Source organism: Hydra vulgaris, chromosome 03 (genome assembly GCF_038396675.1).
Source record: "Hydra vulgaris chromosome 03, alternate assembly HydraT2T_AEP".
Taxonomy (NCBI): Eukaryota; Metazoa; Cnidaria; class Hydrozoa; order Anthoathecata; family Hydridae; genus Hydra; species Hydra vulgaris.
Window position 1 is genome coordinate 11,891,021 of NC_088922.1, and position 72,089 is coordinate 11,963,109.

Genomic DNA, 72,089 nt, shown 5'->3' on the forward strand with positions numbered 1-72,089 from the left:
TATATATATATATATATATATATATATATAAATTAGTAAAAAACACTTATATCTAACTTTTTTCTTCAACTTTAAGTTTCACCATTGCTGGATCATCAGGAAGAGTATATATATATATATATATATATATATATATATATATATATATATATATATATATATATATATATATATATATATATATATATATATATACAACATATACGTCACTTTTAATTACTTTTAACTTTCGTCCAACATTTCCGTGTTGGACGAAAGTAAAAACCATTAATTTAATTACAAATTAATCGTTTTTTAAAAAAACCACAAAAATGCAAATTTAATTGACCAAAATGTTTTTAAAAACATTCTGAATGTTTTTAAAACATTTTAAATGTTTTTAACAATATAAACAATGTTTTTATTTAAATTTTTTTTAATAAAATGTTTTTATTTTTATTTTTTTTAATAAAATGTTTTTATTTTTATTTTTTTTACTGTAAATCATGCGCGGAGTGTTGCTACATCGACTATCTTATAGCCTGACTCGCAAGGGAGTGCTGCTACATCGACTGACAAATAGCCTGACTCGCAAGGGAGTGCTGCTACATCGACTGACAAATAGCCTGACTCGCAAGGGAGTGCTGCTACATCGACTGACAAATAGCCTGACTCGCAAGGGAGTGCTGCTACATCGACTGACAAATAGCCTTACCCGCAAGGGAGTGCTGCTACATCGACTGAGGGTTTGGTTGGGGCAGGCAGTCTATCATTTAAAAAAAAAAAAAATTCCGGTCCTGCATTTTAATTTTTACTTTTTGTCAACAAAATATGGAAAAAACTTTCGGACAACATCTAAGGGTTCTATATATATATATATATATATATATATATATATATATATATATATATATATATATATATATATATATATATATATATATATATATATATATATATATATATATATATATATATATATATATATATATATATATATATATATATATATATATATATATATATATATATATATATACAACCCGTAGATGTTGTCCGAAAGTTTTTTCCATATTTTGTTGACAAAAAGTAAAAATTAAAATGCAAGACCGGAATTATTTTTTTTTATTAATTGATAGACTGCCTGCCCCAACCAAACCCTCAGTCGATGTAGCAACACTCCCTTGTGGGTCAGGCTAAAAGATAGTAGATGTAGCAGCACTCCCTTGCGAGTCAGGCTATTTGTCAGTCGATGTAGCAGCACTCCCTTGCGAGTCAGGCTATAAGATAGTCGATGTAGCAACACTCTGCGCATGATTTACAGTAAAAAAAAATAAAAATAAAAACATTTTATTAAAAAAAATAAAAATAAAAACATTGTTTATATTGTTAAAAACATTCAGAATGTTTTAAAAACATTCTGGTCAATTAAATTTGCGTTTTTGTGGTTTTTTTTAAAAATGATTTATTTGTAATTAAATTAATGGTTTTTACTTTCGTCCAACACGCAAATGTTGGACGAAAGTCAAAAGTAATTAAAAGTGACGTATGTGTTGGCGTAAGAATCACTTTTTTCCTTCCGCTCTTCCCAAAGACAACAAACTATAGATCTATATATATATATATATATATATATATATAAATGTATATATATATACACATATATGTATATATATGCACATATATGTATATATATATATATGTGTATATATATATATATACATATATGTATATATATATATATATATAAATATATATATATATATATATATATATATATATATATATATATATATATATATATATATATATATATATATAAATATATATATATATATATATATATATATAATATATATATATATATATAAACATGTATATATATATATATATATATATATATATATATATATATATATATATATATATATATATATATATATATATATATATAAACATGTTTATATTATAATCAAGACTTCTTACTCCAGGCCTTGCAATCGCTCCATTGAAATAAAAAGGAACTTTAGCTCATTTTAGGCGTAAAACTTGAAAAGTCAACTCAAATAGGTTTTATCAAAGTTGTTTCACACCTCTTAAGTGTCACTGCATGCTTGTCTAATTATGACAATTGAAATGCATACAACAGTATATTGATTACTAAAAGATAAAGATAAATTGTTACATGAATGTTTATTGTTTTTAGAGATAATGTTCAAAATATACTTATGTGCTTTTTCAAGAATTCAGTGACATAGTAATGAAGGTTGGAACTAAACAGTTGCCAGTTTTAAACTAAAAATCTAATGACTATAAATCTAATTTTAAACTATAAATCTAATGGCACTCTCTTGCAATCTAAAGATTATATTTAAAGGATTGTAATACCATAATGAGCAGTTTTTTAATATAAAAAATGTATTTATAATATACTTCGTTGTATAAATTTCGGACATGTTTTTTTGTATAAATTTTTATAAATTTTGAATCTTTTCAAGAGTGATTCCACAAACACATAATTTCGCATGGGTTCACGGTATTTTAACATCTTATTTGACAGAATAAGAAATAATATAGAATAGACAAGTTTTCTGTTTTGTAAAGGCTTTTTTTCTATGAAAACTACTGTTAGAGATTGAACTGTTTTTCCATGTATTTGACTGTCTTGAGCATATATAAGTGTTTGAGAAATGACTTTCAGCTATCTAGTTTTTAAACTTAGGCATAATTATAGAGCATATAAACTTGGTACATTTTCTATGATTTTAAAAATGTTCTACAGTTTGGATGACAGGCAATGATTATGCATTATAATATTTAATAAAGTATATGTTTAAGTCATTTCTTTTTTTTTCATGATGGAAAGAGTTATAGTCGTGCTAAAGATGATCCAGAGAAGTTTGCTAGAACACTTCTTGTTGTAAAGGTTAAAAGCTTACTTCAGTTGCAACTGTATGTTGCAATTGCAACAATGTGGTAAAAAAGTTGCTTATAATAACTTCTGAGTGAGTCAAGTGTTGCTTACAATAACTTCTGATAATAATCAAGTGAATAAGCATTTTTTTAGGAATTTAAAGTTTTTCTCCTTTGAAATATTCAGGAACCATGTTATATATATATTTTATTATATGCCCTTAGTTTTTTTTTAGTTTTTTCTTTAAATAGAAAGTACATATGTGTTATATGGGTCATGACATATTTTGGGTCACACTTGTGAAAAGCTAACTAGCATTCGAACCTGAAATTATGTTATCTACCATAAGCAGATTTAAAAACAGAATAATTTATCTTCAGTATTTTTTGTAGTTATTTTATTTTTGATTCTCATTTTAAAAAAAGGAAAGTTTTAAGAGAAATAACCGTTGCACAAACGGAATAAAACAGGTCTTAGTTGCAATCAAAGCAAGTAAAACATGTTGGTAACAATTTTAAAATAAATTATACTGTGAGCGACTTCTGTAATACTGATGGTGTCTTTTTTGCCACTGTTTGCTGTATACTTTGAAATCATTATAGGTTTGAGTTTATTATTATAGCATACGTATATACGCCTTCTAGCTCATTCTTCATATTTTGCAACCATGAGTGTACTTTTTTAAGTATTACGAAAATGCATACTCGCATTCTCCGGCAAAACAAAAGCAACATAAATTAAGGAGAAAAATTTTACTCATCTGCAACACTGTTTATTATTAAACTTACTACATTAACGGTGTTTTTAATAAACCTACTACATGAATATTAAGAATATTAAATTTAGATACAATTGGATATTTAAATCACTATAAAAAGCTTTATATGAGATTAAAACCAGACTTATTTTTAAAGAATTTAACGGCGTAATAGAAGAACAAGCAATAGTACCCAAGGATTAAAATTTGAATAAAATTTTAACAAATTTTTAACAAATTGAAAATTTTAATAAAATTTTTAATTTATTAAAAATTTCAATTTATTTAAATTTTTAATTTAACATTTTTATATAGAAAAAATAATATTAGCAAAAAACAACTTCTATTGTTTATTGCCAGTGGCAAAGGTGATAATCTTGATAAGAAAGTAAACCGTTCAAAGTTGATGGATAACAAAAAATGCAGAAAATGGTTTTTATGATGGTATGAAAATGATATCTGTAGTCATTGAAACCAGTGGCGGAGAGACCCGGGGCTTTTTGGAGGCCTATTTTGTGTGCCACACCGAAAAAGATGATTTAAAAAAAAAAAAAAAGATCCTCAAAGCCATTTCGGGGCCCCTAAAGTTGTATGGCCCAAACGCCCCCCCCCCCCTCTCCTAATCCAGCACTGATTGAAACTATATTAAAATATTATCTGTGGTCACTTTGTATATATTTACTGGCTTCAATATTTTTTTTATTAAAGCAAATACAAATTTTTCAATAACAAAAATTTTTATTTCTTGAGATCTGTTTAAGACATTTTTTTTTTTATTATAGATTGCTAATATTGCGCACGTGAAACAAATGACAAAGCATGAAAATTTCCAAATCATTGCTGGGTCAGCCAGTTTTTTAATGCCTGCCATGCAAATTGGTAAAAAGTAAAATTTTTGCGCATTGTAAAAAATTAATTTAATAAGAAAAATTTAAAACTAACCGATTTTAAACCATTTTTATAGGTGCAGTTGGTGGTATATGTGCATTAGCGAATGTCCTTGGAAAAGAATGTTGTGACTTATATTCTTCAATACTTGCTGGTAAATTTGAAGAAGCAAGAGACCTGCAGTTAGCGCTCGTAGTACCAAATCAAGCAGTTAGCTTTGTTTATTAGTTTTATGCGGTGTAAAAAATTTAACAGAATTTTACTTTTAAGAATCTTTACAAATTAATTTGTTTTAGGTAACAAGAAAGTATAATGTTCCTGGTTTAAAATATGCGATGGACATGGCTGGGTTTTATGGTGGGCCATGCAGGTTACCTTTAACTAAATTATCTAATGCCGAAGCTAAAGATGTAGAAGATAGCTTTCTTGGTTTTTTGTAATATTTTAAATAATGATTTATGAAATTTTAATATAGCTTTTATTTTATATTGTTGTTATAATAATTTATCTCTCGTGTTGCTATCTAGTTGTTATCGTTGTTTCTCTCTAATAAAATGGTGTCGTTTTCTAATTTTTATCAAAATAATATCTTTTTATAATTTTTAAACTATTTTATGTTTGATTTAGAAAAATTCATTTTTATAAATTAAAGCTTATATATATAGTATAAGAGTAAAATATAGATGGCATAATGCATCAATAACATCATCAAAACAAAAATTCTATCCTATTTATACCGCTTGTGTTACGTTGTTGTTGTATAGTGCCTAACATAACTCCAAATAATATTAATTTAAAAACTATATACATTATAAAGAGATTTGCAAAAAGATTTGCCGAGTAGTATTTATTTGTTAAAAAAAAAACTACCTGGTTGCGGTGCGTTTATTTAAGTATAATTAACATCCTCCAATAGTAGATATAAAACATCTTGCATAAACTTATTTTTAATAAATAATCAGGGGACAAAAGCAACTAGCAAATACTGTAAAAATATTTGCCAGCTGTCTTCGTCTCCAGATTTCGTTTTTTAAATAAAGCTGGTGTGAAAGTTTATAATTCAAAGCAATGAAGATATCAGTTCGTTTCTTTTTCTTTGTGCAATTAAGGCCCATCGCTTGAAGAAAGTATAGCAGAAAATATCCATGATCTCAACCAGCTCATTGCACAACGCGCAAGCTCAGGTTGGAATTATATAAACATTCCGAAGCTTTAATCAAAAAACCCTTAAGTCTCGCTGCGTTTAAGACAGTTCAACGTGTTTCTATGCATCAAATTGAATAGGTTTGTAAAGTTTTGTGCAGAACCGTGCAAAACCTTGGTTTATTTGTAACGCTACATTGCATTATACTTTTTCACAATAGATTTGTGCACGCATGCGTAACGCAAATAATGATTTTTGCACAAATCTGGACTGAGCTAAAATATGTGCAATCTTGCAGTTGCATAAAAGTTGAGTTCAAACAAACCAGCTCGTTTCCAGCGCGTTGTTAGAAACAGCGTTATAAAAACGAAATTTAACTTAATACGTATTTATTTGTGCGCATTTACCTCTTAAACAATATATCACGTAACATGAAGATAAAAAAAAAGACAAAAGAAAACAACAGTTTAAATGCTGTTTTTTTAAAAAGATCTTTAGTTAGAAAAGGGAATTTTGGCTATTTTTATAGATTTTGTTTATTTTAAATGAATTGCATTCCTTAAGATATTTCATTGTCCAAATGGTTTTACCATCGCTTTAGCTTATTTAGTTCCAAAGATATGGATGTTTTAATATTTTCAATACTTGTAGTCTATAAGAAACATTCTCTTAAATTTTTGGCACCAAAAATTAATTTTTAAATTTTTCATTTTTTATACGTAAATTAATATGCAATAACAAATTTTCTCTAAAACTCAATTAGAAATATGACTTTTTATTATCATTATTAATTTTTGTCAACAACCATTTTCAAAGTGATTTCTGATATACAAATACATTTCATCATATATATTAGTTACAAGACCGGAGAACCTGAAGGAAAGAAAAATCTTATCAGTAATCATCGTTCACGATAAAAAAAAGAATAAAAATGTATTTTCATAAAAAATCAAGTAAAGATTTTTGATTGGCAATAAGTTCAATCATCTTCTTTTTGAATTTTTGAGCGGTATTGGCTTCCCTAAGTTTACGGCTCAGGCTTGTAAAATGGTTCTATAGCATTGAGCCACGATAAGAAATGGAAAATATAGTAAGTTTTGATATACGGATAGGTTTTACCAATCTTCATGTATACTGTATACTCGATCGAGTATTGTATCGGTTTAATGTTTTATGAAAAATATTTTTGAATGCCTATGGAGTTTTTTCAAACTGATGTTGAAACATAAATTGTGTGACTTTGAATATGTTTATTTAATTAATATTATGAAAGCCCTCGTGCTTCTTAGAAGAGGTTTAGCATTTAAGAAGTGATTTTGAAAATAAACAATTCTTGCTGTATGATTTTGTTGCTTAAGGAAGCATTCGAGTTTAGATTTGTTTCTACTACCCCAAACAATATTGCCATAAGATAAGTACTACCGATTAATGCAAAATATAGCTGAGTTAGAGTATATGTCTTAGATTTGACGGGTTTAATACAAAATTCCAATTGTTCTCGAGATTTTATTGCAAATCCATATTATTTTTACACTTCTTTAGTTTTTTCGTGTTTTGCAAACACCGTTAAATGATCAATTAACAGTAAAATATGTTTTCAACAATTTTTGAAGATAATAAATGTTTTAAATATTGAAACACTAGATGTTTCAATATTTAATATGTTAATTGTAACAAAATTATTGCGAAAAAAAAAAATTTGAACTAAATTTGTTTGAATTTTCTTAAATAAACTATTAAGTGAAACACGGATCCAAAAAACACAGGTCCAAAATATCAAAATACCTAAAGATAGAATAAAATATTATCTAAAATTTATTTTAACATAAAAAAAAGATACTTTAGTCAACGATTTTTTATTTTCATATTTGTTTTTCATCATTGGTACTTTAGTTCTTGAACAATCAAGTCATTCTTTTCTTTCTACATCTGTTTTACTATTTAAGCATTCTAATGTTTGATTCTGAGACCTCATTGTCAACGGATTTTTTCTTAAGTAACATCTTAGATTCCATATAATCAATTAATCGAGTCTGATAGTATTCAAGTAAATGAAAAACTTGTTGATTTGTTTTATTTAATTGCGTTCTACCAAAATTAACAGATACAGTAAATCGATTACTTTTATGGACTATCTTATTTTTCAGAGAATGTCTTAAATATGGGAGAGTGGGGTGAAGTGGGACGCGGGAGAAGTGGGACAGCCTAAAATATTTTATAAACAATTAAATTTCTTCCCCTCGTTTTAGCAAAAATTGATTTGTTTCCCTGCGTGCGCTAGAAGCCCTAATTTTGAAATGTACCTTAAAAAGTGTTTACATTGGGGTGAAGTGGGACAGAAAAAAAAAAAACTTATGCCCAGCTGCTTCCCGTCGCCATTTAATTATTTCGATTGGTGAAAGCGTGAAAGTCTTGAACATTTTTTATGTCGATTAGGTGATTTTTTGATTTTATCAGTTACTATTTAATAATATGTGTTAAAATGTTGTTTTAAATTTATTTGTCCCACTTCTACTCACACTTGTCCCACTTTACCCCAATGACACGATTTTCTAAAAACAAAAAATTTATATACTTAGTTATAATTGGCTGGAAAGGGGATTGAATCGGTGCCTAAAAAGAAGGTTTATTCGTAAAAACTTGTTTGGTTCAGTTTATACATCAAATAAAAAAGATATTGCAATTACCCTAAAAAAAAATTTACGAGTCCCACTTCTCCCCAATCATTTTGTCTTGGGAAAAATTTATCTTAATATTAATGTAAACAAATGTGTGTGTGTGTGTGTGTGTGTGTGTGTATGTGTGTGTGTGTGTGTGTGTATGTGTGTGTGTGTGTGTGTGTGTGTGTGTGTGTGTGTGTGTGTGTGTGTGTGTGTGTGTGTGTGTGTGTAATTCTAACTGTCTAGTTTACTTGAAGAAGTGCACTAACGAGAAGATTACCCATAAGACTTCGCACTCCATTTCTGGATTCTTTACTTGATAAATGTAAAAGTAAATGTAACTTTGCCTGAGCTTTTTAATTTATGTATGTTATTTAAAACTTTTTTTTTAATATCTGTAATAACGTGTAATTAAGCATAACCAATAAACATAAAAAATATTGATAAATAATATAAAAATACCCTTTAATTAAACAAAATGGGTACATATAAACACATTAAATATGATTCATACCATTGAAAAAGATAAAAATTACTGTACTAAAATGCAGTACAATAAAATTTAATTTCATGATTAAAGTTAAGTTTAAACTATAACATAATTTAAAATGTATTTAATAAAGTTACTTCATGATCCTAGCTGCAAAAAATAAGATCACTTTTTTCAAAATCAATAATTAAAATAAATGACCAGAGTTTATTAGGTTCGTTACCATACTTAACATAGTATGTGGTCGTTTTCCATTTATTTGATCAGTTTGTACTACTTGTGCACCTTCTCAAGATACTTCAAGAGTTTCTTGGGAGCGTGCACAAGTTCCCAAGAAACTTTTTTTAATTTTTAAATTCTTTAATTTAATTTATAAATATATATATATATATATATATATATATATATATATATATATATATATATATATATATATATATATATATATATTTAATTTGTATAGCTTTAATTTTTTTTTAATGTAGTTTAATTAGAAAATTACTCATATCCTTCATACTGTCTTTGACATTTGAAGAAAGTAAATTCCAATTATTAATTGCGATTGGGAAAAGTTTTTCTCCTAATGCTTTTAATTGCGAGTTAAATAGAATTAACAGGATCAAGGTATTGTTGATTTAATTGATATTATTAACTTGGAAAAGTTGATTGATCCAGGCAGAATTGCTAACAACATCATCATTTATTAGATTAGTAACGTTCTTCAATACAGTGGCTGCATCACCACCGTGACACGACAGTGGCTGCATCACCACCAACTTAAAAACAATTGCCAACGTTAACGTTTTTGTTAATGAAATTATTTTCAAGCATCGCTTCAGCAACTTGAAATTGACCAAATATTGAAGCTTCCTGTATTAATCTGAATTTTACAGCGGATAATGGCATTCTAGATATATTCTTTTTTGCAAGTTAGTACCACTTTAATGAGTTTGCTGACGCTGTTCATACTTACATTCAATGAAAGTTTCGTGATGGTTTTTTGAATGTCATCACAGTATATATCATCTTCAAAAGTTATTATTTCTTCATCATCTAACAAAAAAACTAACTTATGAAGTTCTTGTTTCTTTTAAAACATTTGTCTTACTATAGAACTCTGCAACTTCTTCTTTTGATATTTTTCATATTGTTTTTATTAATATAGTTGTTTTTATTTTGTAAAGCAATTTTTAAATTACTTTTGCAACTTCAATTTCTCTTTTTTTAAAATCAGAAACGTTTTTATCTGAACTTTCAAGAATTAAATTAATAACGTTGATTTCTTTTTTTAATTGTGATATTTTACATTTTGTTTCTTTTTAAGAAGTTAATTTGTCTTTTTTATTTCCAATTGAGCATCACGGTATTTTACTTATTTTATTTAAATTTTTCACATTAAATGATTTTTTCTTTGACTTAATTACAGGGTTATTCCATAATTAAAACCACTTTATTCCATTAATTAATCTGTGGTAGCTCTCAGAGAGGCTGATTCCATCAACAGCTGAAAAATATCAAAGTATTAACAGTGCCATGTTGTGCATGGATGGTGTTCCTGCTTGTACTTTTGGTGTGCATTGCCGAGGCTACATTTGGAGCCCTTTGTTACGGCTTAGGGTTTATTAGTAGTAATGAGGCAATTGCTTGGGCTATTAAACAGTGTTTTGAGTACTATCTATGCTTTGAATCAAGTTCTTCAACAAATTTAATAATGAATAAAGTACCAAAAACTATAAAACACAAAAAACCATCATCATCACCAAGTTCTCTAAACCTATCATTCACTAATATTCGTGGTCTGTTGAGTCTTATCTCTTGCAAAGTTCACCAGACCTACTTGCTCTTTGTGAAACAAATTTGAGTTCAGCCGTCTCATCTTGCAATCTTAGTGTTGATGGTTATCTTGCTTTAATTCGTAAAGACTCTAAAAGTCACATGCTTGGCCTGGGCATTTACATTCGGAAGAATTCACCCATTTGTCGTGAAACTAGGTTTGAATTCACAGACTATTCTTTCATGTGCTTTCGTTTAGCACCACTTCACTCTATCGCCTTTCTCAGTCTCTTAAGACTGCACTCTTTTTGATGTTATTTCTGATCATATTGACCAACCCCTCTCTCTTTATCCATCAGCTAATATTGTAATATGGTGACTTTAATGCTTACCACACTAAATGGCTTGGCTCTAATGTCAGTGATTCTGCAGGGATTAAAACCCTCAACTTTTGCCTTTCTCAATCCCTAAATAGTCAAATAGTCAACTTTCCAACTCGCTTTCCAGACAACTCAAATTATTTACCCTCTCTACTCAACTTATGTCTTGTTTCTGGTCCTAGTCAGTACTCAGTTTCTCCACATTCACCCTAAGGTGCTTCTGATCATAGAATGATCAGAAGCACCTAAGGGTGATCTCTTTAAAATAAATATCTCATTCTTCTTCATCATCTGAATCCCCCTATTATCGTACCTCTTACAATTACCTAAAAAACTAAATGGGATTCTTTCCGTGATTTTCTTTGTGATAGCCCTTGGGTAGATATCTTTCGTCTTTCTGTCGACAAATGTGCTTCTTACATAAATTCATGAATTCAGGCTGGCATGGAATCTTTTGTTCCCTCTCGACGATTCCAGGTCAAGCCTCACTCTCCTCCATGGTTTTCCTCACATTGTGCTGCTGCGATTGCCAATCGAAACCATTACTTCCATATCTATCAGCAAAACAATTCTCCTGAAAACAGACGTCTGTTTATTACTGCTAGAAACCATTGTAAAAAGATTTTGTCTAACGCCAAAGCCCGCTATTCTCAGGTCATGAAATCTTGTATCTCATCTCAAAAATTAGGCTCTCGTGATTTCTGGAAAATCTTTAATAGTATTAATAATAAGAGCAAATCTTTAATTCCTCCTATCTTGTATGGTTCAGACTTTGTCACCTCACCTAACGACAAAGCTGAATTGTTTACTAAAAACTTTTTATCAATATCATCTCTTAATTCCACTAGTTGCGTTCTACCTGATATTGCCAACAAACAGGCTGATCCATTGCTTAACATTTGTATCACTCCAGCTTCTGTATCTAAAGTGATTTCCTGCTTAGACTCTTCTACAGCTTGTGGCCCGAACAACATACCTGTTATTGTCTTGCAGAAGTGTTCTCTGTCTATACTCTCAAAACTATTCAACAAGTGCTTATCAGAGTCTTGTTTTCCAGCCTGCTGGAAAGCAGCATCTGTTATCCCTATCTTTAAAAATTCTGGAGAGCGATCTGATTCGTCTAACAACCGTTCCATTAGTCTTCTTCCTATCATAAGCAAGGTTTTTGAATCTTTAATTAACAAACACTTAATTTCTCATCATGATTCTAATAACTTACTTTCTGACCATCAATATGGATTTCGATCTTCTCGTTCTACAGCTGACTTGCTGACGGTAATAACCGATAGGTTTTATCGTGCATTAAATAAAGGTGGAGAGGTTAAGGCCATCGCTCTTGACATTTCAAAAGCGTTTGATAAAGTCTGGCATGCTGGTCTTCTCCATAAGCTTTCTTCTTATGGTGTATCTGGCAACATCTTTAAGATTATTGAATCCTTTCTTTCCAATCTTAGTATAAAAGTTATCCTCAATGGATAGCACTATTGTTCTTATTCTGTGACTTCAGGGGTTCTTCAAGGTTCTATCCTTGGCCCTATACTCTTTTTAATTTACATTAACAATTTTCTAGGTATTCTCACATCTAAGGTGGCATTGTTTGCCGATGATATTATCATTTATTCTTGTCGTGATAAGAAGCCAACACTCTTTGATTGCTTGGAGGGGGCCATTTGAGCTTGAAAAGGATCTCACTTCTGCTACAGCATGGGGCTCACAATGGCTGGTGAACTGCAATACAAATACAACTCAATTTATTTTCCGCCAATCGTTATTGCAACAATTTAGATCTTCCTATATTTATGAACGGTAATGTAATCGATGAGTCATCTACCCTTCATCTTCTAGGATTAACTCTTACTTCCTATCTTTCTTGGAAACCATATATCAGTTCTGTTGCAAAATTAGCATCTGCTAAGGTTGCATCTCTTTATCAAGCTAGACACTTTCTTTCTCAAGATTCTATTCTCTATCTCTATAAATCTCAAATCCGGCCTTTTATGAAATACTGTTGCCATATCTGGGGCGGATCTTCTAATGATGCTCTTTTTCTTTTAGAGAAGTTGAAAAACGCATTGTAAACATAGTGGACTTGCTCTTGCAGCCAACCTCCAACCATTATCACATCGTCGTAATGTTGCTTTTCTTTCTCTTTTCTACAAATACTATAATGGGTACTGATCCAAAGAGCTAGCGTCTCTTGTGCCATCTACTAAAATTCATTTTCGTGTCACTCGTCATTCAATTAAGTCTCATCCTTTTTCTGTGACTGTTCCTAAGTAGTCCAAAAACTCTTATTCGTCTAGTTTTTTTCCTCGAACATCAGTTCTGTGAAATTCGCTTCCTTTATCTTTCTTTTTTGATTCATATAATTTGCAATTTTTTATGTCGTCTGACAATCGTTATCTTGCTCTATAAACTTCATCTTTTCTCTTCCTGTAAATTCCAACTCTTATAGTGGTTGCTTGCAGCCTTGTTGAAAGCGGAGATGTTATAAAAAAAAAAAAAAAAAAAAAAAAAACTAAAAAAAGCCATATATAAGCCAAAGTATGGACCTATATACTTTCAACGAACCACCCCTCACCCCCTTCTGCGTACTTACGCATTATTTAAAATTAACCACCTTTTCACGAAGTTTACATATTTAAAGCATTGAAAGCAAAATAACTTTTAGTGAATTCGACATTATTCTGTTGCATAACATAATATTGATTTTTTAAACTTGTAAAATTCAATGCCTTTTTTTTTTCAAATTGCGTACTTACTCACTATCCTTAACACCCCCTCCCCGTTGATACTTTTTTGGATAATCCTGCCCCCCCCCCCTTTCTTTTCCACCATACCTGCAAACACAATAAAAGATGTAGAAATGACGTTCAGAAAAAACAAATACCTGCAAACACAATAAAAGATGTAGAAATGACGTTCAGAAAAAACAAAGCAATATATAAAGACTACGGATACGCTTTTTTAGACAAAGGCTAGGATAAGTTAACTTTGACTTAAAACATCCCCTGCCTTGGGGCTCTTTGTTGAGTAAAAGCTAGAGATGTTGTCTCAATAAAAATTCTCATCTTGGTAAAACGCTAAAGGCATCCAGTTACTATCTTGTAGAAAGCTTCCTAGGCAAAAACTTAAGATGTAAACAGATTCTATATGTCTACCAGTTTGACCAGGGCAAATCTGTTATTCCACTTGTCTTGGATGGCTCATATTTTGTTACCTTGCCTAAAGACAAAGCTAATGTTTTTGCTAAGAACTTTTCATTAATCTCATACCTTGAATTCACTAATCACATCCAAACTGATATAGCCAACAACCAGGTTGATTTTGACATTCGTATCACTCCATCTTCTGTATCTAAAGGGATTTCCTGCTTAGACTCATCTACAGCTTGGTCTTCTAGGATTAACTCTTACTTCTGATCTTTCTTTGAAACTATATATTAAATCCATTGCAAAATTAGCATATGCTTAGGTTGCATCTCTATATCGTGCTTGCCACTTTTTTACACCGGATTCTATTTTTCATCTCTATAAATCTCTAATTCATCCTTTAACGAAATACTGTTGTCATATCTGGAAAGAATCCTCGAATGACGCCCTTTCTCTTTTAGACAAGATGCACAAATGCAGTGTAAACATAATTGAACTTGCTCTTGCAGCCAACCTAAAAACCTGCAGCTAACGTAAAAACCATTGTCACATTGTCGTAATGTTGCTTTTTTTTCTCTTTCCAATAAATACTATAACGTGCGCTGCTCTAATGAGCTAGCGTCTCTTATGCCATCTACTAAAGTTCATTCTCGTGTTACTCATCATTCAATTAAGACTATTCTTTTTACTGTGACTGTTTCTAAGTGCGTAGAAAAATCCTTTTTGTCTATTTTTTTCATTGAACATCAGTTTTTCATAGAACATCAGTTTTTCATAGAACACCAGTTTTTCATAGAACATCAGTTTTTCATAGAACATCAGTTTTTCATAGAACATCAGTTTTTCATAGAACATCAGTTTTTCATAGAACATCAGTTTTTCATAGAATATCAGTTTTTCATAGAACATCAGTTTTACATAGAACATCAGTTTTTCATAGAACATCAGTTTTTCATAGAACATCAGTTTTTTATAGAACATCAGTTTTTCATAGAACATTAGTTTTTCATAGAACATCAGTTTTTGAAATTCGCTCCCTTTATCTTTGTTTTTCTAATTTATATAATTTACAATCTTTTATGTTGTTTATTAAACGTTGTCTTTCTTTATTAACATAATCTTTTCTCTTCTAATAACTTCCAATTCTAATAGCAGTTGCTTGCAGCCTTGTTTGAAGATATTTAAAAAACAAATCAAAAAAATGCGTGATTTGCATTGCATAGAAAAGTCAAATGCTGCGTCACCCGGTATCAGCTATTCTTTGTGTAATTCTAAAAATAACGACTTAAAAACAAACACTTGCTCTTCCCATCCGGAAAAATGTCATGATTACACTATACTTGCAGAACGTGTAGAGATGATTGAAAACCTAATTTAGAACCGAAAATGAAAAAAAAGAAAAAATTAAATACAATACTCTCGAAGTATTGAATCTATACTATCTATAATATATATATTTTTTGGATAAAGCATATTCTTCAATACGTGCAACAACAAAAAATCCAAAGAGTATATTATACAGGGGCGTAGAAGGGTGTCTAGCCCCCCAACTAAATTTATAAGTCGACATAGTGGACACTCTAGTCGGTGAAATTGGATCAATAGTTGGCAGTCGGCAAATAACAGCTAACAAGAACCTTTTTTTTTTTAGGATCTTAGTCGGCAAGAAAATATTTTTGGCCACAGTCGGCAAAAAATTACTTCAGGATGGCCCTGATGCTATAAACCAAATTAACAAAGAGACCAGCTTATGATTGTGGATTGTCTAGTGATTAGTCTCTAAAAATACTTCCTGTTGAGTTTAGAGAAGGCCAGAAAACTTATTTTGGTAATAAAAGTATGTCAATGCTTATCGACTGCTTTTTTTAAAAATATAATGCTGATGAGCTAATGAAAAGAGTATACCACACAATAGTACAAAAAAAAATGCATCCATACATAGATAATGGATTCAATTTTATTACTAAATGCTGATTTGCTTAGTTCGTCCAAATTCAAATCTCTCAGAGAAATAGATGCTGAAGCGGTAGTTGCGGAAAGTAAATTAAATTTAGAGCACATTCACGGTATTCAAGCAATAAAGTTTATTGTGAGCAACCAGAAACTTCAGTGGTTTAGTTACTTCCTTTTTAAATATGTAGTTAGTCTTCGCAATCAAAAAAGGTAAAAAAGTTTTTAGATTATATAACTGATAAGCTCTTCATTAAATTAAAAAAACAACTAAAGTTGTAAAGAAAGAAAATTTTTTGTTTAAAATAATTAGGTTTTTAGGTAAAATAAAATACAGTATCACCTCAATTATTTAAAAAATATTTTGCGAATAAAATTTTTTTGGATAAGAAGCAAAATATATTCTTTCTCATGATATTATAAAGAAAAATGAAAAGTTATTCATTTTTATTTGTTATTTTTTTAAAATCGAGATAGGGTAGAGCGGGGCGTATCGGAACTGTGGGGCATAACGGTACAATTATGCCTGAAGTCTTGTATCTCTGCTAAATAAAATTTTTTTTCAAAATTTTTTTTGATAAAATATTTTAAGTTATTGTGCTTTATTATTGTGAAAAAAAAATAATTTTAGAAAAACCAAAAAAAATAAAATAAAATTTGCGTATTTTCCTTAAACGATTCAACGACAAAAGATTTATCTTGAACTATTGCTAATTTGCTTTATATATAAAAAGTTTACGTTTTTCAGACAGTATTTTTTATCCTCTTTTAGAATCTGGTTTTAAAAAAATAATTGGAATTGAACTTTTTGAATAGTTTTAATTTCAGTAAAATGAATTGTGTGAAGCAAAATTGGGACAACAAGTTATTTATATATTTGACTAAATTACTACCAATCAATCAATCAATTCATATATTCTGAAATACTTGTTACATTCACAGAAGTTTACAAATAGCACATGTACTAATCTTAAGTAAAAACCTTGCAAATAAAATCTAGTTACAGCTGTAACAAAACGAACATTAAAAGTTGAAGGAGTAAAAATACTAATAATGATAATAAAAGTGGTAACAATAATAACAATGATAAAAGTAAAATGATAAAAATAAAAATAAAATGACAAAAATAAAAATAATTACAATAATCATAAAAAAAAAATAATAGTAATTTAGTATTAGTCACACACATACACACATATATAGACACATAAATATACATACATGTAAACACACATAAACACTTACGTTCACAAATACATATAAACACATATTATATCCCCCTGTATTCAATACAGCTATGTATACGTATACATACACACATACATAAACACATACATAAACATATACAAACATAAATACATATACACACATTTAATAATATTATATATGTGTATTATATATGTATATATTATATACATATATATACATACACACGCACAAACACACACGTACACACACACACACATACATATATATATATATATATATATATATATATATATATATATATATATATATATATATATATATATATACACGAACAAACACACTCACATATATATACTTGTATACACATACACACATATATATACACAAATAAATATATACAAACATATGCATACACACATACACCTCCATGCATACATATACCCATACATACATATACACTCACACTTATTCAGATGCGCTTATCGCAAACACTTATACACAGATACACATATCTTTGAATTTATTAACTGTATTTGATTAGGAAGGAATGGAATAGGTTACTCTTAAAAACATAGGTTGAATGAAGATCTTATAGGTCATAGGGAAGGTTATTTCAAGATTTTATACTTTAGTTTTTTATGGACTTACACCCATATCTAACGAAACAATGATTTAAGACTGCAAGATTCAGATTATCGATTGATTAAAGATAGTATCAGATTTTTGCATTTTTTGGGAAGAAATTGTTTAAGGTAAGAGGTAGGTTTTTGTGTTGGTGATTCCAGACAAACTTATAATTTAAGAATTGAACAAGGTTACATAGTTTAAGGATCTTAAAAGTAAGATAAAGCACATTAGGATTAAATTTGTAATTCTGAAAATGTATTATTTTTAAAGCTTTGTTTTGAAGATGGGATATCTTTAAAACTGCTTGCTGTTGAGATTGTCCCCATATTTGAAAACCATATCGTATATGTGAGCCAAAAATGGCATGATATATATTTAATAGTGTTTCCAGATTGACATAATAGCGAACTTTAGCCAGCATTTCATTTGATTTGCTCAATATTATGGCTAAGTCTTTAAGATGGAATACAAACGATAAGTTGAAATCAATTATAATTCCAAGATATTTGATTGAGTTTACAGGAATGATTTTCTGGTCACTTAATCTAAAGTTTAAACTTTTATTGATTTTTGTCTTATTAGATTTGAATATGACCAGTTCAGTTTTGCTACAGTTGAGAGAAAGCTTATTTGAGCAATGCCGCTGAACTAAATTGGCAAGATAACGATTAATGTGTCTGTTAATTTTTTTTAAAGATTTGTTGATAATGAGCAAGTTAGTATCATCAGCAAGGTGGTAAGGAGTTACAAACTTAATTGAGTTATTAAGGTCATTAATATAAAGAAGAAAAAGTAGTGGTCCTAATACTGAGCCTTGAGGGACGTCGTTGGAACAATTTATTTGAGTAGATTTTGAGTCATTGACTGAAACAAACTGAGATCTGTTGTGAAAATAAAAAGTAAACCATTTAAGAGGAATTCCTTTGATTCCAGAATATTCTGATTTCTTGAGTAGGATAGAATGATCTACTGTATCAAAAGCTTTTTGTAGATCTACAAAGACACCACATGCAAAGTTTTTATCACTAAAAGCTTTTCTAATTTACTCAGCAATTTTAATAAGTGAGTGAGTTGTGGAATGATTAGCACGAAACCCATACTGGTGTTTGTAAAGGCATTTAGATTTATCCATAAATGCATAGAGCCTCTTACGCATAGCTTTTTCAAAGAGTTTGCTTAGGTTTGAAAGAAGAGAGATAGGTCGGTAGACTGACATATCCATTGTAGAACCTTTTTTAAATATTGGAATGACTTTAGCAACTTTGAAAGCTGAGAAAAACCATTTTAGAATGAGTTATTTATAATAATACTGAGAGGTTTAGAAATTATGTCTAGAATAAGTTTAAGAAGGAATGTAGGAAGGCTATTAGGACCAAATTTTTTTCCAGTTTTAAGGGTGGTTTTAATAAGATTAGAGATTTCATTCTCTGTGACAAGATCAATAAAGAACGTATAAGAATTCGGAGAGTTGATAGAGTCAGTAAATTTGGATGCTGAAGGTATGATTTTGTTTTGAAGTTTCTTTTGGATAGTATCAAAAAATTTGTTAAAGATATTCAATACAGTAGTTTGATCGGTGATAATATTTTCTTTCAATTTAAGTTTGAGAGTTGAGCTAGTAGGAAGGTTTTATATTAATGATTTCTTTTATCCCTTTTCAAGTATTCTTAATATTGTTTAAGTTTTTACTAAAATAGGTTGTGTAATAGAATTTTTTACTAATTTTTAGAAGATTGCTGATTCTGTTTCTATAAAATTTAAATTTAGAAAACAGTTTATTTTTAGTACTAGTATCTTTACATTTTGTACATTTTTTATATAGTCTATTTTTAATGGAAATAGATTTAAGTATGCCATTAATGATCCATGGTTTTGATTTTAGTTTAATTTGCTGCTTAGTTAGTTTTTTTGTATGGAGCATGCTGATCTAATATGTTTTCAAATGTCATTAAAAGAAAACTGATAGATTGATTTACAGTCTATCAGTCCTTTTAATGACATATATCTATCTGATATTATCTTTTTTAATATAGAGATCCCACTTAATGTTGGAAATATATATATTTTTGATAAAGTTCTTGAGGCATTGCTATTTTGTTTAGGGTGATTAGTTTTTATAGGAATGCGGATAAATTGAACCATATGATTAGATATTGAAATAGTAAGATTGCCAGAGATTTGGTCAGGTGAATTGAAGTTTATAAAAATGTTATCAATAAGTGTTTGTGATTTAGCTATTATGCGTGTAGGTAGAATTATAACAAGATTTAATGAAAAAGATATAAGCGATTCAAGGTAGCAAGATAAAGGATTTGATTCATTATATTTTAGAATATCCATATTAAAATCCCCCAAAAGAAAAATACTTTTTTTTTAATATTTAACTTATCTAATAGTGGAGTTAAATAATTATTAGTGAAATCTTCTTGATTTATAGATGGATGTCGATATATGCAACCAATTATTACACTTTTTAAGTGAGGCTTTACAGTTTCAACAATAATGGATTCAAAACATTTGGAAGAGTAGATCTTTAGGTCGTTGCGAACTATGTAGTTTAAAGTAGAGTTACCATTTCGCGATGCTGTTTACAGTTTGATGATTTTATTATTAATCTAAAGTATTATTCTCCTTATTTAGAAAAGCTCAATCATCCAAAATGGGATGAAATCCAGTTTTAGCTGTGATTTAAAAGAAACTAGAAAAGCTGCTAATAAATATGGCATTTTTAAGTTTGCTCTGCATTGGTATATTGCTAATAAATAAGCCAGCTCATCAAAAATATTGCCAAATAGTTTCAGGATATTTTTTGTGCGATTCATGGATATATGTTTCAGGAGATTTTTTGTGTGATTCATAATACTTTTTTTTTAACTTTGAATATAGTAGTAGTTATCAATTTAATAATATATAGGTTAGAGCAGAGCGGAGGTATTTTATAATAAAACACAATTTTTCTTTCAACATTTAACTTTAGTAACATTTTAAGCTAAGTTGGTAACAGTTTCAAATTTGAAATACCAAACAAACAAACAAACAAAAAAATAGCAACCTAAATTTTAGCAATGATCATCTGCATCATACAAAAATTAAATCTTGATTTTGAAATAAAAGGCCATACTCTTAATAAGTTATAAAAATATATATTTAGCTTTTGGGTTATAGAGATATTTTAATTCAGTCTTAGCAAGTCCCCTCATATTAACTTTAAAATTTACATTGCTTAAGGGTTAAAATCAAAAAGGTCTTGAAATGAAAGTAAGGAAAGAAATTAAGATTTTGTTTATCATTTATATTTTTAAAAACTTATAATAAGTCTAATTTCAAAATTCTTTTACAAAAAGTACTTCGTAAAAAATTTCTATAAATTTATTATTATTTTTTTACATTAGGCTTTAGGGCGATTTTTTATAAAATGTTTTATGTCTTAATTTTAATTACGAGCAAATTTAATTAATAGTATTTTTATTTCAACACAATACCTTCTCTTTTTTTCTCAATTCATAATAAAGTATTCATGGTTTATATAATTTAATAACATTTTCTGCACTTTCTGGCTCACACAAAACTTGTATTCTAACTGTATCTTGCAGAAGAGCAATTTTTTCAAGATTCTCGAGCAATTTTTATATCAAATAAATGACGTTCATCTTCAAATATAATAAAAAATTTTAAGTAGATTTGTATTCAATTGTTAGACATTCTACCCAATTATTTGGAGCTTTGAAAATTTGGTTACCTCAATTTTTAATGTTTCTAAGAATGGTATAACACTTCATACACATTTTCTCTAGATACATAGACTGAGAATCTTTGATATATTTATTCCATATATTTATATATCTGATCAATTTTACTGTCACTTTTTAAACTTTTCCTAAAAAATTTCCACATACTCTACATGCTCTTGATAACTTTTGTTGATGGTTACATTATTTGCGGACCTATTTTTGTGAAAACTACCTTATTCAAAACCATTATATTTTTTTATAAAAAAAATGACAGGTAATAGAGATTACTATTTTCGATGAGATAAAAAGGAGAAGTATTATTAACAACTTATCAAAATCTTACAAAAATTTTAGTTCTTCTAAAATATTTGTTTGTGTTAAATTTGCTAATAACAAAGCTTTGTTAATCATTAATATATATATATTAATAAATACATAGTAAAATATTTATCTATTATATATACAGATAAATATATAGTAAAATATATCTATATATAGTAAAATATAGATTATATTTTTTTATATTACTGTATTCAATATTATTATTATTTATTACTATTATTATTTATTATTATTAGTTATTATTATTATCATTATTATTATTATGCTATAATTTATACCATCATAGGTCTTTACGCGTCATCAGTTTATAACTGTTTGTAAATGTCTCGCACGATTGTATATATATATACAGTTATTACTAAAGTGAAAATATATTGATTTGATCACAGCAAAGCGAACTTACTACTTCAAAATCTATTAAATCTTATATTTAATCATGTTCATTTATGATCTGTTTTGCTTCATTTCACAAGAAATAGTTAACCAACTACAAAAAACACAAGCAAACAAGCCCACTGGTAAACGATATGTTATGAAAGCTTAGCGCGGATAATCAAAATAATGATATTTATATATTTGCAGCTAACACATGCGCATAATAAAAGTCCATGTTTTAATAAATATGGAATCACCGTGCATTACTGATGTTACAGGATAGGTTTTATCTTTCCGTAAGCATTCAAGATTTACGACCTAACAGAAAGGTTTCTTTTATGAAGAGTTCATAGCTGGCATAAAACAACACCAGAAAAGATTCTAAGCAAATTGAGATCAATGAAAAATTAAAAAAAAAGTCTAGCCATTACACATTAATTGCATACCAATTACATACGAGTTCATTCTTATGGGAAAATCAAGACCATGGAAAAAATATAGCTACAATCCAATCAGCAAATGTAAACGAAAGAATTATTCAATTTCAACCAATCTCCAGAGCTCTAAAATCTGGAATTCGTTTTTGTCAACCACTAACATTAAAATTAAAGTTGATAAGCGTGGCGAACGGACGTGTTTATTTCTGATCGTTAAATTATGGCTAATAAAATTACAATGGCGCTTCAAAAACATTTTTTGAAGTATATGATATTAATTTTCTGAAATATAAAATATTAAAAAAAAAGAAAGATATAACGTCGCCATGGATTACGAAAGATTTAAAAATATGCTCTAAAATCAAGAAAAAATTATCAAATATTTAAAAACAAAATCATTCAAAAATAAAACAATTTACAAGACTTACGTTAAAAAATTTGAAGTCCAAAGAAAAATCTTTAAAAAAAATTATTAAATAAATTTACTAGAAAAACATAAACAAAATTCAAAACACACGTGGGAACTTTTAAGAGAAATTACAGGCAGTAAGAAATCTAAAACAGACTCTTTACCAAATGCCATCAAAATTAATGATGAAATTTTTTATGATCCAAGAGTGATAGCTGATAAAATGAACACATGTTTTATTTCAGTTGGAAAAAATTTAGCTAAAAATATTCAAACCGAAACAAAAAAATTTAATAATTTTAATTTTCCTTTAGTGTCTTTTCTAGATTCTTTTGAATTATCTTCCAATCGAGCTTCCTCCTCTTCTTATTGATGACGTTCTAATTAAGAGAGCAACATGTACAAACTTTTTAGAAGTTTCAATTGATGAAAATCTCACATGGAAAAAACATATCGAAAACATTACCTGCAAAATTTCGAAAAGTATAGGTGTATTATATAAAGCAAGAAGCATATTAAATAAACATGTTTTAACTCAACTATACCACTCATAAACTATGCGAATGCGGCTTGGGGTATAAAAGGCAATAAAAGTAAATTAGAACCTCTTCATCGCCAACTGAAACATGCTGCATGTCTTATTAATTTTAAAGACATTTAAAATTAATAAGACATGCAGCTTTTTATTGAAATGAATATTTTAAACATATTTCAACTAAATATTTTTAATGTACTGTGTTTTATGCTTAAATGTAAAACTCGTACAGCTCCGGTTTCTTTTCACAATTTATATTCCTTAAAAGAAAAAAATATATATATTTTAAGAAATGATAATTTCTTTCTTCAACCAGTTTTCAGAACCAATTTAGGCAAGTTTTGTATTTCTTTTCGAGGGGCATTTCTATGGAATAATTTAGTTTTGAAACATTTTGATTTTTCTCAAGACTTGAACTTTTTCGCATTTAAAAGGAAATTAAAAAATATCATTCTCTCTATTCAAAACATCCTTATATATTTTCAAATTTAATTATTTAGATTAATTTATAATGTTTTTACGAATTCTTATATAAAAAAATTTTTATTTGATTATTCAATTTTATATTTAAATTTTGTTTTGTTAATTTTATTTTTGTGTATCATGTTAATTTAATTTTTACATTTTATACCTATCATTCTTGTATTTTAAGTATTTATATAAAATGTTAATTTTTACTTCTAACTTTCCTTTTATAAACTTTATTTGACTGCCTTATTTATTTTATACACATTACAAAATTGTTTTAAATACGTAACGATTGTAAGCGGTTCTTGATGACAAGATCATCTGATCTTCTGCAAGTCTCCGTGTTCTTATTTTATATGCAACAAAATTTGTAATTTTTTGTTTATATGCATTCTTCTTTCATTTATTTTATTGTAATAGTTATTGTGAAGAAATAAAAGAACAAAAAAAAATTAACTATAGTGCATTTGTTCAAATCTCTGGCTATACCAAATCTATCATGCGGATTAGAAATTTGTGATTATAGCAATACTTTTCTTAATAAATTAGACGCTGTTGGAAGATCAGCATTAAAATTTCTCTTTAGTATTTCAAAATACGTCAAAAACTATCTGCATTCCTACTTTAAAATTGATGACGTTCTACCATCCTCGTTCGAAACAAATTGAATCTGTTTATCAGATTACTGAGCAATCCGAATTGTTTTCCGTGATTTTAACTCAAATATCTAATGTTAATAAGGATAACTGCTTTGTTAACGAAGTAATGAAAATTGGAGCTAAGTTTCATTAAGTATTTGATTAAGAAAGAAAGATCATTATCAAACGTCGTAACGATGACGTAGAAGAGTTCTTTGAATTCTAAAACATCAGAGAACAAAGAATGATATTCAAAAATCGGATGGAAGAAAGCATTCCAAGAAGAATCTAAATTAGAATTTCAACTTAGAGTATAAACTATTAGTTTTATGCCCTTTGTATTTTTCACCTGTAATTTTGGGTGATGAAAAGAATAAATAAATAAGTAGTTTCACGATCACAATTATTTGGTACATATTTGTGATCTTAAATGTGTATTTTTGTTTTATATCAATATAGTTTATTTCATGTCAATACAGAGCCGTGATTGCCGATAACTGCAATATTAAGAAAAAGAAAAATGAAAAATTAATGTCGGAATACTGACATAGAAATATATTAGAAATTTAAAATCACCGGTTAATAGTAAAAGCAAACCGGTTATAGCAATTCCTAAAATAAGTACTGAATTGTTAACATTATGTAAAAATCAACATCTTGGACTTTTTTGCATACTATAAAGACTAGAATGGAGAGAAAAATCTTTAATCTTAATGATTATGATGTTATTGCATTTGATATGGATCATACTCTTGTACAATATCATCTACCCGAGCTTTTTAAGGTTAGTTACAACTTTTGTACTTATAGATTTTACTATCCCTTCGCTATTAATAATAGTAAATGGCCACTAAATCTTGAAGTCAGAAAAAATAGTATTAATAATAATACTTGCAACATACCTGTTACAGCCCTTAAAAAAAACGCTTTCAAAAATGGAAAGTTTAAAAAAGTTATGTTTCCACAGTACTTTAAAAAAATTAAATGCTTACCATACATATGAAAGAAATAGTATTTTACGGTACCGTCAAAGGGGGTTACTTTGGCCAAAAAACTTGCACCTTAACACTTTAGTAATGTTATATTTAATATAAATTGTAGTAAGTTAGTAAAAACATTTTTAAACTATTAAATAAAAGATTTCCTATCCATCCATACCACTTTTTTAAATATTTAAAAGTAATATATTTATTTTTGGTTATTTTAAAAATTTGGCCAAAGTTACCCAGGGGTTAGGGTTACTTTGAACACTTGTTGTTTTCTCATATAAAATGCATTGTAAAAATATTCTAGTACAAAGATACCCCATCCATTGAGTAACTATGGCCCAAAGGAAAGTAATAGACAAATTTAAAAATTCAAAATCTTATTTATTTATAAAACATTAAAAGCAAAACACGACATTGAACTTAATTGAAAAAATTGGTTACACATGTAAAACTGAAACCTGTCAAGTAAATTCTAATCTAAAAGATTTTAGTTGCAAACTAAAACACTTAAAAAGGAAAAAAAACATCCAGTTCAGGAACTTTAAAATGTCCTCTTTTGTTCAATAGTTTTGGAGGCTCAATTTTTGAAATGACATCTTTCCAACTGTAAATTAACTTGTCTTTCCTCTGGGGCCAAATCCAGCACTTGCTTTTCTTCTCCATGCAATCAATTGTTGGCCCTTCTTCAATTTACATCAGGCATCTTGTCAATGAGTCCTGCATAGTAGTTTTTGTCATACAACACCACTACAAAATCGCCTTCCTTCAAACACTTCTTTTTGTCCAAGCTCATTGTAGGAAAATCCTGTCTTTCAAGTCCAGTATTATCTTCACTTTCTGAAAAGTTCAAATTATCTGACATGTCATGGAGTGACATAATTGAGTCATCATCACTAATGCTATCAGGACTGTCAATTTCTTCTTCACAGATAATCTTTCTCGGTTATTTACTTTTGCCTCCATTGCTCGTTGAAGGGACGTTTTCCTCGAGTAACAAATCTTCACAGCAAATGCTTTTGCCAGGTAGTGCATTCAATTTGTTTCGCTTCCTCTTGTCTTTTGTGTTACTTTTACACTCATCTCTTTTCTTAGAAATGTGTTCAATAAAGGTTTCACTGACAATGCTGGAGTCCACTTCTTTCTATGGAAGTCTTTTAAGAACATTTTCTTTGCAGAGTGGATAAATACCAGTTTTTCTAAATCCCGAAACAATATTGTTTCCTTTTTCTGCATAAAGTCCATCAATCAGCTCTTTTAGCAGTCTAGGGAATATATCTTTTGGAATATTTGCCAGATTTCTTCCATGTTCTGATTCTTTCCGAGTGGATAGGATTTTCAGCCATGCTGCTTTCATTGGCGCATAGTATGAGTTAAGTGGCTGGAATGAGCAGGCAGGCACACAAACCTTATGTTATTCTTTTGACAGGCTTGGAGCACTTCAGCATTTATGTGTGAGGAGAGATTGTCCCCAATTAAAACCTTATGTCCTTCCTGCTTTTTAAGTCCTCGAATGTGGCCATGTCGAACCATCCGTTCTTTGTACGGTTGTACCTGCAACCTTTTGGCCCTCCCTCAGTCCATGTAGACCATAAATGTTCTGATTTATAAACTACATAAGGGCTCAGCATCTCACCAACTGCATTTCCACACATCAGAATAGATGTGCAAGACTTAGTAGAGTTCATAATTTGCTCCATGTACTTCGATCCCTTTTTACAAATTACTTAAGTGGTTCCTGGGTCATCCCGAGATTTTTTCTCATCATAATTCCACAGATTTTCTGGCGGAATGCTCTCAACAGATTCACTAAGTTGATCAAAGTACTTTGTTATTACAACTTCGTCAACTGCAGCACGAACTGTTTTTATGTTGCTGCATTCTCGAACCGTCAGTGTAGGGTTCTGCTTTCTAAACAATCTTACCCATTTAATGCCTGGAAGATTTTTAAACTGAGGGATTGTGCGCCAAATTTTGTCTAGATAACCCTTAACTATAAATCTAAGGTCTTTTTCAGTTAAGGGGAATCCAAATTCAGCCATCTTACAAATATGTTCCACAAAGACTTTCTCTTGCTTCTTGTCTAACACAGTTAGCCTTCCTGGATTTTATTAAAAATGTTCTTTAACTTGTTTTTTATTGTACTTCTTGGGATTTTGTACAGTTTAGAGGCACTAGTTTGAGTGCACCTTCCTGATCATGTCCATGAAATGTCATGAAATGTCATCAAGACATTTTTGTAGAGTTTCATTTGAATAGTCAGCATACTTATGACTACCAACTTTCCACAAATAGTTTCTAGGCATGCTGATTTCACTACACTTGAATCTCACCTGGAAACAACAAAATGGTATCAGTAAACAGTACCAAAAGATTATTAATGTATATAAAACAATAGGTAACATAATAAACATTTATAAAATAAAATTATAAATTGTGGGGTAACTTTGGCCAGTAATAGGCTTGGCCAAAGTTACCCCACTTAGGCTGGAATAGGTTATGCTATAACATTCTTAGCAATAAACAAAAAAAATTGATTACATATTATTGTAATAATTTAGATAATGTCTAACATTAATATGTAATATATCTAATATATAAGTAATTAGAGTACTTACTTGCTTTGTAAATTCGTATTTAGTTAGGTGTACATGGAAAAGTTTGGAAGGTAAATATTGATGTAACCATAACAACAAAACTTTTACTGCCAGTAGTGCCAACTTAAAAAAAGCTGAAAAATTAAATACCCACATAATAATTAAAGTTAAAGTGTAATCTATGATTTGCATGTATGAAAGTGGGAAAAATATATATTTAATGGAGTTATAAGCTAAATAATCTTTTTACCGAAGTGTGGCCAAAGTTACCCACGCTGGCCAAAGTAACCCCCTTTGACGGTATTATGATAGTTTTATAGTCCCTTAAAATTGTATTTCTTTCAAACATTGATTGAAAAAATTCAAATTGGAGTGGCTGACTGTCAGCCTATTATTCTCAAATGCATATTGGTAATAACTAGACATTATAATTGGTGAAAACATCATATTGTTTGATATTGAACAATATCCAAATCATTTTCTCAAGATCATAATGTCACTATCTAAACAGATAGTGGCAGGTAGCAAAATTTTTAGATAAAATTAACTATAAAATTTATTATCCAGAAAAAATTGCAAGAGGCATAATTAAATCAACAAACTACAAACAAAATTTAGATGTTCACATAAACAAAGTGTATTATTTTCAAAACATAACATCATTTAAATCAACAAAACAAAACAAAATTTAGGTCTAATAAAGTGGACCTTTTCATCTTATCCAGATGAATATTCACTTAATTAAAATTATTTTCTGCCTGAGTTTGCTGTTAATCAGAATTAAAGACTAATTATTTAAAGATAATTTTAGGTGTAAAGTAGAGGACTCAGTTAGTATGTTGCCATTTTAAGCACATTAAAAAAATATATCATATTAAGAAAGCTTATAGAAAATACCAGCATGGTAGCATATAAAGTTAATAGAAAATACCAGCAAGACTTAACTCAAAACTATTATTTTAAGTCTTTAATATCAAGAGCAATAGCCTTTGGCTCACTGCTTCCATCTAGTGCAGGATATAATCTTTTTATTATTATTCTTTACAATCAGCAGTAGAATGAGATAAATATTGATTGTCAGACAGTGTTGAGCCTAAGTTGAGATAATAGAAGCTTGTTTATTAAAGATTTAAAGAACTTTGGCAATTGGACAATAGTTAGAAAGGTATGAACAATATCCAGAATATTTTTGAAATTGGAACCACAGATTTGATTATCCAGTAAGTGGGTAAATAAGTTTTAGTTAAAGAGTTTCTAAATTGTTTAGAGAACACTTATTAAGAACACTTTTGTTAGACTGTCTTATTTTTATGAGTGTTAATAAGGTTTGACCCATATATGAGACAGAATGTTAGACTTGCTATGGTTAATAACATCACTAAAACTTAACTCCCAAAGTAAAATACAATATTTGGTCAATTTTTAGTCAGATCTTAACATTAGACCCTTATCTTTTTTGCATTGATTTCTCATAATTATTATAATATGTGTTTGTTCTTAAGTGAGTCGTTCTTGTGAAAATATGAAAGAAATAATTTTGACTAGTAATAATAGCTGTACAAAAAGAAGAAAACATGAAAGAGAATTGGGTTAAGTGAAGTTTGATGTGAAACTAAAAGAAGTAAAACCTTTCATGTCTTCTTGAATCCAGGAGATTGCATATGGTATTACATCTTGTGGTGTAGGTGTTAACTTGTTCTAAGTCTTGCAGTTTTTATAAAAGTAAGATTTATCTGCAAAAGATTGCTAGGGTACTAAATATAGGACAAGGACAATTAGTGGTGTTACAACTTACTAAACCACTTCATGGTAGTGAGAGAAATATTACAACTGACCAGTTCTTCACATGTTTCCCTAGCCAAAAAACTTCAAGCACTGTACTTCACTTTGCTCGAAACTCTGAACTGCAACAAACCAGGTATCCCTCCCCAATTATTTTGCATTGAGATCAATTTAATTTAATCACTGTGTATTCTGAAAAATGCAGCTAGTTAGCATCATTTTTAAAATAAACAAGGTTGTTATCATGTTATTTTCTCCCCACACCTCTACATTAAGAGGTAAAAGTCCTTCTTCTGTAGAGCTGTTGAGTTTAGTAAGAGCTATGTCACCTATGTCAGACCTATAACCATTAAAGATAACTGAAAATTACATAAGAACTATTAAAGAGTCAAAAAAACAAAATGCATGATTTGAGTCAAAAATATTCAACATGTATCATCCCAAGACTGGAAACAATTTGACATAGGTTTACATTTATGCCAGCTTATTAAATTAAGAATGGGTGCAATTCTGGTCAACAGAAATTTTCTGTTTATTTCTAAATTTTTTGCCTAAAAGGCCTTTTCCAAGACAGCAGCTGGAAGCAGTTTATATCTGCCTGAAATAAGTATTACTATTGAGACCTTTTTTCTAGGCTTTACTAGTCCAAGAGCTCTAAGGTTTTAATAGTTCAAGACTCCACCCTATATGAATCTACCCTGTAAGAATCTTACATGGGTCTTTAATTTTTTTGTTTTCTCAGGTCATTTTGCAAAGAAGAACCTTAAATCAAAATTTTAAAATTAAATTGCTTGCGATGGTTGTAAGCTTAATTAAAGGAAAACTAAATATGTTTTTGCTAAATTCAATAATTTATAAGTTCCCACTTTAGATGTTTTAGACAATTAGCCTATTTTGTTGCTGAATAAGCTGATTATTTTCTTTGAAAATATTTTAAAGATACATAAATATTTTTTTCTTTGGTTTTCAATGCAGGAAAGTTGTAGTATAAACTACAGTAACATTAAACAATTGCGATGTTGTCTATTTTTAGCTTCTGACTACTTTTTGTTGAGTTTTTTTATTAAACAAAGTTAGATTTTTAGTAAATATATTAGGAACTATAAAAAACCTATGATCTCTTGTATAATTCTTGATATTTTATGTAGTTCTTGGTGTGGTTTTTCTTACTGAAATTAATGAATGTAAAATGTAAAAATAAAATGAATGTATTGATTGATTTGTTTGATTTTTCTGTTATAAGTTTTTTGCTCTTAGAGAAAATTTTATTGATATTTAATAAACTCATTATTGAAATAATAGTGTCCATCTCACTACAGTCAAGGCGCTCACTCTTTTTTTTTAAATCATTTTTATTTTTTATTTTAAGTAACAACTTATTTTAAGTAACAACTTAAATTATTAAAAATATTAAACTTTAATGGAAAGGTTGAGAAAGAGCTACTCCAACAGGAATAGCTCTTTCTCAACCTTTTTATTATAAGTTTAATATTTTTGATAATTTTCTTTAGCTTATTTATGAATCTACTGTGGAATACTTAGTTAAAGAAAAACATTATGGGGTTTTCTTGCATAAAGACAATTTTGAAAAGTATGAAGATTTTAGGTAATGAAATTAATTTTGATATTTTAATTTTTTGTATTTCTCATATTTAATTGCATTAAAGATAATTGAATTAAAGATAATTGAATTAAAATTGCTAATTGAATTAAATCTTTGATATGGTAAAGAGATTAAAAAAATTCATTTCAGCTCAGCTGAAATCAATTTTGTTTAATATCCAATTATTTTTTTTAAAGTTGTAAATATAACTTTCAATTAGTAATAAAAATTAATAGTATGTATTTTTAATGTTATGTTATATTTTAATGTGAAATAAAAAATAAACAGTTAAGAAACGAGTAGACTTTTTTTATTTTTTTAAAACTGTTTTAACAAATGTTTTTTGAATTTAAAAATCAGATAAAATTATTGAAAATATATAAGTTGTTGAATCTCTTAAGTACCAAAAACCATAATTTTATTTTTAGTTTTTTCTTTTCATCCTTTATAAGGCGATTGCAAGCCATAATGCATTTTTTAATTCTTTGTTATGTTAAAAAATTCTGTAAAAGTTCAGGATTTAATAAAAGTTTAAAAACCTTTAAAAAACCAATAAAAAATGAGACTTCTTTAAATGACGAACACTCTCAAACAAACAGTTTGAATAAGAGTTAAACAATTGTTCATTTGAACTGCCTTAAATTTATTGAAGTCATTTGCTATATTTTGAAATTCTTTTTCTAGAAATTTATTCATTACCCAAAAAGTGGCTTAAAAAAATCGATTATTGTGTACAAAAAAAATGATTGGTTATTATATAGAAAAAAGAAATGATTGGTTGTTATACACAACTCCAACTTGCTATTAATTCTTTTCTAAAGAGTCTGGCCTAGCAGAAAGTTGTAGTGTTTATCTTTAAGTTTTATATTGCAAGTGTTAATGTACCCTGTGTTAACACTTACAATTTGAGCCTGAACAAAAAAGTTTGTTTATTTCTATTTTCTTCATAATAAAGTATACACAATTTTATTTTACTTAACAATTTAATTTTTTTTATCTTTATAAGCAATATTTGAACTTTACTTTATTGTAAGGTTAAGGTTACTTAAGCTTTTTTTATTGTATAACTTCAAGCTTTACTTTATTGTAAGGTTAAGGCTACTTAAGCTTTACTTAGTTAAGCTTTACTTTATTATTATTTATTGAAATCTTAAGTAATCTTTACTTTATTGCAAGAAAATTCATTTTTTTACCATTTTGTGTTTTTGAGTTTTTTTTCTTTTTTTAATGCAGTTTTGTTATTTTGTAATTTTAGCCTGCGTGGTTTAGTTTTTGACTGCATCAAAGGAAATTTTTTGAAACTTGACAAAGATGGTTACATTCTTAGGTATTTAAAATGTATTAAATAGTTGTTAATACTATATGTCTAGATACTAATTAATTGCTCTGTATTTTATTTGTGTGTTTTTACTTTGAAGTACATTCTATACAACTCTGAAATAAAATATTTAAGAGTTATCTATCATAATTTTGACGTGAAATGCAAGGATATAGAATAGGGATGTAAGTGATTTAAGCAACAATATAGGAAAGAGTGTGGCTATATTGACTAAGGGTTTGCAGCAACAATTTTTTTTTTATTATTCTTTGCTTTTTTCTTCTGTTTCTTTCTGTATTTGTGTGTGCATATATATATATATATATATATGCATATATATATATGCATATATACATATGCATATATATATATATATGCATATATATACATGTATATATATATTGTATATATATATATATATATATATATATATATATATATATATGCATATATATATGCATATATACATATGCATATATATATATATATGCATATATATATATACATGTATATATATATATTGTATATATATATATATATATATATATATATATATATATATATATGCATATATATATACATGTATATATATATATTGTATGTATATATATATATATATATATATATATATATATATATATATATATATATATATATATGCCTGGTACCTGGTTTGGACCTGGGTACCCAGTAATTCTTTTGTCTTACCCAGTAAATTTCATTTCTCTTACCCAGTAAATCTTTTGTCTTCCTGTCGACAAATGTGCTTCTTACATAACTTCGTGGATTCAGTCTGGCATGGAATCTTTGAGTCTCACTCTCCTCCATGGTTTTCCTCACACTGTGCTGCTGCAATTGCCATTCGAAACCGTTACTTCCATATTTATCAGCAAAACAATTCTCCAGAAAACAGACGTCTGTTTATTACTGCTTGGTTAATCCATTGCTTGACATTCATATCACTCCAGCTTCTGTATCTAAAGTGATTTCCTGCCTAGACTCTTCTGCAGCTTGTGGCCCGGACAACATACCTATTATTGTCTTGCAGAAGTGTTCTCCAGAGCTGTTGTCTATACTCTTAAAACTATTCAACAAGTGCTTATCAGAGTCTTGTTTTCCAGCCTGCTGGAAAGCAGCATCTGTTATCCCTATCTTTAAAAATTCTGGAGAGCGATCTGATTCGTCTAACTACCGTCCCATAAGTCTTCTTCCTATCATAAGCAAGGTTTTTGAATCTTTAATTAACAAACACTTAATTTCTCATCTTAAATCTAATAACTTACTTTCTGACCATCAATATGGATTTCGATCTTCCCGTTCTACAGCTGATTTGCTAACAGTAATAACTGATAGGTTTTATTTTGCATTAGATAAAGGTGGAGAGGTTAAGGCCATCGCTCTTGACATTTCAAAAGCTTTTGATAAAGTTTGGCATGCTGGTCTTCTCCATAGGCTTTCTTCTTATGGTGTATCTTGCAACATCTTTAAGATTATTGAATCCTTCCTTTCCAATCGTAGTATAAAAGTAGTCCTCGATGGTCAGCACTCTTCTTCTTATTCCGTAACTTCAGGGGTTCCTCAAGGTTCTATCCTTGGCCCAATACTCTTTTTAATTTATATTAATGATCTTCCAGATATTCTCACATCTAAGGTGACATTGTTTACTGATGATACTACCATTTGTTCTTGTCATGATAAGAAACCAACACCCTCTGATTGCTTGGAGGGGGCATTTGAGCTTGAAAAGGATCTCACTTTTGCTACAGCATGGGGCTCACAGTGGCTGGTGAACTTTTGAAAAAATTGAGTTTTATCAATACAGATAAAACTCCATTTTTTTCAGCCAATCATTATCGCAATAATTTAGATCTTCCTATATTTATGAACGGTGATGTACTTGATGAGTCATCTGCTCTTCATCTTCTGGGATTAACTCTTACTTCCGATCTTTCTTGGAAACCATATATCAAATCAGTTGCAAAATTAGCATCTGCTAAGATTGCATCTTTTTATCGAGCTCGTCACTTTCTTTCTTCGGATTCTATTCTCTATCTCTATAAATCTCAAATCCGGCCTTGTATGGAATACTGTTGCCATATCTGGGGCGGATCTTCTAATTATACTTTTTCTCTTTTAGACAAGGTGCAAAAACGCATTGTAAACATAGTTGGACCTGCTCTTGCAGCCAACCTCCAACCATTATCACATCGTTGTAATGTTGCTTCTTTTCTCTTTTCTACAAATATTATAATGGGCACTGCTCTAAAGAGCTAGTGTCTCCTGTGCCATCTATTAAAATTCATCCTCGTGTTACTGGTCATTCAATTAAGTCTCATTCTTTTTCTGTGACTGTTCCTAAGTGCTCCAAAAACGCTTATTCGTCTAGTTTTTTTCCTCGAACATCAGTTCTTTGGAATTTGCTTCCTTCATCTTGCTTTCCTGATTCATATAATTTGCATTCTTTTAAGGCACCCGTCAATCGTTATCTTGCTCTACAATCTTCATCTTTTCTCTTTCAGTAACTTCCAACCTTAATTAGTGGCTGCTTGCAGTCTTGTTGGAAGCGAAGATGTTTAAAAAAAAAAAAAAAACTCAACTGTTTTCCAGGATACCTGGAATCGGCCATTTTGTTGCACCATACACACCGGGTATCTTAAAAGAAATTTTTAATAAAAATTAATCTTAAATGCTGTAACTATTTGTTTAAGTTACTTTAAATTTAAATTAAACTGTTCCTCACTTAAAATATTTTTTTTCAAAATAATCAGAATATATATAGCAAAAGGAAACTGATTTATACAGTTTCCTTTTTGCAATTTACAGATATTTGAATAGCTTCTTTTTATTGTGTGAGAAAATTTTTAGTAATTAAACTTTTGAATACTTAAGGTTTGTTCATTCTAATCTGAAGTTAATTAAACAATTAAAACAAGACACCGCAAACAAGTGTTGTCTTATTTCTTTTTTATTTGTTTTAAATTTTTTTTATTTTATTCACACTACAGTCTTTTACATTTCTCTTTCTTTTTTTTTTTTAAAATTCTCTGCCTGACTTAATATTTTCCGTAACATAACTTTTGATTAATTAGCGCATATTAGCGATTATTTAGCGATAAGTTACTAAAAAGTATATATATAAGTATATATAGTATATATTTAATGCCACAATTATAAAACGAAAATTAGTTAGCCAGAACTGTATCTTTCGAAGTTGATAGAGTTAATTATAATTTTTAAGCTCTTGATGTTTTTGGCATTAATGACATCAGACAGCAAGTTATTCCTTTAGGGAGAACAAGTATTTTTTTATCCATTTATTTAACCATAAAATTAATAATTACAAACGTAATTATAATTTACAAAATTAGTTTCAGTGTCACTATATAGTTAAAAGCTAGTCAATAGAGTGACACCTTAATAAAATAAACAAATAAAATAAAAAAATATCAAGGCAAGGAAATAATAAAGATAGTAATCTACAATAATACAAGTAATAATAAAAAAAAGTAAGTAGAAACAATAATATAAAAAAATCGGAATCAGAACAAAAATAATAAAGGAATAAGACTGACAAAAACAAAAAAAAGAGAGAGAATGAACATAAAAAGAGAGAGAATGAATATAAGATGAGAAAAAAAGAGTGAGAAAAAAATGTACGAGAAAACCTAAGTTTAACGACATAAGTTCAGAAGGATAGAGTGAGAGAAAAAAATTTCTGTAGACAAATATAAAAAAGCAAAATATAGTCAAACTTGAATTAAAAAAAATATACGCTACATACATTTTAAACCCTATATTAAATGATACATATATTAATTAAACAAAAGTAAATAGCAAGATATAGAAAAAGCAACAACAACTAAATCGGTAGAGAAAAATGCAAAAAAATACATATACAACATATACAACATATACGACAATGTAGAAAATGAATTAAAGGTTTTTCTTTTTTTTCTATAAAATATTGGTGGTAGAAAAAATTTTGGTTCTTTTTTTATTATTTTCCATTTTTGAATTTTTTTTACTTTTAACTTTGTCTTTATTTGTTTCGTTTTTTTTCTTGTTTCTTATCTTTATTTATTTAAATTTTATTCTTGTTTTTACACTTATTTTTATTTTTTAAATGTTTTGATTTTTTTTTCTTCATTAAATTTTTTTTGGACTTTTCTCCATTAAGCAAACACTTCCTCTGTTGCGATGTCATTGCAAAGTGATATTTAAGGAGATCGAATTTACACTTTAGTTTGCGTAATTTTAATTTGTGACCTATAGTGTAAACAAATTTGTTTATTAAAAAGAAACTTGATATATTTAAGCAAACTTAATTAGTGCAAATTAATCAGCGTTATTTTGTGAAAACAATTCGCAAGAGATCTCACAAGCTTTTTTAAATGGATTCGGACCTGGAATTTTCACCCAGGCACCCGGAATCAGGGACTTGGCATAAACTGGTTCTGGCACATCTCTAGCATATACATAAATATATATTTTTTCCAACACAACTTTTTATGAAAAATCATTCTGTAAATGTAAAAGTGCTATTTTAAAAATATGATTAAATATTGTTTTTACTTTTAGTTGAATTATTATTGTGGATTAATTTAGTTTCTTTCCAGTTTATCATTGTGCTGAATTTAATGATAATGCAAATACCATAAAATTGGAAATCAAGAAAAACATATTAATGATAAAGTAATACATTCAATTTGTTCCTCTTTGATAAGCTTTTTAGCTTAGTGAGTATTTATAAAAATTTAAATCTCATAATGGAAGAGTAATAGGTTCTAAAAGTTCAAAATAGTTTTAAAAAATAGTGAAAAAATTTTACATTAACTTGATAGTTAATTCTACCCGCGTATTTTACAGTACATTGTTATGTATTATCTTCCAATACTGACCTTTCATAGGAACCATATTTCCAATCCATTGCAAAGTTAACATCTGTTAAAGTTGGTTCTATCATGCTTGTCTTTCTTTTAATACTGATTTTTATTTTTACTTCTAAATCTGGTATCCATCTTTGTATTATCTTCTGTTTTATATGCTTAATAAACTGTTTGTGTTTCAAACAGAAAAAATAAATAAATGTTGATTTCAGCCTTTGACATATAAGCAGCCAGGGGAAATTTAAGATTTAAAAAAAATTAAATTCACTTCCATCCCAAGCTCCTTAATGTGTAACATCCTCTACTAGAATAGAGGAGGTTACACATTAAGGATACACATTTTTTTACACATTGATTTTATGTGAAACTTTCTCAAATCTAAACTCTTAAAGATGTACCAAGTTAAATGAAATAAAATGAGTGAATTATTGTTAAATTATTGTACAAGCTAAGTTTGGAACTTTAAACCTTTCAAACCATGTTTTCTTCATTTTGCACAATGTCAGTTGCAACCTTTTTGCTCCCAGCCTACAATTTGTCTTTTGAATGTTGTATAAATTTGTGTGACATTTATTTTTTAAGGGCATCATTTTTGTTAATTTTTTGTATATCTTCATTTACTAACAAGTCCTAAAACTCCATTATTATGCAAAATACATTTATCATTGAATTTATCAGTTTCTTTATTTGATTCATATGAGATAAATTATTGTCCCTAAAATGGTTCTAATATAATTACTTTAGCTTTTTCAACAGTTAATATAATTTTTTATATACTTTTCTATATTTCAAGATAAAATTGAACAAAAAAAATGGCAGCAAAATTAAAAGTTTCTAATATGTAAATATTCAAAATAAACAATTCAAAATGCTAAACTTGGTTCAAAATGTAACCATTTTTACCTACAAATAAAAGAACAAATTTTGAAAAAAAATTCATATCACATAAAAAGTTGTGTGTGGGTATGTATATATATATATATATATATATATATATATATATATATATATATATATATATATATATATATATATATATATATATATATATATATAGTTTTAGTTTGAAGAATTTAAAGATAAAAAATTTAAAAAAATCAGAAAATAATAATAAAAATTAATAATTACAGGTAGAAGTTGAGATTATGTATAAGATTTAACATTAACTTCGATTTAGCAATTGAATATTAGAACAGATCAATTCTTAAAATGATAAGTGACAAAAAATATATGAAAAAATCATATGCAATGAAATAAAAAGGTTTACTACTATGGTTTAAGAGATAAAAACATTATTAAGGAATTTGGTTTATTTTAATTATTTTTTCTGATTTTGAGCTATTCCCTCAATCAAGTGATGTACTAAGAGCGGGAAAGATTCAAATCTTTTCAAAAATGGTGATAAAGCTTTCAAACTATAAACCTGTTTCTTGTACATGGTTACTTGAAAAATAGCTATTAAGGCATTAGTTCTTTAATTGTAAAAACAATTAAAGAACTAATGCCTGCACACTTCTCACTTTCAACTTCTAAATTTTCAAGCTTGCATTTTACTGCCATTTGTTTGAGTTTCTATTGTCTGTTGCATTAAAAGTTTTTGTTTAATAATTTAAATTTTCTTCAAACGATTTTGAGTGAGCTAATCATAGTCAATTTATTTATAATTTGTAAATGGCTGTGCATATTTATAGTTTAACTATTTAATATAAATGTTTGTAATTTATTTGTAATTATTAAATGTGTGTGTTCATAATTACTTAATAGTATATTTGTATTTTTTAACTTTTTAAAATTTTAAAACACAATACAAAGTGATATGTTTTAATTTAATTTAATTGTATTTAATATTTTATAGGTGTTTGCATTACTATTACATAGGTGTTCTGATTGTTATGCAATAGGTGTTCTCATTGTTATTATATAGGTGTTCTCATGGGTTAAAGAATATGAGTAGTGATTATATTTCTGAAATGTATGGCATTAAGCGGTTATGGTCTCAATTTTCAATTTTAAAAGAAAAGGTTTACAATCATGGTATGTTTATAAGTGAACAAGAGGTTCATTTTGAAATCAATTGACTTCATTTCAAATTTGCCACTTTTTTTATTTTATTATTTGCCTCTTCAAAGCCTGGTGACACTATTTTTTACTCTGTCATTTAAAGCCATATTTTAGATGCTTAGAGGGGAGTTAAGGTACAGTGGATCATGTGACACAGTGAATCAAAAGGATGTTCTCTAATATCCCAAGTTTCTTTTCTTGGTGGTGTCATCATTTTATGCATTAAAATATCATTCATTTTTCTTTTTAATGCTTAGCACATAATTCAAACAGTAACTTTTATAAACTTTTTTTCCATCAAAACATTTCTTAAAAGACCCATTGATTTGTGTTTCTTTTCTGTGAACTTTAAAACATATATAGATGCCATTTGTTCTAATTTAGTTTGAAACTCAACTCTGAAAGTTCCTTTAGTTTGAAGTTCAATTCTAGTTGCTTTAAATGGTTAGTTAAATTTAGTTTTTAATTTGGAAAAAAATTACTTAAAAATATAGTGTATAACAAACGACTGGTATTAATTCACTGTACCCCAAGCAGTGATTCACTGTACCACAATACTAAAGCTCATTAAATCATTTTTTTTCAGAAATCAAAGTTTTCTGTAGTTATTTATCATTAAGGTTTTGATAATTTTTATTAGGCAACACCTTATTATTTCATATCAATTATTATTCTTAGTAACATTTCAATAATTCAATTCTTAGCAACATTTTTTTCCCAATTATTGTACACATAAATAAAATACATATTTTAGTTTTTGCATAATTAAAAATGTTCTTTGTACCCATAATTACAAATGATCCTTCAAACCCAAACTCCCCATGGTTTACCATTGTTTTCAAATTATCAAAAGTATGAATTTTATCTTTATCTTTACAACATTAAATATTTGTTTTATTGTTTTTGTATTTAAACTTTGTTTATTGTTTAGAGGGATATGTTCTTCTTGAAAATTTCTTTTTAATGCCTGCTGCATTGTTGATTGGTGAGATAATTGAAGAAGTTGATAAAGTTAATGTAAGTTATTTAATTATCAATGTAAATAAGTAAAAATGTCATAATTTTTCTTGAAATAATCAATAATATTTTTAAACTTTCAAAAACAATTTAATTTAATTTTTCAATTAACTTAGTTAATTTAAATTAATGGCAGATTAATAAATAAATGATTTTTTATTATTATATAAAGTAAAAGTTAAAGAATTATGTTTGTTGCTGTTTTGTGTACAAATTGGTTACAAATTACAAAATTGTTTTTATTTAACAAGTTAACAGCATATACAAAGATGTACACACAAAAGATGTACACACAAAAGATGCACACACAAAAGATGCACACACAAAAGATGCACACACAAAAGATGCACACACAAAGATGTACTCACAAAAGATGTACACACAAAAGATGCACACACAAAAGATGTATACACAAAAGATGTACAAACAAAAGATGTACACACAAAAGGTGCACATACAAAAGCTCTGACGCATTTTTTGCTTTAACTATAAATAGGAATTTTTAGGAAAGAAAATCATATACAAAAATCATACACAGAAATGGGCACTAAGTGTTTTTTAGAAAATTGAATTTTTTGATATAGTCTAGTTGATGCTAAAAATAAATTTTTTTTCAGGGTCTTAATTTAGAAATTAAAATTTTTTTTATTATTAATAATATATTTTTTTAACATTTCTTTTGTTATATTTCACAATATATATTATTTTTGATATAAACTTTGTATATGTTATTTTTTTAATTTTTAATAAATTATACAGTTGAATTCTGGAATAATGTTGCAGAAGCAAAGACTATAGTCTCCTCCTCCCCCTCCTTTCTATCCCCCACCGGTGTCGTGGGCTCTGTATAGGCAATAAAAACAATTTAACCAAACTACTGATTTAAACAAAGTTAAAAATATTACTTATCTCTATTAGTCAAACTTTTTGTTATGTCTGAAAAAGGTTTAACATAAGTATATATTTTATATTCTAATATTTTAAAACTTCTTTCTTTAATTTTTCAATTAAAGTTCTTACTTGAATATTTATATTAAATCTTTGCATAATTAAAATATGATATAATTAGAATTAAAATCTTGCATAATTAGAATTGAAATCTTGCATAATTAGAATTGAAATCTTGAGTAATTTAAATTTTAGAATGGAGTTTTATCTGATTATACTCATGTGTGGAAAGATGTTGCAGCTGCATTGCTATTAAATTTTCAACCATCTTCTTTTAAAGGTTTTTAAAAATTTTTTATTATTAGAATTTATCAACACAACTTAAAAGAAATTTTTTGAACTCTCAAAGGTGTAATTAATAGTGTAGGGGTTTCGAAAACCTTAAATTTTGACTGGAGAAAAACAGGTTTAAACTTATAAATATTGTTGAAATTTAAAAAATAATAAATTTTTATAAGGTAAAAGACATTAAATTTCCCTGACACCAACCATTTTTTTAAATCCGTATACCAACATGAAAACCCAGCGCACGCTAAAAAAACATCTGCACTGCATTTCAAACATTTTTTTTGTGTTTAGCTAAATTTTATTTTATTCAGTGCAGTTATATAGTAATTATGAAGATGTGACTAATTATTTGCCTTATAAGAAAAAAATGGTTTTAATGCATTCAGGTTTAATTCAGTTTCCTAACACAATCTAATCTTAAATCTTTAAGCAAAAAATAACTTTTAATTTATTGTTATAACAACGTAATGAAATATGTTTATGCCAAAACAAAAAAAAATCTTTAATTTTTTTTTGTATTATATTTTATGATTGCTTTTGTTTTATGGTTATCATCACTTATAATTTTTGATGTTTTATTGTTGATTTATTGTTGATTTATTGATGTTTTATTGTTGTTTTTTTTTACACAAATAGCAACTAGAGTTAAGTTACATAATTGCAACTAAATTTTTGTCTATATTGTAATACAAATAATACAGTGTTTTTATTTTGTAGCCGAATTAGGTATGTTTTTTCCTTCATTAAAAAAAGACATAAAACGATATATAAAAAAGTGTCCTTCAAGTGTTATGACGTGGATAAATAAATTAAAAGTTTCTGGAAAAACAATTGTGCTTATTACTGATTCTTATGGAGATTATGCTGAGTTTATAATGTCATTTACCTTTGGGTGAGTTACTAAAAAGTTTTCATTTTTTTATTTAAGCGCAATGTAGTTAAAAGTTTCAATCTAAAATATCTGAGAAAACTTGGAATAATAGTTTTTTAAGCAGATGCATTGGTCAATACAGATATTTTTTGTTAAAATTTGTTGTATTAATATTAGTTTAGATTGGAAGGAATCGTTTGATTACATAATTGTGGCTGCAAATAAACCAAGTATTACTTTTTAAGTAATGACGATTAACCAATGACTTTTCTATACTTATTATTTATAAACAACTTTTTCTCATTTGTGAGTCATTTGTATTTTGACTTTATCAATCAGTTCTTTGTAAGTGTGTATCTAAAGTTTTTTATTTACAGACTTCTTTCAAGATGAGTTCAAAAGTAGAAATTTTATAAAAGTTCATGAAGGAAATCTTACTAATGTTGAAGTAGCAGACCTTCAAAAACACACTTTGTATGCTAGAGGTCATGCGTGCCAACTTGAGAGAGTTTTAAGGTCTTGTTCTGATTCATTGAAGGTAGTAATTTTATTTTGAACAATATAAATTTGGTACACAAATTATGTAAAAGTGAAAGCATCTTTTTATACACATTCTTAAAATAGGTTGTGTATTTTGGAGATAGTATGAAATCTGACATCTATCCTCCTAAAAAGTTTATGAATTGGGATACTGTAGCAGTACTAGAAGAATTGGAAGCAGAAAAAGTTTGCTTTAAGAATAACAAATTTAATGGAGCATTGGTTATTTAAATTAAAATATTATTTTTAATTTTTTGTCTTTTTTGTAGATCTTTTTAATATTTAACTGAAATTAACAGTTAAACTTAACTAAATTTTACAGTCAGCATTCAAAGCAACAACAAAAGAAAAGCAGTTAATAGCATCCACCCAATGGGGGTCATTTTTTACTGATGAATATGATAACACTAGTATGAATAATTATAACAATGACAGTGACGATGTAAACTATGTTATAAATACATTTTGGGCTGACATTGTTTGTCGTTATAGTAGATTAGCTGTCCCTTTGCTTGATTATATTGCAGGTACAAATTTTATATTATAAAAGTCTATAGTTGATTAAATAAATTATTTACAAAAATTTTTTGTTATAGTTTTATTTTATTTAATAACCCTAATTGTTTATTTTTAGTATTTTAAATTAGTTATCAAAGATCTAATTTATTAAAAATTTATTTAATACATTTCTTATTTTTTAATGCATTAAAATTTTTAACACATTTGATGATTGGCATTTTTATGATTATTTTACATATTTTATTATTTATATACTTTTCTTTAATATTTTATCCGACTTTTTAAGTGCATGTAATATTTAAAATTAAAAGCACTAAAAAGTTTTTTTTTAGCTTTACTGGTCTTGACTGGTTGCTTATGTTGAATGTGGCCTTAAAGTTTTTAACTTTAAGAGTCTTGACTGGTTGCTTATATTGAATGTGGCTTTGGATATAGTTTTTTTGTTTTCGTTTTTAGAGAACGATTTAAACTTTAACTATGCTTCTTTTGATGTTGAATACAATAGCAATTTTATTATGGCGGTTTCATAATGGTAGTTACATAATGGAACCGATGTTAACTTGATAACTTGAGTAAAGTAGATAGTTTTTTAAGTGTGTATTATATTTAAAATAAGTTTTGAATTTATTGTTTAAAAAAAGCAATTTTTATGTAGTTGTTAAATAAGGTTATTTTTGTATTGAAAACGTTTCCTTTAAAAACAGGGTAACTTTTTATTATAGAGGGTAAAAGTTATATATAAAATAAGTTCTCTTAGACAAGTCTGTCATAACCTATCTGCAGCCTTTTTGAGAGAAAAAGAGTCAGCAATATTGTGCAAAACTTTGAGAAAACTGTAAATGGATTACCCATTTAGATAAATTCTGCTCTTTTTTTTCTTCCGCATGCTAAGACTTGGAATCAATCTAGTTTGTTTTTTTTTCAATAAAAGGTGTTTATCCAATAGTTTTTAAAGGGTTTTAAATGTAGATATTTGTTGTAATTATGTTTTTTATTATCTTTAAATCATTTTTTACATGTTTTTACTGATCATATTGTTAAATTGATTTTATAATTTTGTAAATAATTTGACCTGCGTCATCAAGATTTAGACTTTTTATTTATTGGTATTTTTTATTTTAAAATTCACTTAATGTACTGACTGCAATTAATTAATTAATAACAAATTTTTATGAAAGAATTTTTATTTCAACAATAGTAATATGACGAAAATTTATTGAACAAATATTAAAAATAAAAGAAAATAAAACAAATATTCAGCCTTTCTTTTTAAACCATGGTTTGCATTTGTTTATTCTTCAATTAAATTTATATTTTGTAAGATATTAAAAAAAAGGATGTCTACAGTAAATTTGCATGTTTTCACACTCAACATGAAAACGAGGCAAGTAAGGGCAAAAATGTGAAAAAACAGCTACAAGCAGCTTGAATAATACTTTTAAATTACTAACTTTTTTATTCAGTTATCTGAAAAAAATATTAATGGAATTAATAGACAAAGTAACTGCTTTAAAATTAATAAAATTTAATATTGCAAGATATAAAAAGAAATTTGAAAATAGAATTAAGATAAGAGAAATATATCATTTTAAAAGAAGATAAGTGCTTCGGGAAATCTTTTAAGTTTCTACAAGAGTTAACCAGACGTAAAATTGATAACGATATGCAAATTTGAATTAATCGCAAAAGTAATCAAGGCTTCTTGCAGTTTCCCTGCTTGTTTGAGTGGTTATTAACCACATGGCTTTAGTGTTGGAATTAGCGGAATACTCTTTAAATTCTTTTTAAGTTGTTCCTTCAGAAATCGCTTGCACAGGTACTTTAAGAAAATGGGGAGTGCCTGGTAAGAAAAAAAAAAAGTATAACCAGTAATTAAAAACGTACCGTATATAAGGCTAGGCTTAATTTCAATTTTAAAGAAAACGTTCTGTAATAAAGCTAGAAAATAGTTGAAAAAAATTAATTCAAATTAGCGAGAACATTGTTCCAAAAAATATTCTTATTGATTCAAAAAAGACAACGTTTGTCATGTCATAGGAATCCGCACTTTTGCATTAACTTTTAACTGGTTTAACGAAACTTGTTTTATTTCACTTGTCAAAATGTTGAAAACAAACCTATTACTATTTCTACTCTTACCTTACCTATTAACTTTTTATATCTGATACCATATATATGATGATATATCATAACCCAATACATGGCTTTGTTTTTTAAAAGAAATTAAGTTAATGGAAAAGAAAAAAAATTGTTTCGCAAAACAAAAATATATCATCACAAAAAAAAAAATCTGTGAAACAAAGGCAATATCCACAATAGTTTAACAAGACAAAATATAGGACAACATCGTTAAATGCATGCGATTTATATTAGGAAAAATATCTTTAAATTTTTGGTAAAACAATGTACAGAAGACAATTAAAAAAATGCATAAATGCCAAAAGAAATACTAAATCATGGAAAAATGAAAATATTGATAAAATGTGCAAGCTCAGATGGACTTGTATTAATAGACTCAAAAGCTTATTCAATGGAAATTAAGTGTCCTTACCATAGAACTATTTTTTAAGACGAATCATTTATTTATCTTTCAATAGGCTTATCTGAATTGACACAATGTATGTTTATAGTTTACGTTTATAAAGGAATTATTATTGTAAACATTAATTTTTATAAAAGAATTATTATTGTATACGTTAATTTTGATGAATTTTACTTTTAAGATGTTAAAATAAGTTGGGCTGTTTTTCTAATAAATATCTTTTGTTATGCTTTTGTCAATAATTAATATTTCATATGTTTTTATTGTTTTATAATATTTCATTTATTTTTATTGTTTTATAAGAGGATTCAAAAAATTATAAGCAGCCTACAGTCCAAATTTGATTAATAGATTTATATAAAACGAGGGGTATTTTATTTCGTATTTGCTTTATATATATATGTATGTATGTATATATATATATATATATATATATATATATATATATATATATATATATATATATATATATATATATATATATATATATATATATATAAATTTTCTGTATGACACTTGTAACACAACGACTTTTTTATAAGATTCATGCCTATAGCATTTGAGCCCAGCTATTAAACTGAATTACTGGTCAACTAGCTTACTACTTATATAAGTATATTTTCCGATTTTTACTCATTGTTATCTATTCAGCTTAATAGCTGGATTGATGAAGAACTCATAATTCTGAGTGAAAAAGGTGACAAATAGCGTCCCTCGAGGATCAGTTCTTGCATCATTGTTGTTTGTGTTCTTCATCAATGACTTACTAGAATGCATTTATAACTATACCAAATTATACGCCGATGATGGCAAGATCACATAAGTTATCTATGTCAATCAATTTTCCTCTGATTATAAAAAACTACAAGCAGACATCAACAGCGGCTAAATTTGTTGCACAACTACCTTGTGAGCTTTATTGTCGAAAAGTGCAAAGTTGTGCAAGTTGGTTGTCACAAAAACTGATTAATAATACCATGGCTGACATTGACGGTAATAAACGCAATCTATTTCCAACATGCATCGAGCAGGGTTAATATCCGACAACCTTAAAGCCAAAGTAGATGTAGATGCTGTAGCTTGGGTTCGCAATTGATCGCTTGGTTGTCTCAAAAAGTAGTTTTGGTGTCAGTGCTCTGCAGCTATGGAATAAATTATACCAGCTGTACATTAAGTACCGCATCTAGAGTTTGGTGTGCAAGTCTGTTCATCCCTTCTCAAAAATTGCTCTACTCAAACGCGTCCAACAACACGCCATTGTGTCAATTAAACATTTTAGTTACAATCAAAAACTAAAAATAGTCGACCTAAATAGGCTTGAGGAAACCAGTGATCTCAAAAAAAATTGTTTGTCATTTACAGTAGATTGAGTTTTATATTCTACGACTAAAACCTCATCAAACTCAACATATAATTTAAGAATAACGACCTGTTTAAAACTCAATTAATCAAAGGTTATTCACAACGTCAGCACTTTTTTACAAACCGTGCTGCAAACCCGTTTCAATAAATTAGCGCAGAATTTAGAGTATGACAGAAAACCTTTTTAAAAGTCATTTTTATGATGCTACTTTGGCTGCAGTAATATTGATCGTCAGTATAGGAAAACCTGGTATTACTTTCCTTCATCAATATTAAACCTTTATGTATAAGTTTTATTGATTATAATAATAAATAAATAAAAACCTAAGAAATACTTTTGTTCTTTAGCTAAATTCCCACTAGATATAAGTTTTACATACAGTAGAATCCCGTTAACTCGGACCCTGGATAAGTCGGACTTTTACTAAATCAGACAAATTTTCAATTTTCCTTGAATTCTCTCTATATACAAAGAGCTTCGCTTAACTCGGACATTCGCTAAGTCGGACAAAATATATACACCCGTTCAGTGCCCGAGCTAACGGAATTCTACTGTACTTTCGGGCACCAGACGTTTAGCTCAGTTTGCCGCTATAAAACTAATTGCAAAACAACCACGAAAAATTACTGCTGCTCTAAAGCCTTTGCTTTAGCTTCAACTAAAATATTGACCCATGATGAGCTGATGACTTGTCTTGGCTATAAAAAAGATTTTTTAGCAAAGTAAATGATGATAGTCGAATTGCGATCAACCTGAAAATCCAAACTTTTTTCCATGAGTTTCCCGAACATAAGCTTGAAGTGAACATCTTTAACGTTGCGCATTGCGATTTCATTCAACAAATTCAATTTGATATTGGGATTGTGAAAACTGTTACTTTAAGATTCTCATTCATCTGGTTGAAAGATCAAGAACCCGTAAAAATTAAAGCTTATGGAATAGAGGACAAATTTATGGAAGTGACTTCGCATTCTAATAGTTTGAAGGAGTCTTTATTTTTCACTTATGGATACACTTTAGGTTTTTTAAAACAATTATGCTCAAAGACTCTATTGCCTAATTTCCAATCTATATGCATTCTAACTCAAACTTTTTAACGCAATGCTACTACCTATTACAGAAGGTAATCTAAAATTGATTTAAAAAAATGTTTGAAGAGCTACCATAGAACAAGAGCTTTTATCGGACATACATGTTGGAAATGAACTGGGTACAACTCTGTTGTAAGATGACATTATAATAGTAATAATTGTTGTTTGTAAAAAAGCAAGAAAAAAGTGATTTTAATAATATTAAAATTTTTTTTTTAATAATCCTAATCAGTAAATGTTAAATGTGTTGCATTAATGTTATTTTATAGAGAAGCGGTTCATGAAAAAACGGGTGTAAAGTAACGGTATTAGAAATAAAAAGACAGTCATTAACTTGTGTAGTTGTACATGTTTTTGATTAGAAAACATGCATGCTTATAGGGTCGTCTAGTTGATGTTATGCTTTGGGCGTCATGAAAACTCTCGCTAGAGAGCGAAATTATGAATTTAGTTTGTTTTCATTTTTGTTTTTACTGGCCTCTTTTTCAAGCTAAGAAATTAGTTACACAAATACAATTAGATAACAACCAATTAGAGTGCAGCTTTAGAAAATATATTTCATTATTCAAATGGCAGCTTCAGCTTGAGGGTTTAATGTAATATTCTTATAATTAAGATTCAGGGGTTTCAAAGAATTATACAATTCTAATTATCATTTTCTTGTGGTAAATACAATTTATTATTTTATAATTCAATTTGTTTATGATCGCTTACCCTATTATAATTAATAGGCCGGGTGAATAAAAATGAGCAATTGCTTTTACTCAGTAATTGATCAGCTTTACGTGAATAAAAGCTAAGGAGTTTTGCTTAAATTTTTAGCCACGTAAAGTTAAGCAATTTACTCAGTAATTGTTCAGCTTTACGTGAATAAAAAGTTAATTAAAATTGCTGAAGTTTTTATTAATCAAATTAAATTGTTGTAGTTGGTTTTTCAACGAGAAAAGTTATTATAACATTTTAGTTAGTCAATGAAATGCTTCTAAATTTTTACAGACTATAGAAAAGAGTATAATTTATTATTCTGGATTTCTTTTACCAACTATAATGCTAAAATTTGACAAAATATCTCACTTTGTATTGCAAATTAATTTTGGCCTTAAAAAATGCATTTTTTGCCTTTAAAAAAAAACCAATCAAACAAAGTTCTGCGATCGACACAACTGTTTTTCTTACACCTGACACTGTGATTGCTCATTTTGATTCGAATGCTGTCAACGTGGAAATTGATCAATATTCTGTCATTGTCAAACATTTATTTCTCAGCTAAAAATATGATTACTATTTTAGAATTATATACTGTGAGCACACCTAAGTGCATGATGTTTTCCCCATGTCAATGATGTAATGGTCGAGTTATTGTGGGAATGCAGAATAGAAAACGATAACATCACTTTCAAAAATTCTGCTTGTCTGGAAAGCGTGCCAAAATAACGAAGGATAGATACCAAAATAACGAAGGATAGGATACATTCTCAATTTTTGAAAATGAAAAACGACACTAGGAGATCTTAGATGTTTTATCGTATCAAATTGATCCCAAAAAAACAGCGCGTAAATCTGTTAATGATAAGGGGAGAAAAGATTTTATCCGAAAGTATTTCCTTTCCGGAAATTATGGTCTGGAGCATGATGTATGCATAACATTTTTCTTGCATACATTAACGTATCAAAATGATAAAGTTGTCACTATGCTTCTGAAATCAAGTTCCTCATCATTCATTACACCTTATCTTAATCCAAAAGCACTCTTATCTTAACGGACCCACTCATATCTTAACCCACTCATATCTTAACGGAAATCAAAAAGAAAATATTTGACTCCACATTTAACCTTATTGATCCAGTGTCAGTCAATACAAACGTAAGCAAGCTCTAAATCACCAATTCCTCCCGTCGGACCTAACAATCCAGGAAATGTACAACAACTACCAACTTAATCATTTTGATGTTTGTCGTGTATACAATACCGACAAAGGAATTGACAACTCAATGACGATAAGCTTTGTAAAACTAGGCGAGGACAAGTGTGAAGTGTGTGTCATTGAGGATTAATAAAAACTAGAGACAGAACACGATCATGAAAAAGATGAAGAGTATGAGGTATGCAATGCATTGAAACGACACTTAAAGAATGCAGAAACTCTACGGCAACACTACTGGGCTAATACGGAAGAGGTAAAGGGTTGAAGACAGTTCTGAGACTACTTACAACATTTCAACAGACATGTAAAGATGATGATGCTCCCAAGATCCTCTGTCATTAAAACTTGCGTATTCACTAAACGCATCGTAGCCTTTTAATTATTTACCCCACTAAGCGAAAAAAAACTGAACCGGTCATCGTTTTTTGTCTGGCATGAAGGTGTATTTAGAAGAAATGCAAAATATGTTGCTAGTGCATAAATTTCCACCGTGACCAGCAAGGAAAGGCAGGTTTTCATCGAGTTTGTTTTTAAGAAAGATAACTTCGGGCTCAGAATAACAAAATCTGGAAACTAACATAATTACAGGTAGTAACAGTAATTTGATACTAACATAAAAACAGATAATAACAGTAATTTTGGTCTATTTAGCATTATCATAAGATACTCAAAAAAGTTTCGTACTTTTATGTCTTCCAATTCATTCCGTTCTAAAGTTGAAAATTAAAAGACAGTATCAAGTTTTTTGATTTGGTGGATATAGGAAGGGGGAGATTTTTTAATTCAATTTAAAAGCTAGAAATGCTTTAAATAAACACAATTTAACACAAATATATTTCTCTTTAATCCGTTGCCATATAAGTTATGCAAATATTGCCTGGGGTAATACTAATAAATCTAAACTACTACCTCTTTATCGTCAGCAGAAGCCTGTTGCTCGTCTTACCAATTATAAAGATCGATTTGCTCATCCCAAACCATTATTATTTCAAATGAAAATTCTTAATATTTATCAGCTGAATATTTTAATATACTTTGTTTAATGTGCAAATATAAAATCAACGCATCTCCTGTTTTTTTTTCATAATCTATATAAGATAAAAATAAATATAACTTAAGAAATGATAATTTAATTCGGCAACCTTTTTCTCTAATTAATTTTGAAAAGTCTTGTAATTCATTTCGCGGAGCTTTTTCTTCGGAGCAAAATAGTTTTGAAAAATTTTGATTTTTCCTATGAATGGAATTATCTTTCATTCAAGACTGATTTTGAAAAATCTTGTAATTCATTTTGCGGAGCTTTTTCTTCGGAGCAAAATAGTTTTGAAAAATTTTGATTTTTCCTATGAATGGAATTATCTTTCATTCAAGAAAAAGCTAAAAGAAATTATTTTATCTTTTGAAAACATATTTTTATACTTTTGAATTCTTCTGAAAATGAATATGACGCTTATTACATAAGGTAATATATAATAGTATATCTGATTCACATCTTATGTATTTATGAAAACGGTACTTTTTAAAATATTTTTGTATTTATATATAAAAGCATCAAGAATGTCTTTATACCAATTTTATCTATATATTCTTAAAAAATTTATGTTCTCGCTAATTATTGCTACAACATTGTTTTGTTTTTTTTATTTTATATTTCATGTTAATTTAATGTACTTAATATTCACGAGCGGTTCTCGATGATAAGACCTGAAGGTCTTCTGCGAGTCTCCGCGTTCTTTTTTTTGTTTTTATTTTTATACCTGTATATTTTGTTATATTTTTTTAATGTATAACGATTTTTATCTCAACTATCATATTGTATAAATTTATTGAATATTTAAGAAAAGAACAAAAAATAAAAAAATAAAATAAAATCGGTAGATACAGAATATCTAGTAAAATAGGGGGTCGATTCAGGTTTAGGTTTAATAATTTGTGAGCAGACAAACCAAACAATCATAAAAAGTTTTTGGTAAATGTTTTAGAATATAAAGGGCCCATTTATATGAATAAGGCTGGCCCGGTTAACCAGACTGAATAAAATTATGTTAAAACATAAAAAAATGTTTATATTTCAATTTTAATTAAAATTTGAATTGCAAATTTTTATTTTTGTTGAATTGGTTGATTTAAAAACAATAAGTGATGTCTTTGAATCGGCAAAAAAGAAATGGCGTAATTTATTTTATCCAATCAGCTACATTAATTAGCAGGGCTGGCTCACTTGTTCGTGTATATATATTGAAAAAAATATTCTTACCTGAGTAGGTAAGAATATCTTTTGATTTTTTGATTGGATGTCACTGAAATTAGGCAAAATTTTAGTTATCTGGGCTAGCCCATTTGTCATGTAAACAAGTTCAGCTTCTAAAAGTAAATGTTAATCATGGCGAAATCTTGTTTAAGTGAGCCAGCCCAGCCAACCAGACTCGTATAAATTGACCCTTAGACTTACACTGTCCTAATTTATAAACTATGAAATTACGTAATATATTGATATCCTAACATTTTAATTTTTTTTTTCACTAACAACTTTATTAAAATTTCTTATCACTTTTAAGCAATCTCACTAATTTACTTCCGTTTTCAAACAGCATGCTTTGGTAAATATATACTTACAAAATTCTTTTTAAAATTTCTAAGGGTGGAGGCGATTGCCTCAATATTATCCCCTATGGATCCACCTTTAAGTCGATGTTGATCGACCTACCTAAAAAACGGTAGAATGTAGACTGAAAAAATAGAATGAAGCCTATTTTAATCAATAAAAACACCGTCATTTTTACAATTTGTTATAAATTAATATACTTTATTTCAATAAAAGTTCATTAAAATATATGTATCGCTATAAGATTAGTACAAGAGTTCGACCATCATTTCTATTTGATCGTGAATGATATTTAAATTTACTGTAACCTTTTTTGTCTGTACAAATTCGTTTAAGTTTAAAACAGAATATTTGAAAAACTTGCTCACTTAATAATATATAATCAAAATCAATTTAAAAAAAATAATAGATTTGACGATGATGAAGAGGATAGAATGATAATGCTATGTATATAAAGGCAAGTAAAATTATTAGGATGTTTTGTAGTTTTAATAGTACACAGTACTTGAGTAGCTCTTTGATGCTTAAATAACGGGTGCCACTTCGGATTAGTTTTTACGACTGTTTGCAGCTGTTCCTAAACAATATCTTCAGACATGATATAGAAAAACATAAATTAAAATTAAAAAAAATAAAAATAGATAAATTATTTTTCTAAAATAAAAAACAAAAATTGTAACAATATCAGAATGGCTTTTATTTCAAAGTAAATTATACGTAGTCAACCTGTAAAAACTGTGCTTTTGCTTAGAAAACAGCATAAAATTTTGAAACATGATAGTTTTTGAAAAAAATAGTGACAAGTATGAATTAATGTCTATGGCCTAAATTTGAACTTTTACTAATTTATTGGTAAATTATAAAAACTGCAAAGTTCCAAAAGTTACTGTAAAGGTAAAAAAAATGTAAAGTGCTACCAAAGCTACAGTGAAAGGCAAATTGGGTAATTAGAAAAGTTATATTTTGTCAGTCGAGAACCAAGAGGCCGTATGTCCACATTTTGTACTTTTTCTGTTTATTATCAGTAAATATTCAACAATTAATGGAGTATGTGTTTAATAAATCTAGTCTTAAGAATGATACAACGTTTAAAATTATCTAAAAAATTAGTCAGAAATTCTGGCAGAAAGTCTTTGCAAATTAAATTTTAAAACTAGATTTTCTCGGAAACATAAAAAATGAACATACGGTTAATGATTTATATGTAAATTTACATCACGTATAATTCTAGGCTTACAATAAACACTGGTAGCCAAAAAAAACGCTAGGTTTGGGTCACTCTAAGGAAACCTTAAATGTCATGTCACTCAAATAAAACCTTTTTTGTTAAAGAATATTTGTCTTGTAACAATAGAAAAGAGTTTCTTTTAAATTCTAACAAAGTGCTAAGCGTCATAAATGGGGCAAAAAATTAAATTTGAGGGACAGTCTGCAAAGTAGCTGTTAACTATTCAAACAACTTTGATGTTAAAAATCTTGGGTAGTTAGGAAGAAGTCTTTTAATTTAGAAAATCCTAACTTATACTTAGTTGCGAGATTTGACAAAAATAGGAACCTTTTTCTATTTAAAGTCATTCATACATTGAATCATAGAACTAAGTTGCAAAAGCCTGAGGTTTAAAAGTGTATTAAAAGAATCTTTTCTATCTACCTTAGACAGTTAGCTCAACAGTGGGAAAACTTCATTATAAATTTAAAAGAATAGATTTAAAAATGAAGAGTAGTATACCTAACATCGAGAACGACTCTGTAGAAACTTTTAATTGAAGAATAGTTCAACTTTAATTTGTTGCTCTGAAGCAGGATAAAAAACTATTTTACTTGGATTATATACCATATATACATTAACATTGTAAATGTTTTTAAATGTTAAATTATTAAAAATTTAATATCTTTTTTTTTTAAATGGACATTAAAAATGCTTAAATTGGCTCAGACCCTCTGAAATTTACTCTTTTAACAAATTTATGACGTTTAGCACTTAGTTCGGATTTTAAAAAACTTTTTTCTTTTTCTACAAAAAAATTGCACTTGAATAGAAAAGGTTTTATTTGAGTGGCACAACATAAAATCGGGTGGTCTATTTGGCCATCAGTGTGAATCATATTTCTCATCTTGAAAGATATCGCAAAAATGAATATCCTGCATCTAGATTGACAAAGGTTTCTATAGGGAAACCCCTTCCTACCATAATTTACAAAAATTTATATTAGGGAAACTTCCTACTAAACTCTCTTAGGATTGCGCCCCACCACTAAATTCTGGATTTGCCTACGAGCACAATAAAAATGCACAATGATAATGCACAATGCACAATGATAATGCTAATGCACAATGATAATGCTAATGCTAATGCTAATGCTAATGTTAATGCTAATGATAATGCTAATGATAATGATAATGATAATGATAATGATAATGATAATGATAATGCACAATGATAATGCACAATGATAATGCACAAAAAACACAAATACGAGCACAATGATAATGATAATGACCGTCACTTTCTCGTATGAATGTCCCTCTAAGTGATTCGGACGCGTAGTAGTTATACAAAATGCGAAAGAAAAAAAGAAGAGTAAAATCAATTTGTTTGGGACACTGAACTAGAAATAAAACTATTGTGTTACGTGTGTTTTTCCGATATATTTCAGTATCCAATTTCAGTGGCCCAGCAAAAACTCGACACGCTGTCCTATTAAGAACTTCTTTAAAAACATAAACAAAACATACAAATCATCTCTTAGTCAAACAAGCAGTTATCAATCTTTACTAAAATATGTAAGAAACGAGGTGTCATTAACACATGGATATCTTATTGTTTACAAAAACATTCATATTGCCTTTGAATTTTGTCACTTTGATTTGTCTTTGATAAAAATAAAACTTTTTAAAGAAAAAGGTGGAACCTTGAAGGAGAGTGAAACATGATTATATTCTATGTTAAACGTGGAATATATGAAATCATTACACATGTACATGGCTTTTAAAAAGAAGAGTTTTATTTGTCCTTGTTTTTTAAACCGAAAGTATCAGTTAAGAAAAGCTGTTTGATGTTGAATTTATTTAATAATTGAAGATTTAGTTACAACATTCCTATTTGGACAAAAAGTTCCCAAATAAACTTGGTTATAGCTTCAAAAAGTTTCTCGTACTACTGATAAATTTTTTGAACAATAATTGTAAGCAGTTTCATTGATGTTATTTACTAAATAACATCAATAAACTAAATAATTTAATAAATTGAAGAAAAAGTTTTTTTTTAGATTGAAAAGTATGGATGGGTCTGCAGTTTTTTTTAACAGCTTTTAATCGTATTTGGAAATAAGTAATATAAATATGGCATCATATTTATATTACTTATTTCCACCAATTCTTAGGTTGGTGGAAATAAGTTTAACATTACTTAAATTGTCTGGTTGATTAGTGTGTGTTGTTATTCTTTTTTCAAAATTAATGTTTTAACTTTCAAAATACTCTGATGAACAGAAACAATTTGAGTGTGGTATTTTCAAAGACATAGTAGGTTTGTACTCCTTATCTCTTGTTTAGAGTTTTAAAATTTAGAAATTTTAAGGTGTGAGTAGGTAATATATACATATATATATATATATATATATATATATATATATATATATATATATATATATATATATATATATATATATGTATATATATATATATATATATATATATATATATATATATATATATATATATATATATATATATATATATATATATATATATATTATCTACCCACACCTTAAAATTTTAGAAAAAACACTAATATCCATACATTTAGCCCCACTTATCTTCAGTTCAGTTTGTATAAAATCAACATATGGTAGGGCAGATTTACTTTTGGAAGTTTTATTACATGATCTACGTTATGTGAATTTTGGTAGCACTGAATTTAATGTTTTAAAATGATAATGATTATTGTTTAATATTATAGTTGAAGATATATCTATCATGGGTGATATAATTACTAGCATAGCATTCAAAAAAATATTAATGTTAAATTATTTGGAAGAAGATAAAAACACAGACCATGAATTATTTCCTAATCATTCAATATTTAGATACTTGGTTTGTGGTCCTAAAAATTGTGGACGAACAAGTTTTCTTTTTGAATTAGCATTTCAATTTGCAGAAAATGAGAAAAATGTGTTATTTATAAGCAACAAACAATTTGGGTCCTTGCCTTGTTTATTTAATTTTCGATCCCAGCCATCGTCACATTCACTTAAAAGAATTAAAATTTTTTACACACCAAAGCCTAATGAGTTTTTGAAGTTATTGGCTGAAATTCATTTAGAAGATTTGATTTATGATTTAATTTTAGTAGATAACTTTGATGAAATATACAATCATAATATAAAAGAACCTTTATCAACTGCTACCAAGCTGTGTGCATTTTTATTTGATGCTGTGGATTATTTTCAAAGCAATGGGTATTATATTTATTTTTAATTTTTTATTAAGGAAGTTTTTGATAGATTTTCTGTCTATTAGAATTACAAAAACAAACCATCTTGAATTCAAGCCTCTACAGGAAGTGAGAGCTTCAGCTCTCGCTATCGCCCACACTCCCCTAAAACCTTTTACGGGAGTAATTTACAGCTCTCGCAAAAGTTTTTTTTTCTCTCTCAAAAGTATTGTAACTAAAATAAAAAACACAAAGTCAAAAAAATTTATTTAATTGGATAATAAACAGGCACGGTTTTTTGCAAAAAAAAATTTTATGTGTAAAGAATTTTTCACGTCGCAATAAATGATGCTTGTTATATGTATATTATTGTGACATAATTGTTGAAAACATATGCTTGTAACAAGTATAAAACTAAATTTTGTATTTAATAAGCAATTTTCATATAAATAAGCAGCTCTCGTAAAAAGCAGTTTAGAGGAGCAGCTCGCATGGCTTGTAATGGTTTTTAGCAGAGCTTTTCTCCGCTCTCGTGCTCATTTACTCCCACTGAGGACTGTTGAATTAATATTTTGCCTTGTAATCTGGTTAAACCTGTTATGGGAAGGTCTACAGATTTTTACCAGGATCTAAGATCCTTTTTATTGATTTTGATTCTGGATCTAGATTTAAGATCATTTTAAGTGTCTGATCTTGGATTTAGATTTTAGACCACATTTTTAGAAGTTATAGGATTTAAGATCATAATTTTAATTTTGTTTTAGGTCCTTAGGTCTAAATAATATATATTCATGTTGCGTAAATCAATCTAAAATCTCTTAAAAATTATAAATGTTTGCTATGCTGCATTTGCTATGTGCGAGCGTGTGGGCACAGACACACACACACATAAAATTTTGATAATTGCCTAGAGGTTTTTCAAAAGTTGAACATTTTCCAGGTTCCAAATGTTAAAAATCTCTTTTCAAAAATATCAATTTGTGCCTAAATGGAGTTATATAAAATTTCAAAAGTATTATTCAAGTTATGTTTAAAACATGTTTAAGATAAAAAAAAAAGAATACTTTAGTTTTATTTCAAAATAAAAAAATGTTATAAGTTATAGTTTTTATATATGAATTTATATTACATAAAATGAATAAAAGTTTCAAAATTTTTACATAAATTCCCTTAAATTTAGGCCAATTTAGATGCAAGGCTATCATGTACTCATCAGCATTAACATTAGCTAAAGGGACATTGGTGCATCCGTAATTAATGTTAGAAAATTAAAATTTTCATCAATTATCAACATTTTTCAGAAAATTTTGATAATTGCCTAGGAGTCCCTTAAAACTTCCAAATATTTGATTTGCTTAAAGCAACAAATTCTTTTAGAGTATGTCAATCTAGGTCTTTCTTTTTGAAAGACCCAGATTGACATACTCTAAAAGAATTTTTTTTCTAACATTAATTACGGATGCACCAATGTCCCTTTAGCTAATGTTAATGCTGATGAGTACATGATAGCCTTGCATCTAAATTGGCCTAAATTTATATTTATAATCTTATATATGTAAATAGCTAAATTTTTGTGTTGTATTTTTATAAAATACTAATGTATTGGTAGGGCGATGATGATGCCAATCCTTTGGAATTCATCTGAATTCAGGGTGAAGTCACAAGTTTTTTTTGTGTCCTTTTATTGCAGACATAAAAGGACACAAAAAAAACTTGTGACTTCACCCTGAATTCAGATGAATTAGGTTATATAGATTAGGGCAAGTAAAGGGGTGGAGGAGTAAAGTTTATTTTTTGCAATTTGTATAAATTGTTTTTATTTACTATTAATGCAATTTCAAGTTAATAATTTTAATGAGTTTATTTTTCATAACTTTTTTAACAATAAGATGATTACCATTTAAAAGAAAAATAGAAAAAAGAAGAGAACAAGAATAGAAATTGTAAAAAAATGACTTTTAAAAATAAAAACATTTCAGGAATGATAAGATGTGCCACAAGAAACTCCATTGTAAGAGAAGCGATTATTTATCAAGTGATTATATGATAAAATAAAATTGTTAGGTATTTTAGAAAATGACAAAAACGATTTTATTTTAAACTTTTCAGAAAAAAAAAATCTGTTGCTAATCCTCTTTTTGTTCCTAAAGCTTTAGGTGCTATTTGAGTGCTATTGCATCATATTTGGCCACTATTGCATCATGTTTGAAATAAGTTCTACTGTAATGAGTGCAAAAATTTCTTCTTAGCAATTCTGAAAGATTTGAATTTTCTAAGCAATGTGTTCAAGAAAAAGAAATAGTATATAAATCAGGGTTGATAAAAATCGATTTTTTTAAATTTAAATCAGATTTTTTTTTAATTTAAATTGGATTTTTTTCATTTAAATTACATTTTGGAAAAATATACTCTTAATCAAATAGTTTTTAAAAATATAATGAAATCATAACTAAACTAATGTAAAACATTGAAAAATCTTTTTAATGTTGATTATTTACACATTTTCAAAGATTCAATCAATTAAACTCATTGATTCTAATGCTTTTTGATTAAATAGTTTAAATAGGAAAACCAATTTGCCTGTTTTCTCAATTCCAAGTCTATTTCTAATAGTTTGAATGCACAAGACCAAATGATGAAAATATAGTTTCATCTCCTGCAGACGGAACAACAGCAGTAACTGTTCAACAACTTTCAGTAATTCCTGATTCACACAATCATTATGAGATTTCCACCAATCACATGGCTTAATAGTTTGAACAATGTTATCATGGAACATAAACTTTTGAAATGGTGCTGCTTCTGTTTTAAAGTTAACTAAAAGTGCTTTTGTAACAGTTCTTCTGCACTTCGCTTTACACCAAGGTTATTTATAATATTTGTAATATTCTTATCAATTATTGTTTTGTTTTCTTCACAAATTCTTAACAGAATCTGCCAGTGTTTTAAAAAGAAATTAAGACAATCAGCCAATGTGTTCTATCTGACATCTTAGGGCATTATAAGTCATAGCCCCTCTTTTGCTTTGTATGTAGCAGCAGCAAAATGGTTGTTTCTAAAATACTTAACAACTTGAACAATCTCCTGATGTTTGGAATTGCCAAATCTTGAGCCAACAGATTGAGAATATGAGCTGAACATCCATATGTAATTGCATTAATGCTATCTCAAGTTTCCAATTGTCTCATTTTTGACACATTTGCTGTGTTATCAGTTACTACACTGCAAACTTTACAACCAAATTGTTTTTCGCATTTGTTGATAGAATTAACAGCAGTGTCAACCAAATAGTCAGAAGTATGTGAATGGCCGGAGGTACCAATTGTATCTGCAAGATAGATATCTGAATTCATTGTTGTTACTGTTGCACAAACTATTGGTTAATTATGAACATTGCTCCACCCATCAATACTCATGGTTACAGACTGATCATGTAGCAAACCTGAACAGCTAGTTAAACTGTTTTTGTGAACAGTATCTAGTAGTTTTCCAACAATATTGATTCTATTAGGAGGGTTATATCCTGGGCGTAAAAAATGGATCACATTGATAAACACTGGATGGTCAACTATCCTGAAAGTCGAGTTAGTAGCATAAATTATTCTTGCTATCTGCTCATCAATAGGTTCTTTTTCAGATTTAATGGTTTTAATAAGGTATGAATCCAATTTAGTTGTCACTGTCTTGCCACTGCTTAGTCTTGTCACTGTCTTTTTATTTTTTGTGTTTTTAACACAAAAAATTTGTTTTATTTACAGCAGATTGACTAGGCTCAGTTTTCTTAACAGAACATTGACTAGTGTGTGGTTCTTCAGTTGTCTGGTTGATATTTTCTAAGGTTTCTTGACAAATAATAATGTTTCTGTCATCTTTAACATCTTTCAGAAAATTACATTTACCAGCACTTTTGTGGTTTCTCATTCGAGCAACCAAACCTGTACACCGCAGCTTTTTCATTTAGCTTTATTACCCTTTTTCCCAAACTTTCCAGGTATTTCTTCAAACCATGTCCAAACTGCATCTCCTTTTTTACCGGCACCAGACATTTTTGTTTCTAGTTATATTAATTTTATTTTACAATTACAAAATAATAACCAATTATAAATGAATACTGTAATTTTAAAAAGTTTGAATATACTCTTACGTAAAAAGGAATTTATTTATATTTATTATATAAATAGTAACAAAAACAGAAATTAATGTAATTAGTCAATAACTTAAAACATAAAAAAATTTACTTACATGGATAAAAATCTTACAATAAATTTAAAAATTTAATGATTTATATGACTAATATATGTTTTATAATGCATTATCTGACTATTATAACTAATACTAGTTTATGCAGTAGTTATATTTAGCTAGTGCAATTTACTTTAATTTGATCAATAAATAAATAATCATTAAAAATAGTTAAAATCAAAAAAACTTTATTTAAATCATGATTTTTATTTATCTGATTTAAATCATGATCAATCGATTTAAATCAAAACAACCCTGGTATAAATATAACAATAGGTAGTATTTAAGATGATTTTATGTTAAAACTATTTGACAAAAATCCCAAGTAATGGTTGGCTAAAAATGGTATACACCTTAATTATGCTGTTTGTCTTTTTCAATTTCTAACTCAGATTGTGACTCATTTTTCAGACAAAACTTATTACTTACCTTCACTCCTTGATTTCTGTCTTGTCTTTGACCCTAGTTTGCGCTTGATTTCTCCTTGTTTCCTTTTAGGTAAACCATGCTATAATCTCACTAAAACTTCAATCTCATACTTCAGACTCACTCTATCATTGCTGTTCTTATTTGACATTTTATCATTGATTTTCTTTGTGACAGTCCTTGGACTGATTATTGTGTCTCTCCTATATAATCTCTTGCATTTAAGCAGGTTCGGATATTTTTATTTTGCAAAGAATTTTTCTTTTAATTCTTTTAAATCTAATAGCCTTATCTTGACAAAAAGCATCACTATTTGATTGCTTAGAACAGATGATCTTAAATGCGATCTCTCTTCTGTGTTCAATTAGAGTTTGCTGTGGCTGGTAAATTTTAACGAAATAAAACTGAGTTGTTTACTATCACAATATTGTTGATATTTTTATATTGATGAATGGCAACACTCTTACTGAGTTCACAACTGATCTCTTATTGAAAGGTATATACAATTCATTGCTAAGTTCGCATCAGCTAAGTTGTCTCTCTTTATCATGCTCGCTGTTTTCGTATAGTATGCGACCGGGGTCAGGTTTGATAAAATCTAGCCAGGGCTGGGCCTGTGTTTGACCAGGGCTGCATAAACATTTATACATCTTAAATTATATATTTTTTATTCAAAACTCACATTATATTTTTTATATATATGCATATGTAAACATCATTATGATCAACATGATCATAATCATCATCATTACCACCACCACCATCATCATCATCATCATCATCATCATCATCATCATCATCATCATCATCATCATCATCATCATCATCATCATCATCATCATCATCATCATTATCATCATCTGATCATCTTCTCTTTTGATAAATACTACACCATATAAATAATAAAGTTTATAAAAGTATGAAAGGATTTTGTATGCCAGCATTTAAATAAATCTTTTTTACAAGAATGTCTCTCTTAAGAACAAATGTCCTTTTATTATTCCAAGAAGCCAATGTAAAAAGGTCCTGTCTGATGTTAAGCTCTGTTATTCTCAGTTTACTAAATCTTGTATCTTATCTCAGATGTTAGGTTCTAGATGTTAGGTTCTCAGATGTTAGGTTCTAGAGACTTTTGGTAAGTCTTCAACAGTGTCATTAATTAAATTAAGTCTAACATTTAATCTTTAATTCACGGGTCTGATCTTTTCACTTCTCACCAAAATAAAGTAGAGTTATTTGCAAAGAAATCTTATTCTAATTTGACTCACGAATCTAATTGGTATACTCCTCCTGCCAGTTAAACCAAATTACTCTTTCAATGCTAAAGTTAATTCTCAATTAAACGCTTCTACAGTTTGTGCTCCAGATAAGATTTCCATCATAGTCTTTAAAAAGTGTTCTCCAGAACACTTAAAAATTTTTCTAAACTTATGATTTTTCAAAACTCCAGAAAACACTTGACCTCTCCAACTACAACTAAAACTGCAGTATTAAAGTTATTTTTGAAGGCCTACACTCTTCTTTATTTCAAGTAACTTTAAGGGTACGACAATGTTCTATCTGTGCTCGTGTATTGTTTCTTATCTACAATATTGATTTTCATGGAAATATTACATCTAAAGTGGCTTTATTCGCTGACAACTCAACTTTATACTAGTGTCTTGACAAAAAATCTTTACTTTTTGATCACTTAGAACAAGCAGCCAATTTTTAATCTGATCTCTCTTCTGTAACAGCCTAATGCTTGCAGTGGCTTATGGATTAAAATTCTGGACTTAAAATCTACAACTTTTGTTAAACAACAAAACTCATTTATTTAATGCAAAAAAATAATGCAATGTTAGCATTCCTACATTAATGAATAACAACCTTCTTACTCTCAGACAAAGTTAAAAGCACATTGTAAATGTAATAAGACCTGCCAAGCTTGAGCCACTCTCCCATTGTTGTAAGGCTGCATTTTTTTCATTTTTCTACAAATACTATCATAGTCAATGCTCAAACGAGCTCACGTCTATTACAATAAACCAAAACTTATTCTTGCTTGGTTTCTTATTCAACAAGTTGCATCCCTTTACTGTATCTGTCCCTTCATGCTATAAAAACTTTTATTAATCCAGTTTTTTCCTTGCACATCAAAAAAACCTTATAACTCTTACGTCTTCATGTTTTCATATTTTATACAACCTACTACTTTTTAAGTCTTCAGTTAACTGTTTCCTGGTATTTTAACTTATTATCTATTTTAAAGTAACTCATAACTTAATAGTGGTTAGTTGCAATCTTGTTGGAAGTAAATTAGATTTTAAAAATGTATAAATATTTGCCAGTATTTAATAAATAGTTAATGTATAATAGTTAATGCATAAAATTATAATATATAAAGTTTTATAAATGTAATAATAACCCCGGCTAAAAAGGCTTACCATTTCCATACTCCTGATTCCATTTTCTAACTCTATAAATCTCTCATTCATCCCTGTATGAGAACTAATCTAAGCCTTTCTCTTCTAGACAAGATCCAAAAATGTATTGTAAATGTAGTTGGAACTGCTTTAGCTGCCAAACTTTAGCCTCTGTCATATTGTTGTAATACTGCATCTCTTTTTTACAAATACTGTCACTGCTCAAATGATCATCTCTTTTTCCATCAACAAAAATTCAATCTTGCATAACTCCTCATTTAGCAAAGTTGTATACTTTTACTTAATCTGTCCTTTCATGCTTTAAAAACTTTTCATTTTTAACACTTCCTTTCAACTTTTAGTTATAAAAAATGGTTACAAAGTAAATATATTGGTTGTTGGCTGTCTATCGCTAAAAACTAAAGACAACAAGTTCTTATTCAAAATATTCAAAGTATAAAAATTATTTAATATTATAAATTCACATTCAAAAAATCATGCTTGGTCACAACCCTCCTCCATCCTTTAACCACTCAAACTATGTAATCTATTATCAAACTGGTAGGACCAACTATTCCTCTGGTAGAAAATAGTAAACCATATTCTAAAAATAAATATAAATGTGTACAAAAAAAATACTATCTACTATACTGTCTACACATATATGAGGGCACAGTTAATAACTGTGCCCTCATATATGTAGACAGTATAATAGATAGTATTTTTAAAAATATTTTATGTGTTTTATGCCCTATATATATATGTGTATATATATATATATATATATATATATATATATATATATATATATATATATATATATATACACACACACACACACACAGCGGTGTACACTCTGACTTTTAATCAGTTGCCAGAAGGGTGATTGAAAGTTATTAGTTCCTTAATTTGACTTTTTGACCGCTGCCTTGTTGAGTTGCCTGTCACTATTTTTTATAAAAATTTTCGCGGATTTCTTGCATATTATAGTCATTTTTTCATTATAGAGCTCAGAATAGACTAGAGATAATTTGCATAAAAAAAAGTAATATTGTAAACTATTAATAACATTCACTTTTCTACTTTCAGATAAAGCCCTTTAAAACCCTTTTAATATTTTGTAATTATTAAGGTTATACTTGTTACAGGAGCCTAAAAACAAACAATTGATAAAAAAAACTATTGATATTATGAAATTTTTTTCAAGTATTTCGATATAACTAAATTTAGTTTGAACCTTGCTAAAAATGAAGTTAAAAAAAAAATTTTTTAATTTCTTTTTGCCTATATTTTGCTATATTCAACTTGTTTCTCCGCGCAGCGACCTTGTTCGTCAAGGTTTGTCTTTCAAAGTTATAGAGTTAAGAGAGGGTTAAAACCACAAATAAGTAGCCTTCTTGTCTGTAGTAGCCTTCTCGGCCTTGGGAGGTGAATTAAAATTAAAAAAAAAAATGTATTCGCTATAATAATCTATGATAATCTATAATGGAGAGACTTATATTTTACGTAATGAATTAGTTAGCAGAGGATTAGATAAAAACTTTAATAAAAATTGCAAAACTATTTTACATTTATTTGAAACAAAATTTTCAACTCAACTTTTTACTATTATACATTCCTTAAAAACTCAATTAAATTTTTTAAAATCATATTTAATTTAAAGTCTTTTAAAATTAATTTTTTTTTAATAAACAATTTGTTTCTTTAAAATATTCTCAGTTGCGGTTAAATGCTTTTTTTTTAAGACCTCTGAATAAATGTCTCATAAATGATGTTAAAAGATAATTTAAATATTCCAACAAAAAATTTTTTTTCTTCCTACTGAATGCTTTCGACTTTTATGTAAAAACCAAGCTGCATAACACTTCTTAACAAGGCTTGTCAAAGTTTTTTTAAGTTCCAATACTTTATCTCTAAATCCTTAAATAAAATTTGTAAAAAAAATAAAAATAAAATAGTATTTTTGTTTGAATGATGAAACTTTTTAGTTTTTATTAAGAATGTATTTTATTAAATACGTTTAAACGCTCTTCTTATGCTTAAATTAATAATAGAAAATGCAGAAAAACAAACTTAGACTTTAAAAGTTGTATTATTATTTTAGATAGTTACTTTTCTTTTTATAGAATTCTTAAACTAAAAAAAAAACAAAAAAAACTAGAACTGCTGATAAAAATCAAGTCGCATATTAGGGCGACTTAATTGCATCTATCAAATATTTTTAGTCGCCCTTCACAAAATTTGGTCGTCTGGTACCATCAGGCGACCACAAGTGTACACCTTTACAATGCCTGTGGTAATTAACTGATTTCTAAAATTGTTCAAAAAAATTAGAATCATCATGGTCACCCTGGTAATTGTAATGTGTAATCCAGCATGCCTGCCACATGTCCTGGACTGGCTTTTCTAGTAAAGGCTCCAAATGTAATGTATATCTGTTACATAGTTTCATGCCTAAGATGATGAATGCTGGATCTTCTCAACTCTACTTAATGGTTTTTGCTTGTATCTTCTTAGTAGTCTCCTTAGTAGTAATGCAACTCTTTCTTTTATCACCTAATGAGAGTACACCTCTAAAACTCAGTTTCTAAAGCTGGCTGGTCAGAAAGATTTTCTTCTCTGGGAGCTACAACAGACTTTGTCTGTTGTAGCTCCCAGAGAAGCTGATTCCATCAACACATAAATTATCAGAGTATTTACAGTGCCATATTGCACATGAAAGGTGTCTCTGTTATGTTTTTGGTTTGGATTGTTGGAGTCAGACAGGGAGTCTAAGTAGATTAATAAGAATGAGACTGCATTTCTGAGGGTGCTATGGGCTACTATGATAAAGTTAAGTTCTCAGTTAATTAGGAATTTTTAAACATCTTCACTTCCAACAAAGCTCCAAGTAACCACTATTAGAGTTGGAAGTTACTAGATGAGAAGAGATAAAGTTTATAAAGCAAGATAACGATTAAATTATATGAATCAAGAAAACTAAATGAAAGGAGCGAATTCTAAAGAACTGATGTTCAAGTCAAAAAATGATTAGGGCAATTAGGAACAGTCACAGTAAAATAATGAGACCTCATTAAATTATGAGTAACACAAGAATGACACAAGAGGCATTAGCTTTTTAGAGCAGTGCCCATTTTAGTATTTATAGAAAAGATGATGTGATAATGATTGGAGGTTGGCTGCAAGAGCGGGTCCAACTATGTTTACAATGCGTTTTTGCACCTTGTCTAAAATAGAAAAGGCATTATTCAAAGATCCGCTCCAGATATGGCTACAGTATTCCATACAAGGCCGGATTTGAGATTTATAGAGATAAAGAATAGATTCTGGAGTAAAAATATAGCGAGCACGGTAAAGAGATGCAACCTTAGCAGATGCTAATTTTGAAATGAATTTGATATATGGATTCCGAGAAAGATCGGAAATAAGAATTAATCCTAGTAGATAATGGGTTACTGACTCATTGAATACATTACCTTATAATATTAATTATAAATATAGGAAGATCTAGATTGTTGCGATAACAATTAGCTAAAAAAAAGTTGAGTTGAAGTTCACCAGCTGCTGGGAGCCCCGTGCTCTAGCAGGAGTGAGATCCTTTTTAAGCCCCAATGCCCGCTCCAAGCAATCAATGTTGGTTTCTTATCAAGACAAGAATAATTAGTAGTATCATCAGTGAACTAAGTCACTTTAGATGTGAGAACTTCTGGGAGATTGTTAATATAAATCGAAAAAAAGGATAGGGCCAAAGTCAAATAAAACCTTGAAGAACCCCTGAAGTTAAATAAAGAAGAGTGCTGTCCATTGAGGACAACTTTTATACTAAGATTGGTAAGGAAGGATTCAGTTATCTTAAAGATATTACCTAATACATTGTAAGAAGAGAGCTTATGAAGAAGACCAGTATGTCAAACTTTGTCAAAGGCTTTAGAAATGTCAAGAGTGATAGCCTTAACCTCTCAACATCTATCTAATGCATGATAAAACCTATTGATTATTATCGTTAACAAATCAGCAGTAGAATAAAAAGATTGAAATCTATATTGATGATCAGAAAGTAAATAATTGAATTCAAGACGAGAAATTAATTGGTTATTAGTTAAAGACTCAAAAATCTTGCTTATGATAAGAAGAAGACTAATGGGATTGTAGTTAGACAAGTCAGATCGCTCTCCAGAAATTTTGAAAATAAAGATAACTGATGCCGCATCCCAGCAGGCTGGAAAGCAAGACTTTGATAAGCGCTTGTTAAATAGTTTTGTAAATATAGGCAACAGCTTTAGAGAACACTTTTGCAAGACTATAACAGGTTGACTGGACCACAAGTTGTAGAAGATTCTAAACAGGAAATCACTTTAAATACAGAAGCAAAAGTGATACAAATATCAAGCAATGGATCAACCTGTTTGTTGGCTATATCAGGTAGGATGTGATTAGTGGAATCGAGAGATAAAATTGATGAAAATTCTTAACAAACAATTCAGATTTGTTTTTAAGTGAGATAACAAAACCTGAACCATTCATTAGAGGAAGAATAGCAGATTTGCCTTTATTATAGACACTGTTAAAGATTCTCCAGAAGTCTTTGGAGCCTAATTTTGGAGATGAAATACAAGATTTTGTGACCTGAGAATAGCGAGCTTTGGCATTAGACAAAATCTTTTTAGAGAAAACAAGCTGTCATCTGAAGCACCTTAAGGTGAACTGAGAAAGAGAAACTGAGCACTGACAAACTGAGCACCTAAAGAGAAACTGAGCATTGACAAGTATCAGAAACAAGACTTAAGTCGAGTAGAGAGGGTAAATAATTTGGATTGTCTGGAAAGCAACTAGGAATGTTGGCTATTTGTGTTAGAAATAGAGAAAGGCAACAGTAGTGGGTCTTAACAACTGCAGAGTTACTGACACTAGAACCAAGCCATTAAGTGTGATGAACATTAAATCACCAAACGCAACAATATTGGCTGAAGGATAAAGTGAAAGGGCTAGGTCAGTTTGATCAGGATTAACATTAAAAAGAGTGCTGTCTTGAGATGAAGGAGAGTGATATAGAACAAAGAAAAAAGTGCTAGAGTGAAGCGGTGCTAGGGGAAAGCACTTAGAAGAATAGTCTGTGGATTCAAACCTGATTTCCTGATAAATGGTTTTTATGAATGTAAACGCCAATGCCAAGCATTTGACTATTGGATTCTTTAAAAATTAAAGTTTTTATGAATGTAAACGCCAATGCCAAGCATTTGACTATTGGATTCTTTACAAATTAAAGGAAGATAACTGTCAACATTAAGATCGCAAGATAAGAGAGCTAAACTCAAATTCGTCTCACAATGAGCAAATAGGTCTGGTGAACTTTGCAAGAGATATGACTCAACAGAAGAAAAGTTACTTAATAATTTTTTGTGTTTTATAGTTTTTGATCATAGATTTTGAATGTAAACGCCAATGCCAAGCATTTGACTATTGGATTCTTTACAAATTAAAGGAAGATAACTGTCAACATTAAGATCGCAAGATAAGAGAGCTAAACTCAAATTCGTCTCACAATGAGCAAATAGGTCTGGTGAACTTTGCAAGAGATATGACTCAACAGAAGAAAAGTTACTTAATAATTTTTTGTGTTTTATAGTTTTTGATCATAGATTTTGAATGTAAACGCCAATGCCAAGCATTTGACTATTGGATTCTTTACAAATTAAAGTTTTTATGAATGTAAACGCCAATGCCAAGCATTTGACTATTGGATTCTTTACAAATTAAAGGAAGATAACTGTCAACATTAAGATCGCAAGATAAGAGAGCTAAACTCAAATTAGTCTCACAATGAGCAAATAGGTCTGGTGAACTTTGCAAGAGATATGACTCAACAGAAGAAAAGTTACTTAATAATTTTTTGTGTTTTATAGTTTTTGATACTTTAGTTATCTTTTAAATTGGTTAAAGAACTTGACTCAAAGCACAGGTAGTACTCAGTGCACTATTTAATAGTCTAAGCAATTGCATCATTACTATTTTAAAAAATTAACCTGACCTACTTGCTCTTGTATGATTTTAAATATACGAAATCATGTATACAATCCATTTTAAAGTTAGTATCTGCTGTTTCCTATTTTTACTGAAAATGTTTGAGTGGCAATTTGGCCTAATTTTTAACTAGACCTCTATGAGCTATATGATGAGGCTATGAAGGCCGTTGTTGCTGGTATTCCATTAAAAAAATGATATTCTTCTGAGACCTACAAAGTTTCCAGATTAACTTTTAGAGATTATCTCTGTGGTAAGACCAAAGTATGTGGAAGCCTTGTTGAACTGCTATTCCTGCTGATGAAGATTTGAAACATACTTCCTTTAATTTCATAAAAATGTATTGCAATGTTTTGTTGTTTAAATTAGGTTTTTTTGTTAAGTGGCCTAACATCATACTTGGACTTTTCAAAAATAATTTTCATTAATAAACTTTCATTAAAGTTTTAAAGCCACATTGCTTTTTTTATCAGCATTAATTTTTTTCATTCTGAATATTTTATTGTGAACATATTTTATATGCTTTTGAAAGAAAACCTTTAAAAATACTTATTGCTATGTTAAGTGAAATTGAAGAATGTGGTTTAATTAATACATTAGTAATTGCTTGCTTACAATATATTGATAATTCGTATTTATAAAGAAATTGATTGGTGGAAATATATCCTTCTGATGCTGTTCCACCTAGATTATATGGATGCATTAAAGCACGTAAAGTGATAAATGTTACCCTATGTGAACTATAGTTTCAACTATTGGC

The 72,089-nt window shown here is 28.4% G+C and overlaps 3 protein-coding genes and 1 non-coding gene across 4 annotated transcripts in view; 3 read left to right on the forward strand and 1 right to left on the reverse strand.

Annotated features, from left to right (window-relative positions):
• Nucleotides 1-5,024, forward strand: part of LOC100199549 (4-hydroxy-2-oxoglutarate aldolase, mitochondrial) — a 20,571-nt gene extending 15,547 nt beyond the window's left edge. Inside the window, exons 5-7 of the mRNA XM_065792350.1 lie at nucleotides 4,433-4,529; nucleotides 4,615-4,748; nucleotides 4,835-5,024. Of these exons, the coding sequence (XP_065648422.1) occupies nucleotides 4,433-4,529; nucleotides 4,615-4,748; nucleotides 4,835-4,978 (375 nt within the window). The 3' untranslated portion in view covers nucleotides 4,979-5,024. The remainder of the gene's footprint in view (nucleotides 1-4,432; nucleotides 4,530-4,614; nucleotides 4,749-4,834) is intronic.
• Nucleotides 5,025-5,491: 467 nt separating this feature from the next.
• On the reverse strand, nucleotides 5,492-5,564 carry mir2022 (microRNA 2022). The gene has a single exon (NR_107856.1). It is a non-coding gene; the product is annotated as a microRNA 2022 (primary transcript).
• A 19,871-nt stretch (nucleotides 5,565-25,435) lies between these two features.
• On the forward strand, nucleotides 25,436-45,358 carry LOC100205241 (5'-nucleotidase domain-containing protein 1). Its single transcript, XM_065792351.1, has 12 exons — nucleotides 25,436-25,642; nucleotides 31,735-31,829; nucleotides 33,082-33,153; nucleotides 39,955-40,064; nucleotides 41,023-41,108; nucleotides 42,252-42,336; nucleotides 43,062-43,236; nucleotides 43,393-43,445; nucleotides 43,593-43,753; nucleotides 43,840-43,977; nucleotides 44,078-44,282; nucleotides 44,731-45,358. The coding sequence occupies exons 1-12, from the start codon at nucleotides 25,547-25,549 to the stop codon at nucleotides 44,802-44,804; spliced, it is 1,350 nt and encodes a 449-aa protein (XP_065648423.1). The 5' UTR covers nucleotides 25,436-25,546; the 3' UTR covers nucleotides 44,805-45,358.
• Nucleotides 45,359-56,341: 10,983 nt separating this feature from the next.
• The window catches only part of LOC105843689 (uncharacterized), a 17,522-nt gene continuing 1,774 nt past the window's right edge, over nucleotides 56,342-72,089 (forward strand). Inside the window, exons 1-2 of the mRNA XM_065792352.1 lie at nucleotides 56,342-57,380; nucleotides 57,582-58,260. Of these exons, the coding sequence (XP_065648424.1) occupies nucleotides 57,779-58,260 (482 nt within the window). The 5' untranslated portion in view covers nucleotides 56,342-57,380; nucleotides 57,582-57,778. The remainder of the gene's footprint in view (nucleotides 57,381-57,581; nucleotides 58,261-72,089) is intronic.

Excerpts from the sequence above, each read along its gene's own strand:
- LOC100205241 (XM_065792351.1), top strand. The coding sequence starts at position 25,547 with ATGGAGAGAAAAATCTTTAATCTTAATGATTATGATGTTATTGCATTT. Across the intron at positions 42,337-43,061 it reads TCAACCATCTTCTTTTAAAG|CCGAATTAGGTATGTTTTTT; the intron begins GTTTTTAAAAAT and ends TTTATTTTGTAG. Across the intron at positions 43,978-44,077 it reads ACAAATTTAATGGAGCATTG|TCAGCATTCAAAGCAACAAC; the intron begins GTTATTTAAATT and ends TAAATTTTACAG.